Below are 67,157 nucleotides of genomic sequence, written 5' to 3'. Positions count from 1 at the left end.
TACGGTCAGGGTTAGTGAGTTGTGGGCTCCGGAATGGTGAGGTGTACGGTCAGGGTTAGTGAGTTGTGGGCTCCGGAATGGTGAGGTGTACGTTCAGGGTTAGTGAGTTGTGGGGTCCGGAATGGTGAGGTGTACGGTCAGGGTTAGTGAGTTGTGGGCTCCGGAATGGTGAGTTGTACGGTCACGGTTAGTGAGTTGTGGGCTCCGGAATGGTGAGGTGTACGGTCAGGGTTAGTGAGTTGTGGGCTCCGGAATGGTGAGGTGTACGGTCAGGGTTAGTGAGATGTGGGCTCCGGAATGGTGAGGTGTACGGTCAGGGTTAGTGAGTTGTGGGCTCCGGAATGGTGAGGTGTACGGTCAGGGTTAGTGAGTTGTGGGCTCCGGAATGGTGAGGTGTACGGTCAGGGTTAGTGAGATGTGGGCTCCGGAAGGGTGAGGTGTACGGTCAGGGTTAGTGAGATGTGGGCTCCGGAAGGGTGAGGTGTACGGTCAGGGTTAGTGAGTTGTGTGCTCCCGAAGGATGAGGTGTACGGTCAGGGTCAGTGAGGTGTGGGCTCCGGAAGGGTGAGGTTTACGTACAGTCAGTTTTAGTGAGATGTAGGCTCCCGAAGGATGAGGTGTACGGTCAGGATTAGTGAGATGTGGGCTCCGGAAGGGAGAGGTGTACGGTCAGGGTTAGTGAGATGTGGGCTCCGGAAGGGAGAGGTGTACGGTCAGGGTTAGTGAGTTGTGGGCTCCGGAATGGTGTGTTGTACGGTCAGGGTTAGTGAGTTGTGGGCTCGGGAATGGTGAGGTGTACGGTCAGGGTTAGTGAGTTGTGGGCTCCTGAAGGGTGAGCTGTACGGTCAGGGTTAGTGAGTTCTGGGCTCCGGAAGGGTGAGGTGTACGGTCAGGGTTAGTGAGTTGTGGGCTCCGGAAGGGTGAGGTGTATGTTCAGGGTTAGTGAGATGTGGGCTCCGGAAGGGTGAGCTGTACGGTCAGGGTTAGTGAGATGTGTGCTCCAGAAGGGTGAGGTGTACGGTCAGGGTTAGTGAGTTGTGGGCTCCGGAATGGTGAGGTGTACCGTCAGGGTTAGTGAGTTATGGGCTCCGGAAGGGTGAGGTGTACGTTCAGGGTTAGTGAGATGTGGGCTCCAGAAGGGTGAAGTGTACGGTCAGGGTTAGTGAGTTGTGGGCTCCGGAAGGGTGAGTTGTACGTTCAGGGTTAGTGAGATGTGGGCTCCGGAATGGTGAGGTGTACGATCAGGGTTAGTGAGATGTGGGCTCCGGAAGGTAGAGGTGTACGGTCAGGGTTAGTGAGATGTGTGCTCCGGAAGGGTGAGGTGTACGGTCAGGGTTAGTGAGATGTGGGCTCCGGAAGGGAGAGGTGTACGGTCAGGGTTAGTGAGATGTGGGCTCCGGAAGGTTGAGGTGTACGGTCAGGGCTAGTGAGATGTGGGCTCCGGAAGGGTGAGGTGTACGGACAGGGTTAGTGAGTTGTGGGCTCCGGAAGGGTGAGGTGTACGTTCAGGGTTAGTGAGATGTAGTCTCCGGAATGGTGAGGTGTACGGTCAGGGTTAGTGAGTTGTGGGCTCCGGAAGGGTGAGGTGTACGGTCAGGGTTACTGAGTTGTGGGCTCCGGAAGGGTGAGGTGTACGGTCAGGGTTAGTGAGTTGTGGGCTCCCGAAGGATGAGGTGTACGGTCAGGGTTAGTGAGTTGTGGGCTCCGGAAGGGTGAGGTGTACGTACAGTCAGTTTTAGTGAGTTGTAGGCTCCCGAAGGATGAGGTGTACGGTCAGGGTTAGTGAGTTGTGGGCTTCGGAAGGGTGAGTTGTACGTACGGTCAGGTTTAGTGAGTCGTGGGTTCCGGAAGGGTGAGGTGTACGGTCAGGGTTAGTGAGGTGTGGGCTCCGGAAGAGTGAGGGTTACGTACAGTCAATGTTACTGAGTTGTGGGCTCCGGATGGGTGAGGTGTACGGTGAGGGTTAGTGGGTTTTGGGCTCCGGAAGTGTGAGGTGTACGGTCAGGGTTAGTGAGATGTGGGCTCCGGAAGGTTGAGGTGTACGGTCAGTGTTTGTGAGATGTGGGCTCCTGAAGAGTGAGTTGTGCATACGGTCAGGGTTAGTGAGTTGTGGGCTCCGGAAGGGAGAGGTGTACGGTCAGGGCTAGTGAGATGTGGGCTCCGGAAGGGTGAGGTGTACGGACAGGGTTAGTGAGTTGTGGGCTCCGGAAGGGTGAGGTGTACGGTCAGTGTTAGTGAGATGTGGGCTCCTGAAGAGTGAGTTGTGCATACGGTCAGGGTTAGTGAGTTGTGTGCTCCCGAAGGATGAGGTGTACGGTCAGGGTCAGTGAGGTGTGGGCTCCGGAAGGGTGAGGTTTACGTACAGTCAGTTTTAGTGAGATGTAGGCTCCCGAAGGATGAGGTGTACGGTCAGGATTAGTGAGTTGTGGGCTCTGGAATGGTGAGGTGTACGGTGAGGGTTAGTGAGTTGTGGGCTCCGGAAGGGTGAGGTGTACGGTCAGGGTTAGTGAGATGTGGGCTCCGGAAGGGAGAGGTGTACGGTCAGGGTTAGTGAGTTGTGGGCTCGGGAATGGTGAGGTGTACGGTCAGGGTTAGTGAGTTGTGGGCTCCTGAAGGGTGAGCTGTACGATCAGGTTTAGTGAGTTGTGGGCTCCGGAAGGGTGAGGTGTACGGTCAGGGTTAGTGAGTTCTGGGCTCCGGAAGGGTGAGGTGTACGGTCAGGGTTAGTGAGTTGTGGGCTCCGGAAGGGTGAGGTGTATGTTCAGGGTTAGTGAGATGTGTGCTCCAGAAGGGTGAGGTGTACGGTCAGGGTAAGTGAGTTGTGGGCTCCGGAATGGTGAGGTGTACGTTCAGGGTTAGTGAGATGTGTGCTCCAGAAGGGTGAGGTGTACGGTCAGGGTTAGTGAGTTGTGGGCTCCGGAATGGTGAGGTGTACCGTCAGGGTTAGTGAGTTATGGGCTCCGGAAGGGTGAGGTGTACGTTCAGGGTTAGTGAGATGTGGGCTCCAGAAGGGTGAAGTGTACGGTCAGGGTTAGTGAGTTGTGGGCTCCGGAAGGGTGAGTTGTACGTTCAGGGTTAGTGAGATGTGGGCTCCGGAATGGTGAGGTGTACGATCAGGGTTAGTGAGATGTGGGCTCCGGAAGGGAGAGGTGTACGGTCAGGGTTAGTGAGATGTGTGCTCCGGAAGGGTGAGGTGTACGGTCAGGGTTAGTGAGATGTGGGCTCCGGAAGGGAGAGGTGTACGGTCAGGGTTAGTGAGATGTGGGCTCCGGAAGGTTGAGGTGTACGGTCAGGGCTAGTGAGATGTGGGCTCCGGAAGGGTGAGGTGTACGGACAGGGTTAGTGAGTTGTGGGCTCCGGAAGGGTGAGGTGTACGTTCAGGGTTAGTGAGATGTGGTCTCCGGAATGGTGAGGTGTACGGTCAGGGTTAGTGAGTTGTGGGCTCCGGAAGGGTGAGGTGTACGGTCAGGGTTACTGAGTTGTGGGCTCCGGAAGGGTGAGGTGTACGGTCAGGGTTAGTGAGTTGTGGGCTCCCGAAGGATGAGGTGTACGGTCAGGGTTAGTGAGTTGTGGGCTCCGGAAGGGTGAGGTGTACGTACAGTCAGTTTTAGTGAGTTGTAGGCTCCCGAAGGATGAGGTGTACGGTCAGGGTTAGTGAGTTGTGGGCTTCGGAAGGGTGAGTTGTACGTACGGTCAGGTTTAGTGAGTCGTGGGTTCCGGAAGGGTGAGGTGTACGGTCAGGGTTAGTGAGGTGTGGGCTCCGGAAGAGTGAGGGTTACGTACAGTCAATGTTACTGAGTTGTGGGCTCCGGATGGGTGAGGTGTACGGTGAGGGTTAGTGGGTTTTGGGCTCCGGAAGTGTGAGGTGTACGGTCAGGGTTAGTGAGATGTGGGCTCCGGAAGGTTGAGGTGTACGGTCAGTGTTAGTGAGATGTGGGCTCCTGAAGAGTGAGTTGTGCATACGGTCAGGGTTAGTGAGTTGTGGGCTCCCGAAGGGAGAGGTGTACGGTCAGGGCTAGTGAGATGTGGGCTCCGGAAGGGTGAGGTGTACGGACAGGGTTAGTGAGTTGTGGGCTCCGGAAGGGTGAGGTGTACGGTCAGTGTTAGTGAGATGTGGGCTCCTGAAGAGTGAGTTGTGCATACGGTCAGGGTTAGTGAGTTGTGGCTCCGGAAGGGTGAGGTGTACGTTCAGGGTTAGTGAGATGTGGGCTCCGGAAGGGTGAGGTGTACGTTTAGGGTTAGTGAGATGTGGGCTCCGGAATGGTGAGGTGTACGGTCAGGGTTAGTGAGATGTGGGCTCCGGAAGGGTGAGGTGTACGGTCAGAGTTAGTGAGATGTGGGCTCCGGAAGGGTGAGGTGTACGGCCAGGGTTAGTGAGTTGTGGGCTCCGGAAGGGAGAGGTGTACGGTCAGGGTTAGTGAGATGTGGGCTCCGGAAGGTTGAGGTGTACGGTCAGGGTTAGTGAGATGTGGGCTCCGGAAGGTTGAGGTGTACGGTCAGGGTTAGTGAGATGTGGGCTCCAGAAGTGTAAGGTGTACGGTCAGGGTTTGTGAGATGTGGGCTCCGGAAGGGTGAGCTGTACAGTGAGGGTTAGTGAGTTGTGGGCTCCGGAAGGGTGAGGTATACGGTCAGGGTTAGTGAGCTGTGGGCTCCGGAAGGGTGAGGTGTATGGTCAGTGTTAGTGTGGTGTGGGCTCCTGAAGAGTGAGTTGTGCATACGGTCAGGGTTAGTGAGTTGTGGGCTCCGGAAGTGTGAGGTGTACGGTCAGGGTTAGTGAGATGTGGGCTCCGGAAGGTTGAGGTGTACGGTCAGTGTTAGTGAGATGTGGGCTCCTGAAGAGTGAGTTGTGCATACGGTCAGGGTTAGTGAGTTGTGGGCTCCCGAAGGGAGAGGTGTACGGTCAGGGCTAGTGAGATGTGGGCTCCGGAAGGGTGAGGTGTACGGACAGGGTTAGTGAGTTGTGGGCTCCGGAAGGGTGAGGTGTACGGTCAGTGTTAGTGAGATGTGGGCTCCTGAAGAGTGAGTTGTGCATACGGTCAGGGTTAGTGAGTTGTGGCTCCGGAAGGGTGAGGTGTACGTTCAGGGTTAGTGAGATGTGGGCTCCGGAAGGGTGAGGTGTACGTTTAGGGTTAGTGAGATGTGGGCTCCGGAATGGTGAGGTGTACGGTCAGGGTTAGTGAGATGTGGGCTCCGGAAGGGTGAGGTGTACGGTCAGAGTTAGTGAGATGTGGGCTCCGGAAGGGTGAGGTGTACGGCCAGGGTTAGTGAGTTGTGGGCTCCGGAAGGGTGAATTGTACGTTCAGGGTTAGTGAGATGTGGGCTCCGGAATGGTGAGGTGCACGGTCAGGGTTAGTGAGTTGTGGGTTCCGGAAGGGAGAGGTGTACGGTCAGGGTTAGTGAGATGTGGGCTCCGGAAGGTTGAGGTGTACGGTCAGGGTTAGTGAGATGTGGGCTCCGGAAGGTTGAGGTGTACGGTCAGGGTTAGTGAGATGTGGGCTCCAGAAGTGTAAGGTGTACGGTCAGGGTTTGTGAGATGTGGGCTCCGGAAGGGTGAGCTGTACAGTGAGGGTTAGTGAGTTGTGGGCTCCGGAAGGGTGAGGTATACGGTCAGGGTTAGTGAGCTGTGGGCTCCGGAAGGGTGAGGTGTATGGTCAGTGTTAGTGTGGTGTGGGCTCCTGAAGAGTGAGTTGTGCATACGGTCAGGGTTAGTGAGTTGTGGGCTCCGGAATGGTGAGGTGTACGGTCAGTGTTAGTGAGATGTGGGCTCTTGAAGGGTGAGGTGTACGTACACTCAGGGTTAGTGAGTTGTAGGCTCCTGAAGGTTGAGTGTACGGTCAGGGTTAGTGAGGTGTTGGCTTTGGAAAGGTGAGGTGTACGGTCAGGGTTAGTGAGTTGTGGGCTCCGGAAGGGTGAGGTGTACGGTCAGGGTTAGTGAGATGTGGGCTCCGGAAGGGTGAGGTGTACATACGGTCAGGGTTAGTGAGTTGTGGGCTCCGGAATGGTGAGGTGTACGGTCAGGGTTAGTGAGTTGTGGGCTCCGGAAGGGTGAGGTGTACGTTCAGGGTTAGTGAGATGTGGGCTCCGGAATGGTGAGGTGTACGATCAGGGTTAGTGAGATGTGGGCTCCGGAAGGGAGAGGTGTACGGTCAGGGTTAGTGAGATGTGGGCTCGGGAAGGGTGAGGTGTACGGTCAGGGTTAGTGAGATGTGGGCTCCGGAAGGGAGAGGTGTACGGTCAGGGTTAGTGAGATGTGGGCTCCGGAAGGTTGAGGTGTACGGTCAGGGCTAGTGAGATGTGGGCTCCGGAAGGGTGATGTGTACGGATAGGGTTAGTGAGTTGTGGGCTACGGAAGGGTGAGGTGTACGTTCAGTGTTAGTGAGATTTGGGATCCGGAATGGTGAGGTGTACAGTCAGGGTTAGTGAGTTGTGGGCTCCGGAAGGGTGAGGTGTACGGTGAGGGTTAGTGAGTTGTGGGCTCCGGAAGGGTGAGGTGTACGGTCAGGGTTAGTGAGATGTGGGCTCCGGAATGGTGAGGTGTACGGTCAGGGTTAGTGAGTTGTGGGCTCCGGAAGTGTGAGGTGTACGGCCAGGGTTAGTGAGATGTGGGGTCCGGAATGGTGAGGTGTACGGTCAGGGTTAGTGAGATGTGGGCTCCGGAAGGGAGAGGTGTACGGTCAGGGTTAGTGAGTTGTCGGCTCCGGAATGGTGAGGTTTACGGTCAGGGTTTGTGAGATGTGGGCTCCGGAAGGGTGAGGTGTACGGTCAGGGTTAGTGAGTTGTGGGCTCCGGAAGGGTGAGTTGTACGGTCAGGGTTAGTGAGTTGTCGGCTCCGGAATGGTGAGGTTTACGGTCAGGGTTTGTGAGATGTGGGCTCCGGAAGGGTGAGGTGTACGGTCAGGGTTTGTGAGTTTTGGGCTCCGGAATGGTGAGGTGTACGGTCAGGGTTAGTGAGTTGTGGGCTCCGGAATGGTGAGGTGTACGGTCAGTGTTAGTGAGTTGTGGGCTCCGGAAGTGTGAGGTGTACGGTCAGGGTTAGTGAGTTGTGGGCTCCGGATGGGTGCGGTGTGCGGTCAGGGTTAGAGAGATGTGGGCTCCGGAAGGATGAGGTGTATGGTCAGGGTTAGTGAGTTCTGGGCTCCGGAAGGGTGAGTTGTACGTACGGTCAGGGTTAGTGAGTCGTGGGTTCCGGAAGGGTGAGGTGTACGGTCAGGGTTAGTGAGTTGTGGGTTCCGGAAGCGTGAGGTGTACGGTCAGGGTTAGTGAGTTGTAGGCTGCGGAAGGTTGAGGTGTACGGTCAGGGTTAGTGAGTTGTGGGCTCCGGAATGGTGAGGTGTACGTTCAGGGTTAGTGAGTTGTGGGCTCCGGAAGGTTGAGGTGTACGGTCAGGGTTAGTGAGTTGTGGGCTCCGGATGGGTGCGGTGTGCGGTCAGGGTTAGAGAGATGTGGGCTCCGGAAGGATGAGGTGTATGGTCAGGGTTAGTGAGTTCTGGGCTCCGGAAGGGTGAGTTGTACGTACGGTCAGGGTTAGTGAGTCGTGGGTTCCGGAAGGGTGAGGTGTACGGTCAGGGTTAGTGAGTTGTGGGTTCCGGAAGCGTGAGGTGTACGGTCAGGGTTAGTGAGTTGTAGGCTGCGGAAGGTTGAGGTGTACGGTCAGGGTTAGTGAGTTGTGGGCTCCGGAATGGTGAGGTGTACGTTCAGGGTTAGTGAGTTGTGGGCTCCGGAAGGTTGAGGTGTACGGTCAGGGTTAGTGAGTTGTGGGCTCCGGAATGGTGAGTTGTACGGTCAGGGTTAGTGAGTTGTGGGCTCCGGAATGGTGAGGTGTACGGTCAGGGTTAGTGAGATGTGGGCTCCGGAAGGGTGAGTTGTACGGTCAGGGTTAGTGAGTTGTGGGCTCCGGAAGGGTGAGGTGTACGGTCAGGGTTAGTGAGTTGTGGGCTCCCGAAGGATGAGGTGTACGGTCAGGGTTAGTGAGTTGTGGGCTCCGGAATGGTGAGGTGTACGGTCAGGGTTAGTGAGTTGTGGGCTCCGGAAGGGTGAGGTGTACGGTCAGGGTTAGTGAGTTGTGGGCTCCGGAAGGATGAGGTGTACGGTCAGGATTAGTGAGTTGTGGGCTCCGGAAGGGTGAGGTGTACGGTCAGGGTTAGTGAGTTGTGGGCTCCGGAATGGTGAGGTGTACGGTCAGGGTTAGTGAGTTGTGGGCTCCGGAATGGTGAGGTGTACGGTCAGGGTTAGTGAGTTGTGGGCTCCGGAAGGGTGAGGTGTACGGTCAGGGTTAGTGAGTTGTGGGCTCCGGAAGGGTGAGGTGTACGTTCAGGGTTAGTGAGTTGTGGGCTCCGGAATGGTGAGGTGTACGGTCAGGGTTAGTGAGTTGTGGGCTCCGGAAGGGTGAGGTGTACGGTCAGGGTTAGTGAGTTGTGGGCTCCCGAAGGATGAGGTGTACGGTCAGGGTTAGTGAGGTGTGGGCTCCGGAAGGGTGAGGTTTACGTACAGTCAGTTTTAGTGAGATGTAGGCTCCCGAAGGATGAGGTGTACGGTCAGGATTAGTGAGCTGTGGGCTCCGGAATGGTGAGGTGTACGGTCAGGGTTAGTGAGTTGTGGGCTCCGGTAGGGTGAGGTGTACGGTCAGGGTTAGTGAGTTGTGGGTTCGGGAATGGTGAGGTGTACGGTCAGGGTTAGTGAGTTATGGGCTCCGGAATGGTGAGGTGTACGGTCAGGGTTAGTGAGTTGTGGGCTCCGGAATGGTGATTTGTACGGTCAGGGTTAGTGAGTTGTGGGCTCCGGAAGGGTGAGGTGTACGGTCAGAATTAGTGAGTTGTGGGCTCCGGAAGGGTGAGGTGTACGGTCAGGGTTAGTGAGTTGTGGGCTCCGGAATGGTGAGGTGTACGGGCAGTGTTAGTGAGATGTGGGCTCCGGAAGGGTGAGGTGTACGGTCAGAATTAGTGAGTTGTGGGCTCCGGAAGGGTGAGGTGTACGGTCAGGGTTAGTGAGTTGTGGGCTTCGGAAGGGTGAGGTGTACGTACAGTCAGGATTAGTGTGTTGTGGGCTCCTGAAGGGTGAGGTGTACGTACACTCAGGGTTAGTGAGTTGTAGGCTCCTGAAGGTTGAGTGTATGGTCAGGGTTAGTGAGGTGTGGGCTCTGGAAAGGTGAGGTGTACGGTCAGGCTTAGTGAGGTGTGGGCTCCGGAAGGGTGAGTTGTACGGTCAGGGTTAGTGAGATGTGGGCTCCGGAAGGGTGAGGTGTACATACGGTCAGGGTTAGTGAGTTGTGGGCTCCGGAATGGTGAGGTGTACGGTCTGGGTTAGTGAGTTGTGGGCTCCGGAAGGGTGAGGTGTACGTTCAGGGTTAGTGAGATGTGGGCTCCAGAAGGGTGAAGTGTACGGTCAGGGTTAGTGAGTTGTGGGCTCCGGAAGGGTGAGGTGTACGTTCAGGGTTAGTGAGATGTGGGCTCCAGAAGGGTGAAGTGTACGGTCAGGGTTAGTGAGTTGTGGGCTCCTTAATGGTGAGGTGTACGTTCAGGGTTAGTGAGATGTGGGCTCCAGAAGGGTGAATTGTACGGTCAGGGTTAGTGAGTTGTGGGCTCCGGAAGGGAGAGGTGTACGGTCAGGGTTAGTGAGATGTGGGCTCCGGAAGGTTGAGGTGTACGGTCAGGGCGAGTGAGATGTGGGCTCCGGAAGGGTGAGGTGTACGGACAGGGTTAGTGAGTTGTGGGCTTCGGAAGGGTGAGGTGTACGTTCAGGGTTAGTGAGATGTGGGCTCCGGAATGGTGAGGTGTACAGTGAGGGTTAGTGAGATGTGGGCTCCGGAATGGTGAGGTGTACAGTGAGGGTTAGTGAGATGTGGGCTCCGGAAGGGAGAGGTGTACGGTCAGGGTTAGTGAGATGTGGGCTCCGGAAGGTTGAGGTGTACGGTCAGGGTTAGTGAGATGTGGGCTCCAGAAGTGTGAGGTGTATGGTCAGGGTTAGTGAGTTGTCGGCTCCGGAATGGTGAGGTTTACGGTCAGGGTTTGTGAGATGTGGGCTCCGTTAGGGTGAGGTGTACGGTCAGGGTTTGTGAGTTGTGGGCTCCGGAATGGTGAGGTGTACGGTCAGGGTTAGTGAGTTGTGGGCTCCGGAATGGTGAGGTGTACGGTCAGGGTTAGTGAGTTGTGTGCTCCCGAAGGATGAGGTGTACGGTCAGGGTCAGTGAGGTGTGGGCTCCGGAAGGGTGAGGTTTACGTACAGTCAGTTTTAGTGAGATGTAGGCTCCCGAAGGATGAGGTGTACGGTCAGGATTAGTGAGTTGTGGGCTCTGGAATGGTGAGGTGTACGGTGAGGGTTAGTGAGTTGTGGGCTCCGGAAGGGTGAGGTGTACGGTCAGGGTTAGTGAGATGTGGGCTCCGGAAGGGAGAGGTGTACGGTCAGGGTTAGTGAGTTGTGGGCTCGGGAATGGTGAGGTGTACGGTCAGGGTTAGTGAGATGTGGGCTCCGGAAGGGTGAGGTGTACGTTCAGGGTTAGTGAGATGTGGGCTCCGGAAGGGTGAGGTGTACGTTCAGGGTTAGTGAGATGTGTGCTCCAGAAGGGTGAGGTGTACGGTCAGGGTTAGTGAGTTGTGGGCTCCGGAATGGTGAGGTGTACCGTCAGGGTTAGTGAGTTATGGGCTCCGGAAGGGTGAGGTGTACGTTCAGGGTTAGTGAGATGTGGGCTCCAGAAGGGTGAAGTGTACGGTCAGGGTTAGTGAGTTGTGGGCTCCGGAAGGGTGAGTTGTACGTTCAGGGTTAGTGAGATGTGGGCTCCGGAATGGTGAGGTGTACGATCAGGGTTAGTGAGATGTGGGCTCCGGAAGGGAGAGGTGTACGGTCAGGGTTAGTGAGATGTGTGCTCCGGAAGGGTGAGGTGTACGGTCAGGGTTAGTGAGATGTGGGCTCCGGAAGGGAGAGGTGTACGGTCAGGGTTAGTGAGATGTGGGCTCCGGAAGGTTGAGGTGTACGGTCAGGGCTAGTGAGATGTGGGCTCCGGAAGGGTGAGGTGTACGGACAGGGTTAGTGAGTTGTGGGCTCCGGAAGGGTGAGGTGTACGTTCAGGGTTAGTGAGATGTGGTCTCCGGAATGGTGAGGTGTACGATCAGGGTTAGTGAGTTGTGGGCTCCGGAAGGGTGAGGTGTACGGTCAGGGTTACTGAGTTGTGGGCTCCGGAAGGGTGAGGTGTACGGTCAGGGTTAGTGAGTTGTGGGCTCCCGAAGGATGAGGTGTACGGTCAGGGTTAGTGAGTTGTGGGCTCCGGAAGGGTGAGGTGTACGTACAGTCAGTTTTAGTGAGTTGTAGGCTCCCGAAGGATGAGGTGTACGGTCAGGGTTAGTGAGTTGTGGGCTTCGGAAGGGTGAGTTGTACGTACGGTCAGGTTTAGTGAGTCGTGGGTTCCGGAAGGGTGAGGTGTACGGTCAGGGTTAGTGAGGTGTGGGCTCCGGAAGAGTGAGGGTTACGTACAGTCAATGTTACTGAGTTGTGGGCTCCGGATGGGTGAGGTGTACGGTGAGGGTTAGTGGGTTTTGGGCTCCGGAAGTTTGAGGTGTACGGTCAGGGTTAGTGAGATGTGGGCTCCGGAAGGGAGAGGTGTACGGTCAGGGCTAGTGAGATGTGGGCTCCGGAAGGGTGAGGTGTACGGACAGGGTTAGTGAGTTGTGGGCTCCGGAAGGGTGAGGTGTACGGTCAGTGTTAGTGAGATGTGGGCTCCTGAAGAGTGAGTTGTGCATACGGTCAGGGTTAGTGAGTTGTGGGCTCCGGAAGGGTGAGGTGTAAGGTCAGGGTTAGTGAGTTGTGGGCTCCGGAAGGGTGAAATGTACGGTCAGGGTTAGTGAGTTGTGGGCTCCGGAAGGGTGAATTGTACGGTCAGGGTTAGTGAGTTGTGGCTCCGGAAGGGTGAGGTGTACGTTCAGGGTTAGTGAGATGTGGGCTCCGGAAGGGTGAGGTGTACGTTTAGGGTTAGTGAGTTGTGGGCTCCGGAATGGTGAGGTGTACGGTCAGGGTTAGTGAGTTGTGGGCTCCGGAATGGTGAGGTGTACGGTCAGGGTTAGTGAGATGTGGGCTCCGGAATGGTGAGGTGTACGGTCAGGGTTAGTGAGGTGTGGGCTCCGGAATGGTGAGTTGTACGGTCAGGGTTAGTGAGTTGTGGGCTCCGGAATGGTGAGGTGTACGGTCAGGGTTATTGAGTTGTGGGCTCCGGAATGGTGAGGTGTACGTTCAGGGTTAGTGAGTTGTGGGCTCCGGAAGGGTGAGGTGTACGGTCAGGGTTATTGAGTTGTGGGCTCCGGAATGGTGAGGTGTACGTTCAGGGTTAGTGAGTTGTGGGCTCCGGAATGGTGAGGTGTACGTTCAGGGTTAGTGAGTTGTGGGCTCCGGAAGGGTGAGGTGTACGGTCAGGGTTAGTGAGTTGTTGGCTCCGGAAAGGTCAGTTGTACTGTCAGGGTTAGTGAGTCGTGGGTTCCGGAAGGGTGAGGTGTACGGTCAGGGTTAGTGAGTTGTGGGTTCCGGAAGCGTGAGGTGTACGGTCAGGGTTAGTGAGTTGTAGGCTGCGGAAGGTTGAGGTGTACGGTCAGGGTTAGAGAGTTGTGGGCTCCGGAAGGGTGAGGTGTACGGTCAGGGTTAGTGAGTTGTGGGTTCCGGAAGGATGAGGTGTACGGTCAGGGTTAGTGAGTTGTGGGCTCCGGAATGGTGAGGTGTACGGTCAGGATTAGTGAGATGTGGGCTCCGGAATGGTGAGGTGTACGGTCAGGGTTAGTGAGTTGTGGGCTCCGGAAGGGTGAGGTGTACGGTCAGGGTTAGTGAGTTGTGGGCTCCCGAAGGATGAGGTGTACGGTCAGGGTTAGTGAGGTGTGGGCTCCGGAAGGGTGAGGTTTACGTACAGTCAGTTTTAGTGAGTTGTAGGCTCCCGAAGGATGAGGTGTACGGTCAGGGTTAGTGAGTTGTGGGCTTCGGAAGGGTGAGTTGTACGTACGGTCAGGGTTAGTGAGTTGTGGGTTCCGGAAGCGTGAGGTGTACGGTCAGGGTTAGTGAGTTGTAGGCTGCGGAAGGTTGAGGTGTACGGTCAGGGTTAGAGAGTTGTGGGCTCCGGAAGGGCGAGATGTACGGTCAGGGTTAGTGAGTTGTGGGCTCTGGAAGATGAGGTGTACGAAAGGTCAGGCTTAATGAGGTGTGGGCTCCGGAAGAGTGAGGGTTACGTACACTCAATGTTAGTGAGTTGTGGGCTCCGGATGGGTGAGGTGTACGGTGAGGGTTAGTGGGTTTTGGGCTCCGGAAGGGTGAGGTGTACATTCAAGGTTAGTGAGTTGTGGGCTCCGGAAGGGTGAAGTGTACGGTCAGTGTTAGTGAGATGTGGGCTCCTGAAGAGTGAGTTGTGCATACGGTCAGGGTTAGTGAGTTGTGGGCTCCGGAAGGGTGAGGTGTAAGGTCAGGGTTAGTGAGTTGTGGGCTCCGGAAGGGTGAAGTGTACGGTCAGGGTTAGTGAGTTGTGGGCTCCGGAAGGGTGAATTGTACGGACAGGGTTAGTGAGTTGTGGCTCCGGAAGGGTGAGGTGTACGTTCAGGGTTAGTGAGATGTGGGCTCCGGAAGGGTGAGGTGTACGTTTAGGGTTAGTGAGATGTGGGCTCCGGAATGGTGAGGTGTACGGTCAGGGTTAGTGAGATGTGGGCTCCGGAAGGGTGAGGTGTACGGTCAGGGTTAGTGAGTTGTGGGCTCCGGAAGGGTGAGGTGTACGGCCAGGGTTAGTGAGTTGTGGGCTCCGGAAGGGTGAATTGTACGTTCAGGGTTAGTGAGATGTGGGCTCCGGAATGGTGAGGTGCACGGTCAGGGTTAGTGAGTTGTGGGTTCCGGAAGGGAGAGGTGTACGGTCAGGGTTAGTGAGATGTGGGCTCCGGAAGGTTGAGGTGTACGGTCAGGGTTAGTGAGATGTGGGCTCCGGAAGGTTGAGGTGTACGGTCATGGTTAGTGAGATGTGGGCTCCAGAAGTGTAAGGTGTACGGTCAGGGTTTGTGAGATGTGGGCTCCGGAAGGGTGAGCTGTACAGTGAGGGTTAGTGAGTTGTGGGCTCCGGAAGGGTGAGGTATACGGTCAGGGTTAGTGAGCTGTGGGCTCCGGAAGGGTGAGGTGTATGGTCAGTGTTAGTGTGGTGTGGGCTCCTGAAGAGTGAGTTGTGCATACGGTCAGGGTTAGTGAGTTGTGGGCTCCGGAATGGTGAGGTGTACGGTCAGTGTTAGTGAGATGTGGGCTCTTGAAGGGTGAGGTGTACGTACACTCAGGGTTAGTGAGTTGTAGGCTCCTGAAGGTTGAGTGTACGGTCAGGGTTAGTGAGGTGTTGGCTCTGGAAAGGTGAGGTGTACGGTCAGGGTTAGTGAGTTGTGGGCTCCGGAAGGGTGAGGTGTACGGTCAGGGTTAGTGAGATGTGGGCTCCGGAAGGGTGAGGTGTACATACGGTCAGGGTTAGTGAGTTGTGGGCTCCGGAATGGTGAGGTGTACGGTCAGGGTTAGTGAGTTGTGGGCTCCGGAAGGGTGAGGTGTACGTTCAGGGTTAGTGAGATGTGGGCTCCGGAATGGTGAGGTGTACGATCAGGGTTAGTGAGATGTGGGCTCCGGAAGGGAGAGGTGTACGGTCAGGGTTAGTGAGATGTGGGCTCGGGAAGTGTGAGGTGTACGGTCAGGGTTAGTGAGATGTGGGCTCCGGAAGGGAGAGGTGTACGGTCAGGGTTAGTGAGATGTGGGCTCCGGAAGGTTGAGGTGTACGGTCAGGGCTAGTGAGATGTGGGCTCCGGAAGGGTGATGTGCACGGATAGGGTTAGTGAGTTGTGGGCTACGGAAGGGTGAGGTGTACGTTCAGTGTTAGTGAGATTTGGGATCCGGAATGGTGAGGTGTACAGTCAGGGTTAGTGAGTTGTGGGCTCCGGAAGGGTGAGGTGTACGGTGAGGGTTAGTGAGTTGTGGGCTCCGGAAGGGTGAGGTGTACGGTCAGGGTTAGTGAGATGTGGGCTCCGGAATGGTGAGGTGTACGGTCAGGGTTAGTGAGTTGTGGGCTCCGGAAGTGTGAGGTGTACGGCCAGGGTTAGTGAGATGTGGGGTCCGGAATGGTGAGGTGTACGGTCAGGGTTAGTGAGATGTGGGCTCCGGAAGGGAGAGGTGTACGGTCAGGGTTAGTGAGTTGTGGGCTCCGGAATGGTGAGGTTTACGGTCAGGGTTTGTGAGATGTGGGCTCCGGAAGGGTGAGGTGTACGGTCAGGGTTTGTGAGTTTTGGGCTCCGGAATGGTGAGGTGTACGGTCAGGGCTAGTGAGTTGTGGGCTCCGGAATGGTGAGGTGTATGGTCAGTGTTAGTGAGTTGTGGGCTCCGGAAGTGTGAGGTGTACGGTCAGGGTTAGTGAGTTGTGGGCTCCGGATGGGTGCGGTGTGCGGTCAGGGTTAGAGAGATGTGGGCTCCGGAAGGATGAGGTGTACGGTCAGGGTTAGTGAGTTCTGGGCTCCGGAAGGGTGAGTTGTACGTACGGTCAGGGTTAGTGAGTCGTGGGTTCCGGAAGGGTGAGGTGTACGGTCAGGGTTAGTGAGTTGTGGGTTCCGGAAGCGTGAGGTGTACGGTCAGGGTTAGTGAGTTGTAGGCTGCGGAAGGTTGAGGTGTACGGTCAGGGTTAGTGAGTTGTGGGCTCCGGAATGGTGAGTTGTACGGTCAGGGTTAGTGAGTTGTGGGCTCCGGAATGGTGAGGTGTACGGTCAGGGATAGTGAGTTGTGGGCTCCGGAATGGTGAGGTGTACGGTCAGGGTTAGTGAGTTGTGGGCTCCGGAAGGGTGAGGTGTACGGTCAGGGTTAGTGAGTTGTGGGCTCCCGAAGGATGAGGTGTACGGTCAGGGTTAGTGAGGTGTGGGCTCCGGAAGGGTGAGGTTTACGTACAGTCAGTTTTAGTGAGATGTAGGCTCCCGAAGGATGAGGTGTACGGTCAGAATTAGTGAGTTGTGGGCTCCGGAAGGGTGAGGTGTACGGTCAGGGTTAGTGAGTTGTGGGCTCCGGAATGGTGAGGTGTACGGGCAGTGTTAGTGAGATGTGGGCTCCTGAAGGGTGAGGTGTACGTACACTCAGGGTTAGTGAGTTGTAGGCTCCTGAAGGTTGAGTGTATGGTCAGGGTTAGTGAGGTGTGGGCTCTGGAAAGGTGAGGTGTACGGTCAGGCTTAGTGAGGTGTGGGCTCCGGAAGGGTGAGTTGTACGGTCAGGGTTAGTGAGATGTGGGCTCCGGAAGGGTGAGGTGTACATACGGTCTGGGTTAGTGAGTTGTGGGCTCCGGAATGGTGAGGTGTACGGTCTGGGTTAGTGAGTTGTGGGCTCCGGAAGGGTGAGGTGTACGTTCAGGGTTAGTGAGATGTGGGCTCCAGAAGGGTGAAGTGTACGGTCAGGGTTAGTGAGTTGTGGGCTCCGGAAGGGTGAGGTGTACGTTCAGGGTTAGTGAGATGTGGGCTCCAGAAGGGTGAAGTGTACGGTCAGGGTTAGTGAGTTGTGGGCTCCTTAATGGTGAGGTGTACGTTCAGGGTTAGTGAGATGTGGGCTCCAGAAGGGTGAATTGTACGGTCAGGGTTAGTGAGTTGTGGGCTCCGGAAGGGAGAGGTGTACGGTCAGGGTTAGTGAGATGTGGGCTCCGGAAGGTTGAGGTGTACGGTCAGGGCGAGTGAGATGTGGGCTCCGGAAGGGTGAGGTGTACGGACAGGGTTAGTGAGTTGTGGGCTTCGGAAGGGTGAGGTGTACGTTCAGGGTTAGTGAGATGTGGGCTCCGGAATGGTGAGGTGTACAGTGAGGGTTAGTGAGATGTGGGCTCCGGAATGGTGAGGTGTACAGTGAGGGTTAGTGAGATGTGGGCTCCGGAAGGGAGAGGTGTACGGTCAGGGTTAGTGAGATGTGGGCTCCGGAAGGTTGAGGTGTACGGTCAGGGTTAGTGAGATGTGGGCTCCAGAAGTGTGAGGTGTATGGTCAGGGTTAGTGAGTTGTCGGCTCCGGAATGGTGAGGTTTACGGTCAGGGTTTGTGAGATGTGGGCTCCGTTAGGGTGAGGTGTACGGTCAGGGTTTGTGAGTTGTGGGCTCCGGAATGGTGAGGTGTACGGTCAGGGTTAGTGAGTTGTGGGCTCCGGAATGGTGAGGTGTACGGTCAGGGTTAGTGAGTTGTGGGCTCCGGAATGGTGTGGTGTACGGTCAGTGTTAGTGAGTTGTGGGCTCCGGATGTGTAAGGTGTACGGTCAGGGTTAGTGAGTTGTGGGCTCCGGAAGGGTGAGGTGTACGGTCAGGGTTAGTGAGTTGTGGGCTCCGGAATGGTGAGGTGTACGGTCAGGGTTAGTGAGTTGTGGGCTTCGGAATGGTGAGGTGTACGTACGGTCAGGGTCAGTGAGTTGTGGGCTCCGGAATGGTGAGGTGTACGGTCAGGGTTAGTGAGTTGTGGGCTCCGGAAGGCTGAGGTGTACGGTCAGGGTTAGTGAGTTGTGGGCTCCGGAAGGGTGAGTTGTACGTACGGTCAGGGTTAGTGAGTTGTAGGCTGCGGAAGGTTGAGGTGTACGGTCAGGGTTAGTGAGTTGTGGGCTCCGGAATGGTGAGGTGTACGGTCAGGGTTAGTGAGTTGTGGGCTCCGGAATGGTGAGTTGTACGGTCAGGGTTAGTGAGTTGTGGGCTCCGGAAGGGTGAGGTGTACGGTCAGGGTTAGTGAGTTGTGGGCTCCGGAAGGGTGAGGGGTACGGTCATGGTTAGTGAGTTGTGGGCTCCGGAAGGGTGAGGGGTACGGTCATGGTTAGTGAGTTGTGGGCTCCCGAAGGATGAGGTGTACGGTCAGGGTTAGTGAGGTGTGGGCTCCGGAAGGGTGAGGTTTACGTATAGTCAGTTTTAGTGAGATGTAGGCTCCCGAAGGATGAGGTGTACGGTCAGGATTAGTGAGTTGTGGGCTCCGGAATGGTGAGGTGTACGGTCAGGGTTAGTGAGTTGTGGGCTCCGGAAGGGTGAGGTGTACGGTCAGGGTTAGTGAGTTGTGGGCTCCGGAAGGGTGAGGTGTACGATCAGGGTTTGTGAGTTGTGGGCTCCGGAATGGTGAGGTGTACGGTCAGGGTTAGTGAGTTGTGGGCTCCGGAATGGTGAAGTGTACGGTCAGGGTTAGTGAGTTGTGGGCTCCGGAATGGTGAGGTGTACGGTCAGTGTTAGTGAGTTGTGGGCTCCGGATGTGTGAGGTGTACGGTCAGGGTTAGTGAGTTGTGGGCTCCGGAAGGGTGCGGTGTGCGGTCAGGGTTAGAGAGATGTGGGCTCCGGAAGGATGAGGTGTACGGTCAGGGTTAGTGAGTTGTGGGCTCCGGAAGGGTGAGTTGTACGTTCAGGGTTAGTGAGATGTAGGCTCCAGAAGTTTGAAGTGTACGGTCAGGGTTAGTGAGTTGTGGGCTCCGGAAGGGTGAGGTGTACGATCAGGGTTAGTGAGTTGTGGGCTCCGGAATTGTGAGGTGTACGGTCAGTGTTAGTGAGATGTGGGCTCCTGAAGGGTGAGGTGTACATACGGTCAGGGTTAGTGAGTTGTGGGCTCCGGAAGGGTGAGGTGTACGGTCAGGGTTTGTGAGTTGTGGGCTCCGGAATGGTGAGGTGTACGGTCAGGGTTAGTGAGTTGTGGGCTCCGGAATGGTGAGGTGTACGGTCAGGGTTAGTGAGTTGTGGGCTCCGGATGTGTGAGGTGTACGGTCAGGGTTAGTGAGTTGTGGGCTCCGGAAGGCTGAGGTGTACGGTCAGGGTTAGTGAGTTGTGGGCTCCGGAAGGGTGAGTTGTACGTACGGTCAGGGTTAGTGAGTTGTAGGCTGCGGAAGGTTGAGGTGTACGGTCAGGGTTAGTGAGTTGTGGGCTCCGGAATGGTGAGTTGTACGTTCAGGGTTAGTGAGTTGTGGGCTCCAGAAGGGTGAGGTGTACGGTCAGGGTTAGTGAGTTGTGGGCTCCGGAATGGTGAGTTGTACGTTCAGGGTTAGTGAGTTGTGGGCTCCGGAAGGTTGAGGTGTACGGTCAGGGTTAGTGAGTTGTGGGCTCCGGAAGGTTGAGGTGTACGGTCAGGGTCCGTGAGTTGTGGGCTCCGGAATGATGAGTTGTACGGTCAGGGTTAGTGAGTTGTGGGCTCCGGAAGGGTGAGGTGTACGGTCAGGGTTAGTGAGTTGTGGGCTCCGGAATGGTGAGGTGTACGTTCAGGGTTAGTGAGTTGTGGGCTCCGGAAGGTTGAGGTGTACGGTCAGGGTCCGTGAGTTGTGGGCTCCGGAATGGTGAGGTGTACGGTCAGGGTTAGTGAGTTGTGGGCTCCGGAATGGTGAGGTGTACGGTCAGGGTTAGTGAGTTGTGGGTTCCGGAATGGTGAGGTGTACGGTCAGGGTTAGTGAGTTGTGGGCTCCCGAAGGATGAGGTGTACGGTCAGGGTTAGTGAGGTGTGGGCTCCGGAAGGGTGAGGTTTACGTATTGTCAGTTTTAGTGAGATGTAGGCTCCCGAAGGATGAGGTGTACGGTCAGGATTAGTGAGTTGTGGGCTCCGGAATGGTGAGTTGTACGGTCAGGGTTAGTGAGTTGTGGGTTCGGGAATGGTGAGGTGTACGGTCAGGGTTAGTGAGTTGTGGGCTCCGGAATGGTGAGGTGTACGGTCAGGGTTAGTGAGTTGTGGGTTCCGGAAGGGTGAGGTGTACGGTCAGGGTTAGTGAGGTGTGGGCTCTGGAAAGGTCAGGTGTACGGTCAGGCTTAGTGAGTTGTGGGCTCCGGAAGGGTGAGTTGTACGGTCAGGGTTAGTGAGATGTGGGCTCCGGAAGGTTGAGGTGTACGGTCAGGGTTAGTGAGTTGTGGGCTCCGGAAGGGTGAGGTGTACGGTCAGGGTTAGTGAGTTGTGGGCTCCGGAAGGGTGAGGTGTACGGTGAGGGTTAGTGAGATGTGGGCTCCGGAAGGTTGAGGTGTACGGTCAGGGCTAGTGAGATGTGGGCTCCGGAATGGTGAGGTGTACGGTCAGGGTTAGTGAGTTGTGGGCTCCGGAATGGTGAGGTGTACGGTCAGGGTTAGTGAGATGTGGGCTCCAGAATGGTGAGATGTACGGTCAGGGTTAGTGAGTTGTGGGCTCCGGAAGGGTGAGGTGTACGGTCAGGGTTAGTGAGTTGTGGGCTCCGGAAGGGTGAGGTGTACGATCAGGGTTTGTGAGTTGTGGGCTCCGGAATGGTGAGGTGTACGGTCAGGGTTAGTGAGTTGTGGGCTCCGGAATGGTGAGGTGTACGGTCAGGGTTAGTGAGTTGTGGGCTCCGGAATGGTGAGGTGTACGGTCAGTGTTAGTGAGTTGTGGGCTCCGGATGTGTGAGGTGTACGGTCAGGGTTAGTGAGTTGTGGGCTCCGGAAGGGTGCGGTGTGCGGTCAGGGTTAGAGAGATGTGGGCTCCGGAAGGATGAGGTGTACGGTCAGGGTTAGTGAGTTGTGGGCTCCGGAAGGGTGAGTTGTACGTATGGTCAGGGTTAGTGAGTCGTGGGTTCCGGAAGGGTGAGGTGTACGGTCAGGGTTAGTGAGTTGTGGGCTCCGGAAGGGTGAGTTGTACGTTCAGGGTTAGTGAGATGTAGGCTCCAGAAGTTTGAAGTGTACGGTCAGGGTTAGTGAGTTGTGGGCTCCGGAATGGTGTGGTGTACGGTCAGTGTTAGTGAGTTGTGGGCTCCGGATGTGTGAGGTGTACGGTCAGGGTTAGTGAGTTGTGGGCTCCGGAAGGCTGAGGTGTACGGTCAGGGTTAGTGAGTTGTGGGCTCCGGAAGGGTGAGTTGTACGTACGGTCAGGGTTAGTGAGTTGTAGGCTGCGGAAGGTTGAGGTGTACGGTCAGGGTTAGTGAGTTGTGGGCTCCGGAATGGTGAGGTGTACGGTCAGGGTTAGTGAGTTGTGGGCTCCGGAAGGGTGAGGTGTACGTTCAGGGTTAGTGAGTTGTGGGCTCCGGAAGGGTGAGGTGTACGTTCAGGGTTAGTGAGTTGTGGGCTCCGGAAGGGTGAGTTGTACGTTCAGGGTTAGTGAGTTGTGGGCTCCGGAAGGGTGAGTTGTACGGTCAGGGTTAGTGAGTTGTGGGCTCCGGAATGGTGAGGTGTACGGTCAGGGTTAGTGAGTTGTGGGCTCCGGAATGGTGAGGTGTACGTTCAGGGTTAGTGAGTTGTGGGCTCCGGAAGGGTGAGGTGTACGGTCAGGGTTAGTGAGATGTGGGCTCCGGAAGGTTGAGGTGTACGGTCAGGGTCAGTGAGTTGTGGGCTCCGGAATGGTGAGGTGTACGGTCAGGGTTAGTGAGTTGTGGGCTCCGGAATGGTGAGGTGTACGGTCAGGGTTAGTGAGTTGTGGGCTCCCGAAGGATGAGGTGTACGGTCAGGGTTAGTGAGGTGTGGGCTCCGGAAGGGTGAGGTTTACGTATTGTCAGTTTTAGTGAGATGTAGGCTCCCGAAGGATGAGGTGTACGGTCAGGATTAGTGAGTTGTGGGCTCCGGAATGGTGAGGTGTACGGTCAGGGTTAGTGAGTTGTGGGCTCCGGAAGGGTGAGGTGTACGGTCAGGGTAAGTGAGTTGTGGGCTCCGGAATGGTGAGGTGTACGGTCAGGGTTAGTGAGTTGTGGGCTCCGGAAGGGTGAGTTGTACGGTCAGGGTTAGTGAGATGTGGGCTCCGGAAGGTTGAGGTGTACGGTCAGGTTCAGTGAGTTGTGGGCTCCGGAATGGTGAGGTGTACGGTCAGGGTTAGTGAGTTGTGGGCTCCGGAATGGTGAGGTGTACGGTCAGGGTTAGTGAGTTGTGGGCTCCGGAAGGGTGAGGTGTACGGTCAGGGTTAGTGAGTTGTGGGCTCCCGAAGGATGAGGTGTACGGTCAGGGTTAGTGAGGTGTGGGCTCCGGAAGGGTGAGGTTTACGTATAGTCAGTTTTAGTGAGATGTAGGCTCCCGAAGGATGAGGTGTACGGTCAGGATTAGTGAGTTGTGGGCTCCGGAATGGTGAGGTGTACGGTCAGGGTTAGTGAGTTGTGGGCTCCGGAAGGGTGAGGTGTACGGTCAGGGTTAGTGAGTTGTGGGCTCCGGAAGGGTGAGGTGTACGGTCAGGGTTAGTGAGTTGTGGGCTCCGGAATGGTGAGGTGTACGGTCAGGGTTAGTGAGTTGTGGGCTCCGGAATGGTGAGGTGTACGGTCAGGGTTAGTGAGTTGTAGGCTCCGGAATGGTGAGGTGTACGGTCAGGGTTAGTGAGATGTGGGCTCCAGAATGGTGAGTTGTACGGTCAGGGTTAGTGAGTTGTGGGCTCCGGAAGGGTGAGGTGTACGGTCAGGGTTAGTGAGTTGTGGGCTCCGGAAGGGTGAGGTGTACGATCAGGGTTTGTGAGTTGTGGGCTCCGGAATGGTGAGGTGTACGGTCAGGGTTAGTGAGTTGTGGGCTCCGGAATGGTGAGGTGTACGGTCAGGGTTAGTGAGTTGTGGGCTCCGGAATGGTGAGGTGTACGGTCAGTGTTAGTGAGTTGTGGGCTCCGGATGTGTGAGGTGTACGGTCAGGGTTAGTGAGTTGTGGGCTCCGGAAGGGTGCGGTGTGCGGTCAGGGTTAGAGAGATGTGGGCTCCGGAAGGATGAGGTGTACGGTCAGGGTTAGTGAATTGTGGGCTCCGGAAGGGTGAGTTGTACGTATGGTCAGGGTTAGTGAGTCGTGGGTTCCGGAAGGGTGAGGTGTACGGTCAGGGTTAGTGAGTTGTGGGCTCCGGAAGGGTGAGTTGTACGTTCAGGGTTAGTGAGATGTAGGCTCCAGAAGTTTGAAGTGTACGGTCAGGGTTAGTGAGTTGTGGGCTCCGTAAGGGTGAGGTGTACGTTCAGGGTTAGTGAGATGTGGGCTCCGGAATGGTGAGGTGTACGATCAGGGTTAGTGAGATGTGGGCTCCGGAAGGGAGAGGTGTACGGTCAGGGTTAGTGAGGTGTGGGCTCTGGAAAGGTGAGGTGTACGGTCAGGCTTAGTGAGGTGTGGGCTCCGGAAGGGTGAGTTGTACGGTCAGGGTTAGTGAGATGTGGGCTCCGGAAGGGTGAGGTGTACATACGGTCAGGGTTAGTGAGTTGTGGGCTCCGGAAGGGTGAGGTGTACGGTCAGGGTTTGTGAGTTGTGGGCTCCGGAATGGTGAGGTGTACGGTCAGGGTTAGTGAGTTGTGGGCTCCGGAATGGTGTGGTGTACGGTCAGTGTTAGTGAGTTGTGGGCTCCGGATGTGTGAGGTGTACGGTCAGGGTTAGTGAGTTGTGGGCTCCGGAAGGGTGCGGTGTGCGGTCAGGGTTAGTGAGTTGTGGGCTCCGGAAGGGTGAGGAGTACGTACGTTCAGGGTTAGTGAGTTGTGGGCTCCGGAAGGGTGAGGTGTACGGTCAGGGTTAGTGAGTTGTGGGCTCCGGAATGGTGAGGTGTACGGTGAGGGTTAGTGAGATGTGGGCTCCGGAAGGGTGAGGTGTACGTTCAGGGTTAGTGAGTTGTGGGCTCCGGAAGGGTGAGTTGTACGGTCAGGGTTAGTGAGTTGTGGGCTCCGGAATGGTGAGATGTACGGTCAGGGTTAGTGAGTTGTGGGCTCCGGAATGGTGAGGTGTACGTTCAGGGTTAGTGAGTTGTGGGCTCCGGAAGGGTGAGTTGTACGGTCAGGGTTAGTGAGTTGTGGGCTCCGGAATGGTGAGGTGTACGTTCAGGGTCAGTGAGTTGTTGGCTCCGGAATGGTGAGGTGTACGGTCAGGGTTAGTGAGATGTGGGCTCCGGAAGGTTGAGGTGTACGGTCAGGGTCAGTGAGTTGTGGGCTCCGGAATGGTGAGATGTACGGTCAGGGTTAGTGAGATGTGGGCTCCGGAAGGTTGAGGTGTACGGTCAGGGTCAGTGAGTTGTGGGCTCCGGAATGGTGAGGTGTACGGTCAGGGTTAGTGAGTTGTGGGCTCCGGAAGGGTGAGGTGTACGGTCAGGGTTAGTGAGTTGTGGGCTCCCGAAGGATGAGGTGTACGGTCAGGGTTAGTGAGGAGTGGGCTCCGGAAGGGTGAGGTTTAAGTATAGTCAGTTTTAGTGAGATGTAGGCTCCCGAAGGATGAGGTGTACGGTCAGGGTTAGTGAGTTGTGGGCTCCGGAAGGGTGAGGTGTACGGTCAGGGTTAGTGAGTTGTGGGCTCCGGAAGGGTGAGGTGTACGATCAGGGTTTGTGAGTTGTGGCCTCCGGAATGGTGAGGTGTACGGTCAGGGTTAGTGAGTTGTGGGCTCCGGAATGGTGAGGTGTACGGTCAGGGTTAGTGAGTTGTGGGCTCCGGAATGGTGAGGTGTACGGTCAGTGTTAGTGAGTTGTGGGCTCCGGATGTGTGAGGTGTACGGTCAGGGTTAGTGAGTTGTGGGCTCCGGAAGGGTGTGGGTGTGCGGTCAGGGTTAGAGAGATGTGGGCTCCGGAATGGTGAGGTGTACGGTCAGGGTTAGTGAGTTGTGGGCTCCGGAAGGGTGAGTTGTACGTATGGTCAGGGTTAGTGAGTCGTGGGTTCCGGAAGGGTGAGGTGTACGGTCAGGGTTAGTGAGTTGTGGGTTCCGGAAGCGAGAGGTGTACGGTCAGGGTTAGTGTGTTGTAGGCTGCGGAAGGTTGAGGTGTACGGTCAGGGTTAGTGAGTTGTGGGCTCCGGAAGGGTGAGGTGTACGGTCAGGGTTAGTGAGATGTGGGCTCCGGAATGGTGCGGTGTACGTTCAGGGTTAGTGAGTTGTGGGCTCCGGAAGGGTGAGGTGTACGGTCAGGGTTAGTGAGTTGTGGGCTCCGGAAGGGTGAGCTGTACGGTCAGGGTTAGTGAGATGTGGGCTCCCGAAGGGTGAGGTGTACGGTCAGGGTTAGTGAGTTGTGGGCTCCCGAAGGATGAGGTGTACGGTCAGGGTTAGTGAGGAGTGTGCTCCGGAAGGGTGAGGTTTACGTACAGTCAGTTTTAGTGAGATGTAGGCTTCCGAAGGATGAGGTGTACGGTCAGGATTAGTGAGTTGTGGGCTCCCGAAGGATGAGGTGTACGGTCAGGGTTAGTGAGGAGTGTGCTCCGGAAGGGTGAGGTTTGCGTACAGTCAGTTTTAGTGAGATGTAGGCTCCCGAAGGATGAGGTGTACGGTCAGGATTAGTGAGTTGTGGGCTCCGGAATGGTGAGTTGTACGGTCAGGGTTAGTGAGTTGTGGGCTCCGGAAGGGTGAGGTGTACGTTCAGGGTTAGTGAGTTGTGGGCTCCGGAAGGGTGAGGTGTACGTTCAGGGTTAGTGAGTTGTGGGCTCCGGAAGGGTGAGTTGTACGGTCAGGGTTAGTGAGTTGTGGGCTCCGGAATGGTGAGGTGTACGTTCAGGGTTAGTGAGTTGTGGGCTCCGGAAGGGTGAGTTGTACGGTGAGGGTTAGTGAGATGTGGGCTCCCGAAGGATGAGGTGTACGGTCAGGGTTAGTGAGTTGTGGGCTCCGGAAGGGTGAGGTGTACATACAGACAGGGTTAGTGAGTTGTGGGTTCCGGAAGGATGAGGTGTACGGTCAGGGCTAGTGAGATGTGGGCTCCGGAAGGATGAGGTGTACGGACAAGGTTAGTGAGTTGTGGGCTTCGGAAGGGTGAGGTGTACTTTCAGGGTTAGTGAGATGTGGACTCCTTAATGGTGAGGTGTACGATCAGGGTTAGTGAGATGTGGGTTCCGGAATGGTGAGGTGTACGGTCAGGGTTAGTGAGTTGTGGGCTCCGGAAGGTTGAGTGTACGGTCAGGGTTAGTGAGATGTGGGCTCCGGAAGGTTGAGGTGTACGGTCAGGGCTAGTGAGATGTGGGCTCCTGAAGGATGAGGTGTACGGACAGGGTTAGTGAGTTGTGGGCTTCGGAAGGGTGAGGTGTACGTTCAGGGTTAGTGAGTTGTGGGCTCCGGAATGGTGAGGTGGACGGTCAGGGTTTGTGAGATGTGGGCTCCGGAATGGTGAGGTGTACGTTCAGGGTTAGTGAGATGTGGGCTCCGGAATGGTGAGGTGTACGGTTAGGGTTAGTGAGATGTGGGCTCCGGAAGGGAGAGGTGTACGGTCAGGGTTAGTGAGATGTGGGCTCCGGAAGGTTGAGGTGTACGGTCAGCGTTAGTGAGTTGTGGGCTCCGGAAGGGTGAGGTGTACGTACACTCAGGGTTAGTGAGTTGTAGGCTCCTGAAGGTTGAGTGTACGGTCAGGGTTAGTGAGGTGTGGGCTCTGGAAAGGTGAGGTGTACGGTCAGGCTTAGTGAGGTGTGGGCTCCGGAAGGGTGAGTTGTACGGTCAGGGTTAGTGAGATGTGGGCTCCGGAAGGGTGAGGTGTACATACGGTCAGGGTTAGTGAGTTGTGGGCTCCGGAATGGTGAGGTGTACGGTCAGGGTTAGTGAGTTGTGGGCTCCGGAAGGTTGAGGTGTACGGTCAGGGTTAGTGAGTTGTGGGCTCCGGAAGGTTGAGGTGTACGGTCAGGGTTAGTGAGATGTGGGCTCCGGAAGGGTGAGGTGTACTTTCAGGGTTAGTGAGTTGTGGGCTCCGGAATGGTGAGGTGTACGGTCAGGGTTAGTGAGTTGTGGGCTCCGGAAGGTTGAGGTGTACGATCAGGGTTAGTGAGATGTGGGTTCCGGAAGGTTGAGGTGTACGGTCAGGGCTAGTGAGATGTGGGCTCCGGAAGGATGAGGTGTACGGACAGGGTTAGTGAGTTGTGGGCTTCGGAAGGGTGAGGTGTACGTTCAGGGTTAGTGAGTTGTGGGCTCCGGAATGGTGAGGTGTACGGTCAGGGTTAGTGAGTTGTGGGCTCCGGAAGGGTGAGGTGTACGTTCGGGGTTAGTGAGATGTGGGCTCCGGAATGGTGAGGTGTACGGTCAGGTTTAGTGAGATGTGGGCTCCGGAAGGGAGAGGTGTACGGTCAGGGTTAGTGAGATGTGGGCTCCGGAAGGTTGAGGTGTACGGTCAGGGTTAGTGAGATGTGGGCTCCAGAAGTGTGAGGTGTATGGTCAGGGTTAGTGAGTTGTCGGCTCCGGAATGGTGAGGTTTACGGTCAGGGTTTGTGAGATGTGGGGTCCGGAAGGGTGAGGTGTACGTTCAGGGTTAGTGAGATGTGGGCTCCGGAAGGATGAGGTGTACGGACAGGGTTAGTGAGTTGTGGGCTTCGGAAGGGTGAGGTGTACGTTCAGGGTTAGTGAGTTGTGGGCTCCGGAATGGTGAGGTGTACGGTCAGGGTTAGTGAGTTGTGGGCTCCGGAAGGGTGAGGTGTACGTTCGGGGTTAGTGAGATGTGGGCTCCGGAATGGTGAGGTGTACGGTCAGGGTTAGTGAGATGTGGGCTCCGGAAGGGAGAGGTGTACGGTCAGGGTTAGTGAGATGTGGGCTCCGGAAGGTTGAGGTGTACGGTCAGGGTTAGTGAGATGTGGGCTCCAGAAGTGTGAGGTGTATGGTCAGGGTTAGTGAGTTGTCGGCTCCGGAATGGTGAGGTTTACGGTCAGGGTTTGTGAGATGTGGGGTCCGGAAGGGTGAGGTGTACAGTGAGGGTTAGTGAGATGTGGGCTCCGGAAGGGTGAGGTGTATGTACGGTCAGGGTTTGTGAGTTGTGGGCTCCGGAATGGTGAGGTGTACGGTCAGTGTTAGTGTGTTGTGGGCTCCGGAAGTGTGAGGTGTACGGTCAGGGTTAGTGAGTTGTGGGCTCCGGAAGGGTGCGGTGTGCGGTCAGGGTTAGAGAGATGTGGGCTCCGGAAGGGTGAGGTGTACGTACGGTCAGTGTTAGTGAGTTGTGGGCTCCGGAAGGGTGAGGTGTACGGTCAGTGTTAGTGAGATGTGGGCTCCTGAAGGGTGAGGTGTACGTACACTCAGGGTTAGTGAGTTGTAGGCTCCTGAAGGTTGAGTGTACGGTCAGGGTTAGTGAGGTGTGGGCTCTGGAAAGGTGAGGTGTACGGTCAGGCTTAGTGAGGTGTGGGCTCCGGAAGGGTGAGTTGTACGGTCAGGGTTAGTGAGATGTGGGCTCCGGAAGGGTGAGGTGTACATACGGTCAGGGTTAGTGAGTTGTGGGCTCCGGAATGGTGAGGTGTACGGTCAGGGTTAGTGAGTTGTGGGCTCCGGAAGGTTGAGGTGTACGGTCAGGGTTAGTGAGATGTGGGCTCCGGAAGGTTGAGGTGTACGGTCAGGGTTAGTGAGATGTGGGCTCCAGAAGGGTGAAGTGTACGGTCAGGGTTAGTGAGTTGTGGGCTCCGGAAGGGTGAGGTGTACGGTCATGGTTAGTGAGATGTGGGCTCCGGACGGGTGAGGTGTATGGTCAGTGTTAGTGAGATGTGGGCTCCTTAATGGTGAGGTGTACGATCAGGGTTAGTGAGATGTGGGTTCCGGAAGGGAGAGGTGTACGGTCAGGGTTAGTGAGATGTGGGCTCCGGAAGGTTGAGGTGTACGGTCAGGGCTAGTGAGATGTGGGCTCCGGAAGGATGAGGTGTACGGACAGGGTTAGTGAGTTGTGGGCTTCGGAAGGGTGAGGTGTACGTTCAGGGTTAGTGAGTTGAGGGCTCCGGAATGGTGAGGTGTACGGTCAGGGTTAGTGAGTTGTGGGCTCCGGAAGTGTGAGGTGTACGGTCAGGGTTTGTGAGATGTGGGCTCCGGAATGGTGAGGTGTACAGTCAGGGTTAGTGAGATGTGGGCTCCAGAAGTGTGAGGTGTATGGTCAGGGTTAGTGAGTTGTCGGCTCCGGAATGGTGAGGTTTACGGTCAGGGTTTGTGAGATGTGGGGTCCGGAAGGGTGAGGTGTACAGTGAGGGTTAGTGAGATGTGGGCTCCGGAAGGGTGAGGTGTATGTACGGTCAGGGTTTGTGAGTTGTGGGCTCCGGAATGGTGAGGTGTACGGTCAGTGTTAGTGTGTTGTGGGCTCCGGAAGTGTGAGGTTTACGGTCAGGGTTAGTGAGTTGTGGGCTCCGGAAGGGTGCGGTGTGCGGTCAGGGTTAGAGAGATGTGGGCTCCGGAAGTGTGAGGTGTACGTACGGTCAGTGTTAGTGAGTTGTGGGCTCCGGAAGGGTGAGTTGTACGTTCAGGGTTAGTGAGATGTAGGCTCCAGAAGGGTGAAGTGTACGGTCAGGGTTAGTGAGTTGTGGGCTCCGGAAGTGTGAGGTGTACCGTCAGGGTTAGTGAGTTGTGGGCTCCGGAAGGGAGAGGTGTACGGTCAGGGTTAGTGAGATGTGGGCTCCGGAAGGGTGAGGTGTACGGTCAGGGTTAGTGAGATGTGGGCTCCGGAAGGGAGAGGTGTACGGTCAGGGTTAGTGAGATGTGGGCTCCGGAAGGTTGAGGTGTACGGTCAGGGCTAGTGAGATGTGGGCTCCGGAATGGTGAGGTGTACGGTCAGTGTTAGTGAGATGTGGGCTCCTGAAGGGTGAGGTGTACGTACACTCAGGGTTAGTGAGTTGTAGGCTCCTGAAGGTTGAGTGTACGGTCAGGGTTAGTGAGGTGTGGGCTCTGGAAAGGTGAGGTGTACGGTCAGGCTTAGTGAGGTGTGGGCTCCGGAAGGGTGAGTTGTACGGTCAGGGTTAGTGAGATGTGGGCTCCGGAAGGGTGAGTTGTACATACGGTCAGGGTTAGTGAGTTGTGGGCTCCGGAATGGTGAGGTGTACGGTCAGTGTTAGTGAGTTGTGGGCTCCGGAAGGGTGAGGTGTACGTTCAGGGTTAGTGAGATGTGGGCTCCGGAAGGTTGATGTGTACGGTCAGGGCTAGTGAGATGTGGGCTCCGGAATGGTGAGGTGTACGGCCAGGGTTAGTGAGATGTGGGCTCCGGAATGGTGAGGTGTACGGTCAGGGTTAGTGAGATGTGGGTTCCGGAAGGGAGAGGTGTACGGTCAGGGTTAGTGAGATGTGGGCTCTTGAATGTTGAGGTGTACGGTCAGGGTTAGTGAGATGTGGGCTCCGGAAGTGTGAGGTGTACGGCCAGGGTTAGTGAGATGTGGGCTCCGGAATGGTGAGGTGTACGGTCAGGGTTAGTGAGATGTGGGTTCCGGAAGGGAGAGGTGTACGGTCAGGGTTAGTGAGATGTGGGCTCTTGAATGTTGAGGTGTACGGTCAGGGTTAGTGAGATGTGGGCTCCAGAAGTGTGAGGTGTATGGTCAGGGTTAGTGAGTTGTCGGCTCCGGAATGGTGAGGTTTACGGTCAGGGTTTGTGAGATGTGGGCTCCGGAAGGGTGAGGTGTACAGTGAGGGTTAGTGAGATGTGGGCTCCGGAAGGGTGAGGTGTACGGTCAGGGTTAGTGAGTTGTGGGCTCCGGAAAGGTGAGGTGTACGGTCAGGGTTAGTGAGTTGTGGGCTCTGGAATGGTGAGGTGTACGGTCAGTGTTAGTGAGTTGTGGGCTCCGGAAGTGTGAGGTGTACGGTCAGGGTTAGTGAGTTGTGGGCTCCGGAAGGGTGCGGTGTGCGGTCAGGGTTAGAGAGATGTGGGCTCCGGAAGGGTGAGGTGTACGTACGGTCAGTGTTAGTGAGTTGTGGGCTCCGGAAGGGTGAAGTGTACGGTCAGGGTTAGTGAGATGTGGGCTCCGGAAGGGAGAGGTGTACGGTCAGGGTTAGTGAGTTGTGGGCTCCGGAAGGGTGAGGTGTACGGTCAGTGTTTGTGAGATGTAGGCTCCAGAAGGCTGAAGTGTACGGTCAGGGTTAGTGAGTTGTGGGCTCCGGAAGGGTGAGGTGTACGTTCAGGGTTAGTGAGATGTGGGCTCCGGAAGGTTGAGGTGTACGGTCAGGGCTAGTGAGATGTGGGCTCCGGAAGGGTGAGGTGTACGGACAGGGTTAGTGAGTTGTGGGCTCCGGAATGGTGAGGTGTACGGTCAGGGTTAGTGAGTTGTGGGCTCCGGAAGTGTGAGGTGTACAGTCAGGGTTAGTGAGATGTGGGCTCCGGAATGGTGAGGTGTACGGTCAGGGTTAGTGAGATGTGGGCTCCGGAATGGTGAGGTGTACGGTCAGGGTTAGTGAGTTGTGGGCTCCGGAAGGGTGAGGTGTACGGTCAGGGTTAGTGAGTTGTGGGCTCCCGAAGGATGAGGTGTACGGTCAGGGTTAGTGTGGTGTGGGCTCCGGAAGGGTGAGGTTTACGTACAGTCAGTTTTAGTGAGATGTAGGCTCCCGAAGGATGAGGTGTACGGTCAGGATTAGTGAGTTGTGGGCTCCGGAATGGTGAGGTGTACGGTCAGGGTTAGTGAGTTGTGGGCTCCGGAAGGGTGAGGTGTACGGTCAGGGTTAGTGAGTTGTGGGCTCCGGAATGGTGAGGTGTACGGTCAGGGTTAGTGAGTTGTGGGCTCCGGAAGGGTGAGGTGTACGGTCAGGGTTAGTGAGTTGTGGGCTCCGGAATGGTGAGGTGTACGGTCAGGGTTAGTGAGTTGTGGGCTCCGGAAGGGTGAGGTGTACGGTGAGGGTTAGTGAGTTGTGGGCTCCGGAAGGTTGAGGTGTACGGTCAGGGTTAGTGAGTTGTGGGTTCGGGAATGGTGAGGTGTACGGTTAGGGTTAGTGAGTTGTGGGCTCCGGAATGGTTAGGTGTACGGTCAGGGTTAGTGAGTTGTGGGCTCCGGAATGGTGAGTTGTACGGTCAGTGTTAGTGAGGTGTGGGCTCCGGAAGGGTGAGGTGTACGGTCAGGGTTAGTGAGTTGCGGGCTCCGGAAGGGTGAGGTGTACGGTCAGTGTTAGTGAGATGTGGGCTCCTGAAGGGTGATGTGTACGTACACTCAGGGTTAGTGAGTTGTAGGCTCCTGAAGGTTGAGTGTACGGTCAGGGTTAGTGAGGTGTGGGCTCTGGAAAGGTCAGGTGTACGGTCAGGCTTAGTGAGGTGTGGGCTCCGTAAGGGTGAGTTGTACGGTCAGGGTTAGTGAGATGTGGGCTCCGGAAGGGTGAGGTGTACATACGGTCAGGGTTAGTGAGTTGTGGGCTCCGGAATGGTGAGGTGTACGGTCAGGGTTAGTGAGATGTGGGCTCCAGAAGGGTGAAGTGTACGGTCAGGGTTAGTGAGTTGTGGGCTCCGGAAGGGTGAGGTGTACGTTCAGGGTTAGTGAGATGTGGGCTCCGGAAGGGTGAGGTGTACGTTCAGGGTTAGTGAGATGTGGCTCCAGAAGGGTGAAGTGTACGGTCAGTGTTAGTGAGTTGTGGGCTCCGGAAGGGTGAGGTGTACGTTCAGGGTTAGTGAGATGTGGGCTCTGGAATGGTGAGGTGTACGGTCAGGGTTAGTGAGATGTGGGCTCCGGAAGGGAGAGGTGTACGGTCAGGGTTAGTGAGTTGTGGGCTCCGGAAGGTTGAGGTGTACGGTCAGGGTTAGTGAGATGTGGGCTCCGGAAGGGTGAGGTGTACAGTGAGGGTTAGTGAGATGTGGGCTCCAGAAGTGTGAGGTGTATGGTCAGGGTTACTGAGTTGTCGGCTCCGGAATGGTGAGGTTTACGGTCAGGGTTTGTGATATGTGGGCTCCGGAAGGGTGAGGTGTACAGTGAGGGTTAGTGAGATGTGGGCTCCGCAAGGGAGAGGTGTACGTACGGTCAGGTTTACTGAGTTGTGTGCTCCGGAAGGTTGAGGTGTACGGTGAGGGTTAGTGAGATGTGGGCTCCGGAAGGGTGAGGTGTACGGTCAGGGTTAGTGAGTTGTGGGCTCCGGAATGGTGAGGTGTACGGTCAGGATTAGTGAGTTGTGGGCTCCGGAATGGTGAGGTGTACGGTCAGGGTTAGTGAGTTGTGGGCTCCGGAATGGTGAGGTGTACGGTCAGTGTTAGTGAGTTGTGGGCTCCGGAAGTGTGAGGTGTACGGTCAGGGTTAGTGAGTTGTGGGTTCCGGAAGCGTGAGGTGTACGGTCAGTGTTAGGGAGTTGTAGGCTGCGGAAGGTTGAGGTGTACGGTCAGGGTTAGTGAGTTGTGGGTTCCGGAACGGTGAGGTGTACGGTCAGGGTTAGTGAGTTGTAGGCTGCGGAAGGTTGAGTGTACGGTCAGTGTTAGTGAGTTGTGGGCTCCGGAATGGTGAGGTGTACGGTCAGGGTTAGTGAGTTGTGGGCTCCGGAATGGTGAGGTGTACGTTCAGGGTTAGTGAGTTGTGGGCTCCGGAAGGGTGAGGTGTACGGTCAGGGTTAGTGAGTTGTCGGCTCCGGAATGGTGAGGTGTACGGTCAGGGTTAGTGAGTTGTGGGCTCCGGAATGGTGAGGTGTACGGTCAGTGTTAGTGAGTTGTGGGCTCCGGAAGTGTGAGGTGTACGGTCATGGTTAGTGAGTTGTGGGTCCCGGAAGCGTGAGGTGTACGGTCAGTGTTAGTGAGTTGTAGGCTGCGGAAGGTTGAGGTGTACGGTCAGGGTTAGTGAGTTGTGGGTTCCGGAACGGTGAGGTGTACGGTCAGGGTTAGTGAGTTGTAGGCTGCGGAAGGTTGAGTGTACGGTCAGGGTTAGTGAGTTGTGGGCTCTGGAAGGGTGAGGTGTACGGTCAGGGTTAGTGAGTTGTGGGCTCCGGAAGGGTGAGGTGTACGGTCAGGGTTAGTGAGTTGTGGGCTCCGGAAGGGTGAGGTGTACGGTCAGGGTTAGTGAGTTGTGGGCTCCGGAATGGTGAGGTGTACGGTCAGGGTTAGTGAGTTGTGGGCTCCGGAATGGTGAGTTGTACGGTCAGGGTTAGTGAGTTGTGGGCTCCGGAAGGTTGAGATGTACGGTGAGGGTTAGTGAGATGTGGGCTCCAGATGGGTGAGGTGTACTGTCAGGGTTAGTGAGATGTGGGCTCTGGAATGGTGAGGTGTACGGTCAGGGTTAGTGAGTTGTGGGCTCCGGAATGGTGAGGTGTACGGTCAGGGTTAGTGAGATGTGGGCTCTGGAAGGGTGAGGTGTACATACGGTCAGGGTTAGTGAGTTGTGGGCTCCGGAATGGTGAGGTGTACGGTCAGGGTTAGTGAGTTGTGGGCTCCGGAAGGGTGAGGTGTACGGTCAGGGTTAGTGAGTTGTGGGCTCCGGAAGGGTGAGGTGTACGGTCAGGGTTAGTGAGTTGTGGGCTCCGGAAGGGTGAGGTGTACGGTCAGGGTTAGTGAGTTGTGGGCTCCGGAAGGGTGAGGTGTACGGTCAGGGTTAGTAAGTTGTGGGCTCCCGAAGGATGAGGTGTACGGTCAGGGTTAGTGAGGTGTGGGCTCCGGAAGGGTGAGGTTTGCGTACTGTCAGTTTTAGTGAGATGTAGGCTCCCGAAGGATGAGGTGTACGGTCAGGATTAGTGAGTTGTGGGCTCCGGAATGGTGAGGTGTACGGTCAGGGTTAGTGAGTTGTGGGCTCCGGAAGGGTGAGGTGTACGGTCAGGGTTAGTGAGATGTGGGTTCCGGAAGCGTGAGGTGTACGGTCAGGGTTAGAGAGTTGTGGGCTCCGGAAGGTTGAGGTGCACGGTCAGGGTTAGTGAGTTGTGGGCTCTGGAAGATGAGGTGTACGAAAGGTCAGGCTTAATGAGGTGTGGGCTCCGGAAGAGTGAGGGTTACGTACAGTCAATGTTAGTGGGTTTTGGGCTCCGGAAGGGTGAGGTGTACGTTCATGGTTAGTGAGTTGTGGGCTCCGGAAGGGTGAGGTGTACGGTCAGTGTTAGTGAGATGTGGGCTCCTGAAGAGTGAGTTGTGCATACGGTCAGGGTCAGTGAGTTGTGGGCTCCGGAAGGGTGAGGTGTAAGGTCAGGGTTAGTGAGTTGTGGGCTCCGGAAGGGTGAAGTGTACGGTCAGGGTTAGTGAGTTGTGGGCTCCGGAAGGGTGAATTGTACGGTCAGGGTTAGTGAGTTGTGGGCTCCGGAAGGGTGAGGTGTACGTTCAGGGTTAGTGAGATGTGGGCTCCGGAAGGGTGAGGTGTACGGCCAGGGTTAGTGAGTTGTGGGCTCCGGAAGGGAGAGGTGTACGGTCAGTGTTAGTGAGATGTGGGCTCCGGAAGGTTGAGGTGTACGGTCAGGGTTAGTGAGATGTGGGCTCCGGAAGGTTGAGGTGTACGGTCAGTGTTAGTGAGATGTGGGCTCCAGAAGTGTGAGGTGTACGGTCAGGGTTTGTGAGATGTGGGCTCCGGAAGGGTGAGGTGTACAGTGAGGGTTAGTGAGTTGTGGGCTCCGGAAGGGTGAGGTGTACGGTCAGGGTTAGTGAGATGTGGGCTCCGGAAGGGTGAGGTGTATGGTCAGTGTTAGTGTGGTGTGGGCTCCTGAAGAGTGAGTTGTGCATACGCTCAGGGTTAGTGAGTTGTGGGCTCCGGAATGGTGAGGTGTACGGTCAGTGTTAGTGAGATGTGGGCTCCTGAAGGGTGAGGTGTACGTACACTCAGGGTTAGTGAGTTGTGGGCTCCGGAAGGGTGATGTGTACGTTCAGGGTTAGTGAGATGTGGGCTCCGGAATGGTGAGGTGTACGATCAGGGTTAGTGAGATGTGGGCTCCGGAAGGGAGAGGTGTACGGTGATGGTTAGTGAGTTGTGGGCTCCGGAAGGGAGAGGTGTACGGTCAGGGTTAGTGAGTTGTGGGCTCCAGAAGGTTGAGGTGTACGGTCAGGGTTAGTGAGATGTGGGCTCCAGAAGTGTGAGGTGTATGGTCAGGGTTAGTGAGTTGTCGGCTCCGGAATGGTGAGGTTTATGGTCAGGGTTTGTGATATGTGGGCTCCGAAGGGTGAGGTGTACAGTGTGGGTTAGTGAGATGTGGGCTCCGGAAGGGTGAGGTGTATGTACGGTCAGGATTTGTGAGTTGTGGGCTCCGGAATGGTGAGGTGTACGGTCAGGGTTAGTGAGTTGTGGGCTCCGGAATGGTGAGGTGTACGGTCAGTGTTAGTGAGTTGTGGGCTCCGGATTGTGAGGTGTACGGTCAGTGTTAGTGAGTTGTGGGCTCCGGAAGGGTGCGGTGTATGTACGGTCAGGGTTTGTGAGTTGTGGGCTCCGGAATGGTGAGGTTTACGGTCAGGGTTAGTGAGTTGTGGGTTCCGGAAGGGTGAGGTGTACGTACGGTCAGTGTTAGTGAGTTGTGGGCTCCGGAAGTGTGAGGTGTACGGTCAGGGTTAGTGAGTCGTGGGTTCCGGAATGGTGAGGTGTACGGTCAAGGTTAGTGAGTTGTGGGTTCCGGAAGCGTGAGGTGTACGGTCAGGGTTAGTGAGTTGTAGGCTGCGGAAGGTTGAGGTGTACGGTCAGGTTTAGAGAGTTGTGGGCTCCGGAAGGGTGAGGTGCACGTTCAGGGTTAGTGAGTTGTGGGCTCCGGAAGGGTGAGTTGTACGGTCAGGGTTAGTGAGATGTGGGCTCCGGAAGGGTGAGGTGTACATACGGTCAGGGTTAGTGAGTTGTGGGCTCCGGAATGGTGAGGTGTACGGTCAGGGTTAGTGAGTTGTGGGCTCCGGAAGGTTGAGGTGTACGGTCAGGGTTAGTGAGATGTGGGCTCCGGAAGGTTGAGGTGTACGGTCAGGGTTAGTGAGATGTGGGCTCCAGAAGGGTGAAGTGTACGGTCAGGGTTAGTGAGTTGTGGGCTCCGGAAGGGTGAGGTGTACGGTCATGGTTAGTGAGATGTGGGCTCCGGACGGGTGAGGTGTATGGTCAGTGTTAGTGAGATGTGGGCTCCTTAATGGTGAGGTGTACGATCAGGGTTAGTGAGATGTGGGTTCCGGAAGGGAGAGGTGTACGGTCAGGGTTAGTGAGATGTGGGCTCCGGAAGGTTGAGGTGTACGGTCAGGGCTAGTGAGATGTGGGCTCCGGAAGGATGAGGTGTACGGACAGGGTTAGTGAGTTGTGGGCTTCGGAAGGGTGAGGTGTACGTTCAGGGTTAGTGAGTTGAGGGCTCCGGAATGGTGAGGTGTACGGTCAGGGTTAGTGAGTTGTGGGCTCCGGAAGTGTGAGGTGTACGGTCAGGGTTTGTGAGATGTGGGCTCCGGAATGGTGAGGTGTACAGTCAGGGTTAGTGAGATGTGGGCTCCAGAAGTGTGAGGTGTATGGTCAGGGTTAGTGAGTTGTCGGCTCCGGAATGGTGAGGTTTACGGTCAGAGTTTGTGAGATGTGGGGTCCGGAAGGGTGAGGTGTACAGTGAGGGTTAGTGAGATGTGGGCTCCGGAAGGGTGAGGTGTATGTACGGTCAGGGTTTGTGAGTTGTGGGCTCCGGAATGGTGAGGTGTACGGTCAGTGTTAGTGTGTTGTGGGCTCCGGAAGTGTGAGGTTTACGGTCAGGGTTAGTGAGTTGTGGGCTCCGGAAGGGTGCGGTGTGCGGTCAGGGTTAGAGAGATGTGGGCTCCGGAAGTGTGAGGTGTACGTACGGTCAGTGTTAGTGAGTTGTGGGCTCCGGAAGGGTGAGTTGTACGTTCAGGGTTAGTGAGATGTAGGCTCCAGAAGGGTGAAGTGTACGGTCAGGGTTAGTGAGTTGTGGGCTCCGGAAGGGTGAGGTGTACGTTCAGGGTTAGTGAGATGTGGGCTCCGGAATGGTGAGGTGTACGATCAGGGTTAGTGAGATGTGGGCTCCGGAAGGGAGAGGTGTACGGTCAGGGTTAGTGAGATGTGGGCTCCGGAAGGGTGAGGTGTACGGTCAGGGTTAGTGAGATGTGGGCTCCGGAAGGGAGAGGTGTACGGTCAGGGTTAGTGAGATGTGGGCTCCGGAAGGTTGAGGTGTACGGTCAGGGCTAGTGAGATGTGGGCTCCGGAATGGTGAGGTGTACGGTCAGTGTTAGTGAGATGTGGGCTCCTGAAGGGTGAGGTGTACGTACACTCAGGGTTAGTGAGTTGTAGGCTCCTGAAGGTTGAGTGTACGGTCAGGGTTAGTGAGGTGTGGGCTCTGGAAAGGTGAGGTGTACGGTCAGGCTTAGTGAGGTGTGGGCTCCGGAAGGGTGAGTTGTACGGTCAGGGTTAGTGAGATGTGGGCTCCGGAAGGGTGAGTTGTACATACGGTCAGGGTTAGTGAGTTGTGGGCTCCGGAATGGTGAGGTGTACGGTCAGTGTTAGTGAGTTGTGGGCTCCGGAAGGGTGAGGTGTACGTTCAGGGTTAGTGAGATGTGGGCTCCGGAAGGTTGATGTGTACGGTCAGGGCTAGTGAGATGTGGGCTCCGGAAGGGTGAGGTGTACGGACAGGGTTAGTGAGTTGTGGGCTTCGGAAGGGTGAGGTGTACGTTCAGGGTTAGTGAGATGTGGGCTCCGGAAGTGTGAGGTGTACGGCCAGGGTTAGTGAGATGTGGGCTCCGGAATGGTGAGGTGTACGGTCAGGGTTAGTGAGATGTGGGTTCCGGAAGGGAGAGGTGTACGGTCAGGGTTAGTGAGATGTGGGCTCTTGAATGTTGAGGTGTACGGTCAGGGTTAGTGAGATGTGGGCTCCAGAAGTGTGAGGTGTATGGTCAGGGTTAGTGAGTTGTCGGCTCCGGAATGGTGAGGTTTACGGTCAGGGTTTGTGAGATGTGGGCTCCGGAAGGGTGAGGTGTACAGTGAGGGTTAGTGAGATGTGGGCTCCGGAAGGGTGAGGTGTACGGTCAGGGTTAGTGAGTTGTGGGCTCCGGAAAGGTGAGGTGTACGGTCAGGGTTAGTGAGTTGTGGGCTCTGGAATGGTGAGGTGTACGGTCAGTGTTAGTGAGTTGTGGGCTCCGGAAGTGTGAGGTGTACGGTCAGGGTTAGTGAGTTGTGGGCTCCGGAAGGGTGCGGTGTGCGGTCAGGGTTAGAGAGATGTGGGCTCCGGAAGGGTGAGGTGTACGTACGGTCAGTGTTAGTGAGTTGTGGGCTCCGGAAGGGTGAAGTGTACGGTCAGGGTTAGTGAGATGTGGGCTCCGGAAGGGAGAGGTGTACGGTCAGGGTTAGTGAGTTGTGGGCTCCGGAAGGGTGAGGTGTACGGTCAGTGTTTGTGAGATGTAGGCTCCAGAAGGCTGAAGTGTACGGTCAGGGTTAGTGAGTTGTGGGCTCCCGAAGGGTGAGGTGTACGTTCAGGGTTAGTGAGATGTGGGCTCCGGAATGGTGAGGTGTACGATCAGGGTTAGTGAGATGTGGGCTCCGGAAGGGAGAGGTGTACGGTCAGGGTTAGTGAGATGTGGGCTCCGGAAGGGTGAGGTGTACGGTCAGGGTTAGTGAGATGCGGGCTCCGGAAGGGAGAGGTGTACGGTCAGGGTTAGTGAGATGTGGGCTCCGGAAGGGAGAGGTGTACGGTCAGGGTTAGTGAGATGTGGGCTCCGGAAGGGTGAGGTGTACGGTCAGGGTTAGTGAGATGCGGGCTCCGGAAGGGAGAGGTGTACGGTCAGGGTTAGTGAGATGTGGGCTCCGGAAGGGAGAGGTGTACGGTCAGGGTTAGTGAGATGTGGGCTCCGGAAGGGTGAGGTGTACGGTCAGGGTTAGTGAGATGCGGGCTCCGGAAGGGAGAGGTGTACGGTCAGGGTTAGTGAGATGTGGGCTCCGGAAGGTTGAGGTGTACGGTCAGGGCTAGTGAGATGTGGGCTCCGGAAGGGTGAGGTGTACGGACAGGGTTAGTGAGTTGTGGGCTCCGGAATGGTGAGGTGTACGGTCAGGGTTAGTGAGTTGTGGGCTCCGGAAGTGTGAGGTGTACAGTCAGGGTTAGTGAGATGTGGGCTCCGGAATGGTGAGGTGTACGGTCAGGGTTAGTGAGATGTGGGCTCCGGAATGGTGAGGTGTACGGTCAGGGTTAGTGAGCTGTGGGCTCCGGAATGGTGAGGTGTACGGTCAGGGTTAGTGAGATGTGGGCTCCGGAAGGGTGAGTTGTACGGTCAGGGTTAGTGAGATGTGGGCTCCGGAAGGGTGAGGTGTACGGTCAGGGTTAGAGAGTTGTGGGCTCCGGAATGGTGAGGTGTACGGTCAGGGTTAGTGAGTTGTGGGTTCCGGAATGGTGAGTTGTACGGTCAGGGTTAGTGAGTTGCGGGCTCCGGAAGGGTGAGGTGTACGGTCAGTGTTAGTGAGATGTGGGCTCCTGAAGGGTGATGTGTACGTACACTCAGGGTTAGTGAGTTGTAGGCTCCTGAAGGGTGAGGTGTACGGTCAGGGTTAGTGAGATGTGGGCTCCGGAAGGGTGAGTTGTACGGTCAGGGTTAGTGAGTTGTGGGCTCCAGAAGGGTGAGGTGTACGTACAGTCAGGATTAGTGTGTTGTGGGCTCCTGAAGGGTGAGGTGTACGTACACTCAGGGTTAGTGAGTTGTAGGCTCCTGAAGGGTGAGGTGTACGGTCAGGGTTAGTGAGATGTGGGCTCCGGAAGGGTGAGGTGTACGGTCAGGGTTAGTGAGATGTGGGCTCCGGAAGGGTGAGGTGTACGGTCAGGGTTAGTGAGATGTGGGCTCCGGAAGGGTGAGGTGTACATACGGTCAGGGTTAGTGAGATGTGGGCTCCGGAAGGGTGAGGTGTACATACGGTCAGGGTTAGTGAGTTGTGGGCTCCGGAATGGTGAGGTGTACGGTCAGGGTTAGTGAGATGTGGGCTCCAGAAGGGTGAAGTGTACGGTCAGGGTTAGTGAGTTGTGGGCTCCGGAAGGGTGAGGTGTACGTTCAGGGTTAGTGAGATGTGGGCTCCGGAAGGGTGAGGTGTACGTTCAGGGTTAGTGAGATGTGGCTCCAGAAGGGTGAAGTGTACGGTCAGTGTTAGTGAGTTGTGGGCTCCGGAAGGGTGAGGTGTACGTTCAGGGTTAGTGAGATGTGGGCTCCGGAAGGGTGAGTTGTACGGTCAGGGTTAGTGAGATGTGGGCTCCGGAAGGGAGAGGTGTACGGTCAGGGTTAGTGAGTTGTGGGCTCCGGAAGGTTGAGGTGTACGGTCAGGGTTAGTGAGATGTGGGCTCCGGAAGGGTGAGGTGTACGGTCAGAGTTAGTGAGATGTGGGCTCCAGAAGTGTGAGGTGTATGGTCAGGGTTACTGAGTTGTCGGCTCCGGAATGGTGAGGTTTACGGTCAGGGTTAGTGAGATGTGGGCTCCGGAAGGGAGAGGTGTACGTACGGTCAGGTTTACTGAGTTGTGTGCTCCGGAAGGTTGAGGTGTACGGTGAGGGTTAGTGAGATGTGGGCTCCGGAAGGGTGAGGTGTACGGTCAGTGTTAGTGAGTTGTAGGCTGCGGAAGGTTGAGGTGTACGGTCAGGGTTAGTGAGTTGTGGGTTCCGGAAGGGTGAGGTGTACGTTCAGGGTTAGTGAGTTGTGGGCTCCGGAAGGTTGAGGTGTACGGTCAGGGTTAGTGAGTTGTAGGCTGCGGAAGGTTGAGTGTACGGTCAGGGTTAGTGAGTTGTGGGCTCCGGAATGGTGAGGTGTACGGTCAGTGTTAGTGAGTTGTGGGCTCCGGAAGTGTGAGGTGTACGGTCATGGTTAGTGAGTTGTGGGTCCCGGAAGCGTGAGGTGTACGGTCAGTGTTAGTGAGTTGTGGGCTCCGGAAGTGTGAGGTGTACGGTCATGGTTAGAGAGTTGTGGGCTCCGGAATGGTGAGGTGTACGTTCAGGGTTAGTGAGTTGTGGGCTCCGGAAGGGTGAGGTGTACGGTCAGGGTTAGTGAGTTGTGGGCTCCAGAAGGGTGAGGTGTACATACGGTCAGGGTTAGTGAGTTGTGGGCTCCGGAATGGTGAGTTGTACGGTCAGTGTTAGTGAGTTGTGGGCTCCGGAAGGGTGAGTTGTACAGTCAGGGTTAGTGAGTTGTGGGTTCCGGAAGCGTGAGGTGTACGGTCAGGGTTAGAGAGTTGTGGGCTCCGGAAGGTTGAGGTGCACGGTCAGGGTTAGTGAATTGTGGGCTCCGGAATGGTGAGGTGTACGGTCAGGGTTAGTGAGTTGTGGGCTCCGGAAGGGTGAGGTGCACGGTCAGGGTTAGTGAGTTGTGGGCTCCGGAAGGGTGAGGTGTACGGTCAGGGTTAGTGAGTTGTGGGCTCCGGAAGGGTGAGGTGTACGGTCAGGGTTAGTAAGTTGTGGGCTCCCGAAGGATGAGGTGTACGGTCAGGGTTAGTGAGGTGTGGGCTCCGGAAGGGTGAGGTTTGCGTACAGTCAGTTTTAGTGAGATGTAGGCTCCCGAAGGATGAGGTGTACGGTCAGGATTAGTGAGTTGTGGGCTCCGGAAGGGTGAGGTGTACGGTCAGGGTTAGTGAGATGTGGGTTCCGGAAGCGTGAGGTGTACGGTCAGGGTTAGAGAGTTGTGGGCTCCGGAAGGTTGAGGTGCACGGTCAGGGTTAGTGAATTGTGGGCTCTGGAAGATGAGGTGTACGAAAGGTCAGGCTTAATGAGGTGTGGGCTCCGGAAGAGTGAGGGTTACGTACAGTCAATGTTAGTGGGTTTTGGGCTCCGGAAGGGTGAGGTGTACGTTCAGGGTTAGTGAGTTGTGGGCTCCGGAAGGGTGAGGTGTACGGTCAGTGTTAGTGAGATGTGGGCTCCTGAAGAGTGAGTTGTGCATACGGTCAGGGTCAGTGAGTTGTGGGCTCCGGAAGGGTGAGGTGTAAGGTCAGGGTTAGTGAGTTGTGGGCTCCGGAAGGGTGAAGTGTACGGTCAGGGTTAGTGAGTTGTGGGCTCCGGAAGGGTGAATTGTACGGTCAGGGTTAGTGAGTTGTGGGCTCCGGAAGGGTGAGGTGTACGTTCAGGGTTAGTGAGATGTGGGCTCCGGAAGGGTGAGGTGTACGGCCAGGGTTAGTGAGTTGTGGGCTCCGGAAGGGAGAGGTGTACGGTCAGTGTTAGTGAGATGTGGGCTCCGGAAGGTTGAGGTGTACGGTCAGGGTTAGTGAGATGTGGGCTCCGGAAGGTTGAGGTGTACGGTCAGTGTTAGTGAGATATGGGCTCCAGAAGTGTGAGGTGTACGGTCAGGGTTTGTGAGATGTGGGCTCCGGAAGGGTGAGGTGTACAGTGAGGGTTAGTGAGTTGTGGGCTCCGGAAGGGTGAGGTGTACGGTCAGGGTTAGTGAGATGTGGGCTCCGGAAGGGTGAGGTGTATGGTCAGTGTTAGTGTGGTGTGGGCTCCTGAAGAGTGAGTTGTGCATACGCTCAGGGTTAGTGAGTTGTGGGCTCCGGAATGGTGAGGTGTACGGTCAGTGTTAGTGAGATGTGGGCTCCTGAAGGGTGAGGTGTACGTACACTCAGGGTTAGTGAGTTGTGGGCTCCGGAAGGGTGAGGTGTACGTTCAGGGTTAGTGAGATGTGGGCTCCGGAATGGTGAGGTGTACGATCAGGGTTAGTGAGATGTGGGCTCCGGAAGGGAGAGGTGTACGGTGATGGTTAGTGAGTTGTGGGCTCCGGAAGGGAGAGGTGTACGGTCAGGGTTAGTGAGTTGTGGGCTCCAGAAGGTTGAGGTGTACGGTCAGGGTTAGTGAGATGTGGGCTCCAGAAGTGTGAGGTGTATGGTCAGGGTTAGTGAGTTGTCGGCTCCGGAATGGTGAGGTTTATGGTCAGGGTTTGTGATATGTGGGCTCCGAAGGGTGAGGTGTACAGTGTGGGTTAGTGAGATGTGGGCTCCGGAAGGGTGAGGTGTATGTACGGTCAGGGTTTGTGAGTTGTGGGCTCCGGAATGGTGAGGTGTACGGTCAGGGTTAGTGAGTTGTGGGCTCCGGAATGGTGAGGTGTACGGTCAGTGTTAGTGAGTTGTGGGCTCCGGATTGTGAGGTGTACGGTCAGTGTTAGTGAGTTGTGGGCTCCGGAAGGGTGCGGTGTATGTACGGTCAGGGTTTGTGAGTTGTGGGCTCCGGAATGGTGAGGTTTACGGTCAGGGTTAGTGAGTTGTGGGTTCCGGAAGGGTGAGGTGTACGTACGGTCAGTGTTAGTGAGTTGTGGGCTCCGGAAGTGTGAGGTGTACGGTCAGGGTTAGTGAGTCGTGGGTTCCGGAATGGTGAGGTGTACGGTCAAGGTTAGTGAGTTGTGGGTTCCGGAAGCGTGAGGTGTACGGTCAGGGTTAGTGAGTTGTAGGCTGCGGAAGGTTGAGGTGTACGGTCAGGGTTAGTGAGTTGTGGGCTCCGGAAGGGTGAGGTGTACGGTCAGGGTTAGTGAGTTGTGGGCTCCGGAAGGGTGAGGTGCACGTTCAGGGTTAGTGAGTTGTGGGCTCCGGAAGGGTGAGGTGTACGGTCAGGGTTAGTGAGTTGTAGGTTCCGGAAGGCTGAGGAGTACAGTCAGGGTTAGTGAGTTGTGGGCTCCGGAAGTGTGAGGTGTACGGTCAGGGTTAGTGAGTTGTGGGCTACTGAAGGGTGAGGTTTACGTGCGGTCAGGGTTAGTGAGTTTTTGGCTCCAGAAGGGTGAGGTGTACGTACAGTCAGGATTAGTGTGTTGTGGGCTCCTGAAGGGTGAGGTGTACGTACACTCAGGGTTAGTGAGTTGTAGGCTCCTGAAGGTTGAGTGTACGGTCAGGGTTAGTGAGTTGTGGGCTCCGGAATGGTGAGTTGTACGGTCAGGGTTCGTGAGTTGTAGGCTCCGGATGGGTGAGGTGTACGGTCAGGGTTAGTGAGGTGTGGGCTCTGGAACGGTGAGGGGTACGGTCAGCATTAGTGAGTTGTGGGCTCCAGATGGGTGAGGTGTACGTACAGTCAGGATTAGTGTGTTGTGGGCTCCTGAAGGGTGAGGTGTACGTACACTCAGGGTTAGTGAGTTGTAGGCTCCTGAAGGTTGAGTGTATGGTCAGGATTAGTGAGTTGTGGGCTCCGGAAGTGTGAGGTGTACGGTCAGGGTTAGTGAGATGTGGGCTCCGGAATGGTGAGGTGTACGTACGGTCAGGGTTAGTGAGATGTGGGCTCCGGAAGGGTGAGGTGTACGTTCAGGGTTAGTGAGATGTGGGCTCCGGAATGGTGAGGTGTACGTTCAGGGTTAGTGAGATGTGGGCTCCGGAATGGTGAGGTGCACGGTCAGGGTTAGTGAGTTGTGGGCTCCGGAAGGGTGAGGTGTACGGTCAGGGTTAGAGAGATGTGGGTTCCGGAAGGTTGAGGTGCACGGTCAGGGTTAGTGAGTTGTGGGCTCTGGAAGATGAGGTGTACGAAAGGTGAGGCTTAATGAGGTGTGGGCTCCGGAAGAGTGAGGGTTACGTACAGTCAATGTTAGTGGGTTTTGGGCTCCGGAAGGGTGAGGTGTACGTTCAGGGTTAGTGAGTTGTGGGCTCCGGAAGGGTGAGGTGTACGGTCAGTGTTAGTGAGATGTGGGCTCCTGAAGAGTGAGTTGTGCATACGGTCAGGGTCAGTGAGTTGTGGGCTCCGGAAGGGTGAGGTGTAAGGTCAGGGTTAGTGAGTTGTGGGCTCCGGAAGGGTGAAGTGTACAGTCAGGGTTAGTGAGTTGTGGGCTCCGGAAGGGTGAATTGTACGGTCAGGGTTAGTGAGTTGTGGGCTCCGGAAGGGTGAGGTGTACGGTCAGAGTTAGTGAGATGTGGGCTCCGGAAGGGTGAGGTGTACGGCCAGGGTTAGTGAGTTGTGGGCTCCGGAAGGGAGAGGTGTACGGTCAGGGTTAGTGAGTTGTGGGCTCCGGAAGGGTGAGGTGTACGGTCAGGGTTAGTGAGTTGTGGGCTCCGGAATGGTGAGGTGTACGGTCAGGGTTAGTGAGTTGTGGGCTCCGGAAGGGAGAGGTGTACGGTCAGTGTTAGTGAGATGTGGGCTCCGGAAGTTTGAGGTGTACGGTCAGGGTTAGTGAGATGTGGGCTCCGGAAGGTTGAGGTGTACGGTCAGGGTTAGTGAGATGTGGGCTCCAGAAGTGTGAGGTGTACGGTCAGGGTTTGTGAGATGTGGGCTCCGGAAGGGTGAGGTGTACAGTGAGGGTTAGTGAGTTGTGGGCTCCGGAAGGGTGAGGTGTACGGTCAGGGTTAGTGAGATGTGGGCTCCGGAAGGGTGAGGTGTATGGTCAGTGTTAGTGTGGTGTGGGCTCCTGAAGAGTGAGTTGTGCATACGCTCAGGGTTAGTGAGTTGTGGGCTCCGGAATGGTGAGGTGTACGGTCAGTGTTAGTGAGATGTGGGCTCCTGAAGGGTGAGGAGTACGTACACTCAGGGTTAGTGAGTTGTGGGCTCCGGAAGGGTGAGGTGTACGTTCAGGGTTAGTGAGATGTGGGCTCCGGAATGGTGAGGTGTACGATCAGGGTTAGTGAGATGTGGGCTCCGGAAGGGAGAGGTGTACGGTGAGGGTTAGTGAGTTGTGGGCTCCGGAAGTTTGAGGTGTACGGTCAGGGTTAGTGAGTTGTGGGCTCCGGAAGGGAGAGGTGTACGGTCAGGGTTAGTGAGTTGTCGGCTCCAGAAGGTTGAGGTGTACGGTCAGGGTTAGTGAGATGTGGGCTCCAGAAGTGTGAGGTGTATGGTCAGGGTTAGTGAGTTGTCGGCTCCGGAATGGTGAGGTTTATGGTCAGGGTTTGTGATATGTGGGCTCCGGAAGGGTGAGGTGTACAGTGAGGGTTAGTGAGATGTGGGCTCCGGAAGGGTGAGGTGTATGTACGGTCAGGGTTTGTGAGTTGTGGGCTCCGGAATGGTGAGGTGTACGGTCAGGGTTAGTGAGTTGTGGGCTCCGGAATGGTGAGGTGTACGGTCAGTGTTAGTGAGTTGTGGGCTCCGGATTGTGAGGTGTACGGTCAGGGTTAGTGAGTTGTGGGCTCCGGAAGGGTGCGGTGTATGTACGGTCAGGGTTTGTGAGTTGTGGGCTCCGGAATGGTGAGGTTTACGGTCAGGGTTAGTGAGTTGTGGGTTCCGGAAGGGTGAGGTGTACGTACGGTCAGTGTTACTGAGATGTGGGCTCCGGAAGTGTGAGGTGTACGGTCAGGGTTAGTGAGTCGTGGGTTCCGGAATGGTGAGGTGTACGGTCAAGGTTAGTGAGTTGTGGGCTCCGGAATGGTGAGGTGTACGGACAGGGTTAGTGAGTTGTGGGCTCCGGAATGGTGAGGTGTACGGTCAGGGTTAGTGAGTTGTGGGTTCCGGAAGCGTGAGGTGTACGGTCAGGGTTAGTGAGTTGAAGGCTGCGGAAGGTTGAGGTGTACGGTCAGGGTTAGAGAGTTGTGGGCTCCGGAAGGGTGAGGTGCACGTTCAGGGTTAGTGAGTTGTGGGCTCCGGAAGGGTGAGGTGTACGGTCAGGGTTAGTGAGTTGTGGGCTCCGGAATGGTGAGTTGTACGGTCAGGGTTAGTGAGTTGTGGGCTCCGGAATGGTGAGTTGTACGGTCAGGGTTAGTGAGTTGTGGGCTCCGGAAGGGTGAGGTGTACGGTCAGGGTTAGTGAGTTGTGGGCTCCGGAAGGGTGAGGTGTACGGTCAGGGTTAGTGAGTTGTGGGCTCCCGAAGGGTGAGGTTTACGTACAGTCAGTTTTAGTGAGTTGTAGGCTCCCGAAGGATGAGGTGTACGGTCAGGGTTAGTGAGTCGTGGGTTCCGGAAGCGTGAGGTGTACGGTCAGGGTTAGTGAGTTGTAGGCTGCGGAAGGTTGAGGTGCACGGTCAGGGTTAGTGAGTTGTGGGCTCCGGAAGATGAGGTGTACGAAAGGTCAGGCTTAATGAGGTGTGGGCTCCGGAAGAGTGAGGGTTACGTACAGTCAATGTTAGTGAGTTGTGGGCTCCGGATGGGTGAGGTGTACGGTGAGGGTTAGTGGGTTTTGGGCTCCGGAAGGGTGAGGTGTACGTTCAGGGTTAGTGAGTTGTGGGCTCCGGAAGGGTGAGGTGTAAGGTCAGGGTTAGTGAGTTGTGGGCTCCGGAAGGGTGAAGTGTACGGTCAGGGTTAGTGAGTTGTGGGCTCCGGAAGGGTGAGGTGTACGTTCAGGGTTAGTGAGATGTGGGCTCCGGAAGGGTGAGGTGTACGTTCAGTGTTAGTGAGATGTGGGCTCCGGAAGGGTGAGGTGTACGTTCAGGGTTAGTGAGATGTGGGCTCCGGAATGGTGAGGTGTACCGTCAGGGTTAGTGAGATGTGGGCTCCGGAAGGGTGAGGTGTACGGTCAGAGTTAGTGAGATGTGGGCTCCGGAAGTGTGAGGTGTACGGTCAGAGTTAGTGAGATGTGGGCTCCGGAATGGTGAGGTGTACGGTCAGGGTTAGTGAGATGTGGGCTCCGGAAGGGTGAGGTGTACGGTCAGAGTTAGTGAGATGTGGGCTCCGGAATGGTGAGGTGTACGGTCAGAGTTAGTGAGATGTGGGCTCCAGAAGTGTGAGGTGTACGGTCAGGGTTTGTGAGATGTGGGCTCCGGAAGGGTGAGGTGTACAGTGAGGGTTAGTGAGTTGTGGGCTCCGGAAGGGTGAGGTGTACGGTCAGGGTTAGTGAGATGTGGGCTCCGGAAGGGTGAGGTGTATGGTCAGTGTTAGTGTGGTGTGGGCTCCGGAAGTTTGAGGTGTACGGTCAGGGTTAGTGAGTCGTGGGTTCCGGAAGCGTGAGGTGTACGGTCAGGGTTAGTGAGTTGTAGGCTGCGGAAGGTTGAGGTGCACGGTCAGGGTTAGTGAGTTGTGGGCTCCGGAAGATGAGGTGTACGAAAGGTCAGGCTTAATGAGGTGTGGGCTCCGGAAGAGTGAGGGTTACGTACAGTCAATGTTAGTGAGTTGTGGGCTCCGGATGGGTGAGGTGTACGGTGAGGGTTAGTGGGTTTTGGGCTCCGTAAGGGTGAGGTGTACGTTCAGGGTTAGTGAGTTGTGGGATCCGGAAGGGTGAGGTGTACGGTCAGTGTTAGTGAGATGTGGGCTCCTGAAGAGTGTGTTGTGCATACGGTCAGGGTCAGTGAGTTGTGGGCTCCGGAAGGGTGAGGTGTAAGGTCAGGGTTAGTGAGTTGTGGGCTCCGGAAGGGTGAGGTGTACGTTCAGGGTTAGTGAGATGTGGGCTCCGGAAGGGTGAGGTGTACGTTCAGGGTTTGTGAGATGTGGGCTCCGGAAGGGTGAGGTGTACGTTCAGGGTTAGTGAGATGTGGGCTCCGGAAGGGTGAGGTGTACGGTCAGGGTTAGTGAGATGTGGGCTCCGGAAGGTTGAGGTGTACGGTCAGGGTTAGTGAGATGTGGGCTCCAGAAGTGTGAGGTGTACGGTCAGGGTTTGTGAGATGTGGGCTCCGGAAGGGTGAGGTGTACAGTGAGGGTTAGTGAGTTGTGGGCTCCGGAAGGGTGAGGTGTACGGTCAGGGTTAGTGAGATGTGGGCTCCGGAAGGGTGAGGTGTATGGTCAGTGTTAGTGTGGTGTGGGCTCCTGAAGAGTGAGTTGTGCATACGCTCAGGGTTAGTGAGTTGTGGGCTCCGGAATGGTGAGGTGTACGGTCAGTGTTAGTGAGATGTGGGCTCCTGAAGGGTGAGGAGTACGTACACTCAGGGTTAGTGAGTTGTGGGCTCCGGAAGGGTGAGGTGTACGTTCAGGGTTAGTGAGTTGTGGGCTCCGGAAGGGAGAGGTGTACGGTCAGGGTTAGTGAGTTGTCGGCTCCAGAAGGTTGAGGTGTACGGTCAGGGTTAGTGAGATGTGGGCTCCAGAAGTGTGAGGTGTATGGTCAGGGTTAGTGAGTTGTCGGCTCCGGAATGGTGAGGTTTATGGTCAGGGTTTGTGATATGTGGGCTCCGGAAGGGTGAGGTGTACAGTGAGGGTTAGTGAGATGTGGGCTCCGGAAGGGTGAGGTGTATGTACGGTCAGGGTTAGTGAGTTGTGGGCTCCGGAATGGTGAGGTGTACGGTCAGGGTTAGTGAGTTGTGGGCTCCGGAATGGTGAGGTGTACGGTCAGTGTTAGTGAGTTGTGGGCTCCGGATTGTGAGGTGTACGGTCAGGGTTAGTGAGTTGTGGGCTCCGGAAGGGTGCGGTGTATGTACGGTCAGGGTTTGTGAGTTGTGGGCTCCGGAATGGTGAGGTTTACGGTCAGGGTTAGTGAGTTGTGGGTTCCGGAAGGGTGAGGTGTACGTACGGTCAGTGTTACTGAGATGTGGGCTCCGGAAGTGTGAGGTGTACGGTCAGGGTTAGTGAGTCGTGGGTTCCGGAATGGTGAGGTGTACGGTCAAGGTTAGTGAGTTGTGGGTTCCGGAATGGTGAGGTGTACGGTCAGGGTTAGTGAGTTGAAGGCTGCGGAAGGTTGAGGTGTACGGTCAGGGTTAGAGAGTTGTGGGCTCCGGAAGGGTGAGGTGCACGTTCAGGGTTAGTGAGTTGTGGGCTCCGGAAGGGTGAGGTGTACGGTCAGGGTTAGTGAGTTGTGGGCTCCGGAAGGGTGAGGTGTACGGTCAGGGTTAGTGAGTTGTGGGCTCCGGAAGGGTGAGGTGTACGGTCAGGGTTAGTGAGTTGTGGGCTCCCGAAGGGTGAGGTTTACGTACAGTCAGTTTTAGTGAGTTGTAGGCTCCCGAAGGATGAGGTGTACGGTCAGGGTTAGTGAGTCGTGGGTTCCGGAAGAGTGAGTTGTACGTACGGTCAGGGTTAGTGAGTCGTGTGTTCCGGAAGCGTGAGGTGTACGGTCAGGGTTAGTGAGTTGTAGGCTGCGGAAGGTTGAGGTGCACGGTCAGGGTTAGTGAGTTGTGGGCTCCGGAAGATGAGGTGTACGAAAGGTCAGGCTTAATGAGGTGTGGGCTCCGGAAGAGTGAGGGTTACGTACAGTCAATGTTAGTGAGTTGTGGGCTCCGGATGGGTGAGGTGTACGGTGAGGGTTAGTGGGTTTTGGGCTCCGGAAGGGTGAGGTGTACGTTCAGGGTTAGTGAGTTGTGGGATCCGGAAGGGTGAGGTGTACGGTCAGTGTTAGTGAGATGTGGGCTCCTGAATAGTGTGTTGTGCATACGGTCAGGGTCAGTTTGTTGTGGGCTCCGGAAGGGTGAGGTGTAAGGTCAGGGTTAGTGAGTTGTGGGCTCCGGAAGGGTGAAGTGTACGGTCAGGGTTAGTGAGTTGTGGGCTCCGGAAGGGTGAGGTGTACGTTCAGGGTTAGTGAGATGAGGGCTCCGGAAGGGTGAGGTGTACGTTCAGGGTTAGTGAGATGTGGGCTCCGGAAGGGTGAGGTGTACGTTCAGGGTTAGTGAGATGTGGGCTCCGGAATGGTGAGGTGTACCGTCAGGGTTAGTGAGATGTGGGCTCCGGAAGGGTGAGGTGTACGGTCAGAGTTAGTGAGATGTGGGCTCCGGAAGTGTGAGGTGTACGGTCAGAGTTAGTGAGATGTGGGCTCCGGAATGGTGAGGTGTACGGTCAGGGTTAGTGAGATGTGGGCTCCGGAAGGGTGAGGTGTACGGTCAGAGTTAGTGAGATGTGGGCTCCGGAATGGTGAGGTGTACGGTCAGAGTTAGTGAGATGTGGGCTCCAGAAGTGTGAGGTGTACGGTCAGGGTTTGTGAGATGTGGGCTCCGGAAGGGTGAGGTGTACAGTGAGGGTTAGTGAGTTGTGGGCTCCGGAAGGGTGAGGTGTACGGTCAGGGTTAGTGAGATGTGGGCTCCGGAAGGGTGAGGTGTATGGTCAGTGTTAGTGTGGTGTGGGCTCCTGAAGAGTGAGTTGTGCATACGCTCAGGGTTAGTGAGTTGTGGGCTCCGGAATGGTGAGGTGTACGGTCAGTGTTAGTGAGATGTGGGCTCCTGAAGGGTGAGGTGTACGTACACTCAGGGTTAGTGAGTTGTGGGCTCCGGAAGGGTGAGGTGTACGTTCAGGGTTAGTGAGATGTGGGCTCCGGAATGGTGAGGTGTACGATCAGGGTTAGTGAGATGTGGGCTCCGGAAGGGAGAGGTGTACGGTGAGGGTTAGTGAGTTGTGGGCTCCGGAAGTTTGAGGTGTACGGTCAGGGTTAGTGAGTCGTGGGTTCCGGAAGCGTGAGGTGTACGGTCAGGGTTAGTGAGTTGTAGGCTGCGGAAGGTTGAGGTGCACGGTCAGGGTTAGTGAGTTGTGGGCTCCGGAAGATGAGGTGTACGAAAGGTCAGGCTTAATGAGGTGTGGGCGCCGGAAGAGTGAGGGTTACGTACAGTCAATGTTAGTGAGTTGTGGGCTCCGGACGGGTGAGGTGTACGGTGAGGGTTAGTGGGTTTTGGGCTCCGTAAGGGTGAGGTGTACGTTCAGGGTTAGTGAGTTGTGGGATCCGGAAGGGTGAGGTGTACGGTCAGTGTTAGTGAGATGTGGGCTCCTGAAGAGTGTGTTGTGCATACGGTCAGGGTCAGTGAGTTGTGGGCTCCGGAAGGGTGAGGTGTAAGGTCAGGGTTAGTGAGTTGTGGGCTCCGGAAGGGTGAAGTGTACGGTCAGGGTTAGTGAGTTGTGGGCTCCGGAAGGGTGAGGTGTACGTTCAGGGTTAGTGAGATGTGGGCTCCGGAAGGGTGAGGTGTACGTTCAGGGTTAGTGAGATGTGGGCTCCGGAAGGGTGAGGTGTACGTTCAGGGTTAGTGAGATGTGGGCTCCGGAATGGTGAGGTGTACCGTCAGGGTTAGTGAGATGTGGGCTCCGGAAGGGTGAGGTGTACGGTCAGAGTTAGTGAGATGTGGGCTCCGGAAGTGTGAGGTGTACGGTCAGAGTTAGTGAGATGTGGGCTCCGGAATGGTGAGGTGTACGGTCAGGGTTAGTGAGATGTGGGCTCTGGAAGGGTGAGGTGTACGGTCAGAGTTAGTGAGATGTGGGCTCCGGAATGGTGAGGTGTACGGTCAGAGTTAGTGAGATGTGGGCTCCAGAAGTGTGAGGTGTACGGTCAGGGTTTGTGAGATGTGGGCTCCGGAAGGGTGAGGTGTACAGTGAGGGTTAGTGAGTTGTGGGCTCCGGAAGGGTGAGGTGTACGGTCAGGGTTAGTGAGATGTGGGCTCCGGAAGGGTGAGGTGTATGGTCAGTGTTAGTGTGGTGTGGGCTCCTGAAGGGTGAGGTGTACGTACACTCAGGGTTAGTGAGTTGTGGGCTCCGGAAGGGTGAGGTGTACGTTCAGGGTTAGTGAGATGTGGGCTCCGGAAGGGTGAGGTGTACAGTGAGGGTTAGTGAGATGTGGGCTCCGGAAGGGTGAGGTGTATGTACGGTCAGGGTTTGTGAGTTGTGGGCTCCGGAATGGTGAGGTGTACGGTCAGGGTTAGTGAGTTGTGGGCTCCGGAATGGTGAGGTGTACGGTCAGTGTTAGTGAGTTGTGGGCTAAGGATTGTGAGGTGTACGGTCAGGGTTAGTGAGTTGTGGGCTCCGGAAGGGTGCGGTGTATGTACGGTCAGGGTTTGTGAGTTGTGGGCTCCGGAATGGTGAGGTTTACGGTCAGGGTTAGTGAGTTGTGGGTTCCGGAAGGGTGAGGTGTACGTACGGTCAGTGTTACTGAGATGTGGGCTCCGGAAGTGTGAGGTGTACGGTCAGGGTTAGTGAGTCGTGGGTTCCGGAATGGTGAGGTGTACGGTCAAGGTTAGTGAGTTGTGGGTTCCGGAAGCGTGAGGTGTACGGTCAGGGTTAGTGAGTTGAAGGCTGCGGAAGGTTGAGGTGTACGGTCAGGGTTAGAGAGTTGTGGGCTCCGGAAGGGTGAGGTGCACGTTCAGGGTTAGTGAGTTGTGGGCTCCGGAAGGGTGAGGTGTACGGTCAGGGTTAGTGAGTTGTGGGTTCCGGAAGGGTGAGGTGTACGTACGGTCAGTGTTACTGAGATGTGGGCTCCGGAAGTGTGAGGTGTACGGTCAGGGTTAGTGAGTCGTGGGTTCCGGAATGGTGAGGTGTACGGTCAAGGTTAGTGAGTTGTGGGTTCCGGAAGCGTGAGTTGTACGGTCAGGGTTAGTGAGTTGAAGGCTGCGGAAGGTTGAGGTGTACGGTCAGGGTTAGAGAGTTGTGGGCTCCGGAAGGGTGAGGTGCACGTTCAGGGTTAGTGAGTTGTGGGCTCCGGAAGGGTGAGGTGTACGGTCAGGGTTAGTGAGTTGTGGGCTCCGGAAGGGTGAGTTGTACGGTCAGGGTTAGTGAGTTGTGGGCTCCGGAAGGGTGAGGTGTACGGTCAGGGTTAGTGAGTTGTGGGCTCCGGAAGGGTGAGGTGTACGGTCAGGGTTAGTGAGTTGTGGGCTCCCGAAGGGTGAGGTTTACGTACAGTCAGTTTTAGTGAGTTGTAGGCTCCCGAAGGATGAGGTGTACGGTCAGGGTTAGTGAGTCGTGGGTTCCGGAAGAGTGAGTTGTACGTACGGTCAGGGTTAGTGAGTCGTGTGTTCCGGAAGCGTGAGGTGTACGGTCAGGGTTAGTGAGTTGTAGGCTGCGGAAGGTTGAGGTGCACGGTCAGGGTTAGTGAGTTGTGGGCTCCGGAAGATGAGGTGTACGAAAGGTCAGGCTTAATGAGGTGTGGGCTCCGGAAGAGTGAGGGTTACGTACAGTCAATGTTAGTGAGTTGTGGGCTCCGGATGGGTGAGGTGTACGGTGAGGGTTAGTGGGTTTTGGGCTCCGGAAGGGTGAGGTGTACGTTCAGGGTTAGTGAGTTGTGGGATCCGGAAGGGTGAGGTGTACGGTCAGTGTTAGTGAGATGTGGGCTCCTGAAGAGTGTGTTGTGCATACGGTCAGGGTCAGTTTGTTGTGGGCTCCGGAAGGGTGAGGTGTAAGGTCAGGGTTAGTGAGTTGTGGGCTCCGGAAGGGTGAAGTGTACGGTCAGGGTTAGTGAGTTGTGGGCTCCGGAAGGGTGAGGTGTACGTTCAGGGTTAGTGAGATGTGGGCTCCGGAAGGGTGAGGTGTACGTTCAGGGTTAGTGAGATGTGGGCTCCGGAAGGGTGAGGTGTACGTTCAGGGTTAGTGAGATGTGGGCTCCGGAATGGTGAGGTGTACCGTCAGGGTTAGTGAGATGTGGGCTCCGGAAGGGTGAGGTGTACGGTCAGAGTTAGTGAGATGTGGGCTCCGGAAGTGTGAGGTGTACGGTCAGAGTTAGTGAGATGTGGGCTCCGGAATGGTGAGGTGTACGGTCAGGGTTAGTGAGATGTGGGCTCCGGAAGGGTGAGGTGTACGGTCAGAGTTAGTGAGATGTGGGCTCCGGAATGGTGAGGTGTACGGTCAGAGTTAGTGAGATGTGGGCTCCAGAAGTGTGAGGTGTACGGTCAGGGTTTGTGAGATGTGGGCTCCGGAAGGGTGAGGTGTACAGTGAGGGTTAGTGAGTTGTGGGCTCCGGAAGGGTGAGGTGTACGGTCAGGGTTAGTGAGATGTGGGCTCCGGAAGGGTGAGGTGTATGGTCAGTGTTAGTGTGGTGTGGGCTCCTGAAGAGTGAGTTGTGCATACGCTCAGGGTTAGTGAGTTGTGGGCTCCGGAATGGTGAGGTGTACGGTCAGTGTTAGTGAGATGTGGGCTCCTGAAGGGTGAGGTGTACGTACACTCAGGGTTAGTGAGTTGTGGGCTCCGGAAGGGTGAGGTGTACGTTCAGGGTTAGTGAGATGTGGGCTCCGGAATGGTGAGGTGTACGATCAGGGTTAGTGAGATGTGGGCTCCGGAAGGGAGAGGTGTACGGTGAGGGTTAGTGAGTTGTGGGCTCCGGAAGTTTGAGGTGTACGGTCAGGGTTAGTGAGTTGTGGGCTCCGGAATGGTGAGGTGTACGGTCAGGGTTAGTGAGTTGTGGGCTCCGGAAAGGTGAGGTGTACGGTCAGGGTTAGTGAGTCGTGGGTTCCGGAAGCGTGAGGTGTACGGTCAGGGTTAGTGAGTTGTAGGCTGCGGAAGGTTGAGGTGCACGGTCAGGGTTAGTGAGTTGTGGGCTCCGGAAGATGAGGTGTACGAAAGGTCAGGCTTAATGAGGTGTGGGCTCCGGAAGAGTGAGGGTTACGTACAGTCAATGTTAGTGAGTTGTGGGCTCCGGACGGGTGAGGTGTACGGTGAGGGTTAGTGGGTTTTGGGCTCCGTAAGGGTGAGGTGTACGTTCAGGGTTAGTGAGTTGTGGGATCCGGAAGGGTGAGGTGTACGGTCAGTGTTAGTGAGATGTGGGCTCCTGAAGAGTGTGTTGTGCATACGGTCAGGGTCAGTGAGTTGTGGGCTCCGGAAGGGTGAGGTGTAAGGTCAGGGTTAGTGAGTTGTGGGCTCCGGAAGGGTGAAGTGTACGGTCAGGGTTAGTGAGTTGTGGGCTCCGGAAGGGTGAGGTGTACGTTCAGGGTTAGTGAGATGTGGGCTCCGGAAGGGTGAGGTGTACGTTCAGGGTTAGTGAGATGTGGGCTCCGGAAGGGTGAGGTGTACGTTCAGGGTTAGTGAGATGTGGGCTCCGGAATGGTGAGGTGTACCGTCAGGGTTAGTGAGATGTGGGCTCCGGAAGGGTGAGGTGTACGGTCAGAGTTAGTGAGATGTGGGCTCCGGAAGTGTGAGGTGTACGGTCAGAGTTAGTGAGATGTGGGCTCCGGAATGGTGAGGTGTACGGTCAGGGTTAGTGAGATGTGGGCTCTGGAAGGGTGAGGTGTACGGTCAGAGTTAGTGAGATGTGGGCTCCGGAATGGTGAGGTGTACGGTCAGAGTTAGTGAGATGTGGGCTCCAGAAGTGTGAGGTGTACGGTCAGGGTTTGTGAGATGTGGGCTCCGGAAGGGTGAGGTGTACAGTGAGGGTTAGTGAGTTGTGGGCTCCGGAAGGGTGAGGTGTACGGTCAGGGTTAGTGAGATGTGGGCTCCGGAAGGGTGAGGTGTATGGTCAGTGTTAGTGTGGTGTGGGCTCCTGAAGGGTGAGGTGTACGTACACTCAGGGTTAGTGAGTTGTGGGCTCCGGAAGGGTGAGGTGTACGTTCAGGGTTAGTGAGATGTGGGCTCCGGAATGGTGAGGTGTACGATCAGGGTTAGTGAGATGTGGGCTCCGGAAGGGAGAGGTGTACGGTGAGGGTTAGTGAGTTGTGGGCTCCGGAAGTTTGAGGTGTACGGTCAGGGTTAGTGAGTTGTGGGCTCCGGAAGGGAGAGGTGTACGGTCAGGGTTAGTGAGTTGTGGGCTCCAGAAGGTTGAGGTGTACGGTCAGGGTTAGTGAGATGTGGGCTCCAGAAGTGTGAGGTGTATGGTCAGGGTTAGTGAGTTGTCGGCTCCGGAATGGTGAGGTTTATGGTCAGGGTTTGTGATATGTGGGCTCCGGAAGGGTGAGGTGTACAGTGAGGGTTAGTGAGATGTGGGCTCCGGAAGGGTGAGGTGTATGTACGGTCAGGGTTTGTGAGTTGTGTGCTCCGGAATGGTGAGGTGTACGGTCAGGGTTAGTGAGTTGTGGGCTCCGGAATGGTGAGGTGTACGGTCAGTGTTAGTGAGTTGTGGGCTCCGGATTGTGAGGTGTACGGTCAGGGTTAGTGAGTTGTGGGCTCCGGAAGGGTGCGGTGTATGTACGGTCAGGGTTTGTGAGTTGTGGGCTCCGGAATGGTGAGGTTTACGGTCAGGGTTAGTGAGTTGTGGGTTCCGGAAGGGTGAGGTGTACGTACGGTCAGTGTTAGTGAGTTGTGGGCTCCAGAAGTGTGAGGTGTACGGTCAGGGTTAGTGAGTCGTGGGTTCCGGAATGGTGAGGTGTACGGTCAAGGTTAGTGAGTTGTGGGTTCCGGAAGCGTGAGGTGTACGGTCAGGGTTAGTGAGTTGTAGGCTGCGGAAGGTTGAGGTGTACGGTCAGGGTTAGAGAGTTGTGGGCTCCGGAAGGGTGAGGTGCACGTTCAGGGTTAGTGAGTTGTGGGCTCCGGAAGGGTGAGGTGTACGGTCAGGGTTAGTGAGTTGTGGGCTCCGGAAGGGTGAGGTGTACGGTCAGGGTTAGTGAGTTGTGGGCTCCCGAAGGATGAGGTGTACGGTCAGGGTTAGTGAGGTGTGGGCTCCGGAAGGGTGAGGTTTGCGTACAGTCAGTTTTAGTGAGATGTAGGCTCCCGAAGGATGAGGTGTACGGTCAGGATTAGTGAGTTGTGGGCTCCGGAATGGTGAGGTGTACGGTCAGGATTAGTGAGTTGTGGGCTCCGGAATGGTGAGGTGTACGGTCAGGGTTAGTGAGTTGTGGGCTCCTGAATGGTGAGGTGTACGGTCAGGGTTAGTGAGTTGTGGGCTCCGGAAGGGTGAGGTGTACGGTCAGGGTTAGTGAGTTGTGGGCTCGGGAATGTTGAGGTGTACGGTCAGGGTTAGTGAGTTGTGGGCTCCGGAATGGTGAGGTGTACGGTCAGGGTTAGTGAGTTGTGGGCTCCGGAATGGTGAGGTGTACGGTCAGGGTTAGTGAGTTGTGGGCTCCCGAAGGATGAGGTGTACGGTCAGGGTTAGTGTGGTGTGGGCTGCGGAAGGGTGAGGTTTACGTACAGTCAGTTTTAGTGAGTTGTAGGCTCCCGAAGGATGAGGTGTACGGTCAGGGTTAGTGAGTTGTGGGCTCCGGAAGGGTGAGTTGTACGTACGGTCAGGGTTAGTGAGTCGTGGGCTCCGGAAGATGAGGTGTACGAAAGGTCAGGCTTAATGAGGTGTGGGCTCCGGAAGAGTGAGGGTTACGTACAGTCAATGTTAGTGAGTTGTGGGCTCCGGATGGGTGAGGTGTACGGTGAGGGTTAGTGGGTTTTGGGCTCCGGAAGGGTGAGGTGTACGTTCAGGGTTAGTGAGTTGTGGGATCCGGAAGGGTGAGGTGTACGGTCAGTGTTAGTGAGATGTGGGCTCCTGAAGAGTGTGTTGTGCATACGGTCAGGGTCAGTGAGTTGTGGGCTCCGGAAGGGTGAGGTGTAAGGTCAGGGTTAGTGAGTTGTGGGCTCCGGAAGGGTGAAGTGTACGGTCAGGGTTAGTGAGTTGTGGGCTCCGGAAGGGTGAGGTGTACGTTCAGGGTTAGTGAGATGTGGGCTCCGGAAGGGTGAGGTGTACGTTCAGGGTTAGTGAGATGTGGGCTCCGGAAGGGTGAGGTGTACGTTCAGGGTTAGTGAGATGTGGGCTCCGGAATGGTGAGGTGTACCGTCAGGGTTAGTGAGATGTGGGCTCCGGAAGGGTGAGGTGTACGGTCAGGGTTAGTGAGATGTGGGCTCCGGAAGTGTGAGGTGTACGTTCAGGGTTAGTGAGATGTGGGCTCCGGAAGGGTGAGGTGTATGGTCAGAGTTAGTGAGATGTGGGCTCCGGAATGGTGAGGTGTACGGTCAGGGTTAGTGAGATGTGGGCTCCGGAAGGGTGAGGTGTACGGTCAGAGTTAGTGAGATGTGGGCTCCGGAAGGGTGAGGTGTACGGTCAGAGTTAGTGAGATGTGGGCTCCGGAAGGGTGAGGTGTACTGTCAGAGTTAGTGAGATGTGGGCTCCGGAACGGTGAGGTGTACGTTCAGGGTTAGTGAGATGTGGGCTCCGGAAGGGTGAGGTGTACGGTCATGGTTAGTTAGATGTGGGCTCCGGAAGGGTGAGGTGTACGGTCAGAGTTAGTGAGATGTGGGCTCCGGAAGGGTGAGGTGTACGGCCAGGGTTAGTGAGTTGTGGGCTCCGGAAGGGTGAGGTGTACGTTCAGGGTTAGTTAGATGTGGGCTCCGGAATGGTGAGGTGCACGGTCAGGGTTAGTGAGTTGTGGGCTCCGGAAGGGAGAGGTGTACGGTCAGGGTTAGTGAGATGTGGGCTCCGGAAGGTTGAGGTGTACGGTCAGGGTTAGTGAGATGTGGGCTCCGGAAGGTTGAGGTGTACGGTCAGGGTTAGTGAGATGTGGGCTCCAGAAGTGTGCGGTGTACGGTCAGGGTTTGTGAGATGTGGGCTCCGGAAGGGTGAGGTGTACAGTGAGGGTTAGTGAGTTGTGGGCTCCGGAAGGGTGAGGTGTACGGTCAGGGTTAGTGAGATGTGGGCTCCGGAAGGGTGAGGTGTATGGTCAGTGTTAGTGTGGTGTGGGCTCCTGAAGAGTGAGTTGTGCATACGGTCAGGGTTAGTGAGTTGTGGGCTCCGGAATGGTGAGGTGTACGGTCAGTGTTAGTGAGATGTGGGCTCCTGAAGGGTGAGGTGTACGTACACTCAGGGTTAGTGAGTTGTCGGCTCCTGAAGGTTGAGTGTACGGTCAGGGTTAGTGAGGTGTGGGCTCTGGAATGGTGAGGTGTACGGTCAGGCTTAGTGAGGTGTGGGCTCCGGAAGGGTGAGTTGTACGGTCAGGGTTAGTGAGATGTGGGCTCCGGAAGGGTGAGGTGTACATACGGTCAGGGTTAGTGAGTTGTGGGCTCCGGAATGGTGTGTTGTACGGTCAGGGTTAGTGAGTTGTGGGCTCCGGAATGGTGAGGTGTACGGTCAGGGTTAGTGAGTTGTGGGCTCCGGAAGTGTGAGGTGTGCGGTCAGGGTTAGAGAGATGTGGGCTCCGGAAGGGTGAGGTGTACGGTCAGGGTTAGTGAAGTGTGGGCTCCGGAAGGGTGAGGTTTACGTACAGTCAGTTTTAGTGAGTTGTAGGCTCCCGAAGGATGAGGTGTACGGTCAGGGTTAGTGAGTTGTGGGCTGCGGAAGGGTGAGTTGTACGTACGGTCAGGGTTAGTGAGTCGTGGGTTCCGGAAGGGTGAGGTGTACGGTCAGGGTTAGTGAGTTGTGGGCTCCGGAAGGGTGAGGTGTACGGTCAGGTTTAGTGAGATGTGGGCTCCGGAAGGGTGAGGTGTACGTTCAGGGTTAGTGAGTTGTGGGCTCCGGAAGGGTGAGGTGTACGGTCAGGGTTAGTGAGTTGTAGGCTGCGGAAGGTTGAGGTGTACGGTCAGGGTTAGAGAGTTGTGGGCTCCGGAAGGGTGAGATGTACGGTCAGGGTTAGTGAGTTGTGGGCTCTGGAATGATGAGGTGTACGAAAGGTCAGGCTTAATGAGGTGTGGGCTCCGGAAGAGTGAGGGTTACGTACAGTCAATGTTAGTGAGTTGTGGGCTCCGGATGGGTGAGGTGTACTGTCAGGTTTATAGAGTTGTGGGCTCCGGAAGGGTGAGGTTTACGGTCAGGTTTAGTGAGATGTGGGCTCCGGAAGGGTGAGGTGTACGTTCAGGGTTAGTGAGTTGTGGGCTCCGGAAGTGTGAGGTGTACGGTCAGGTTTCGTGAGATGTGGGCTCCGGAAGGATGAGGTGTACGGTCAGGGTTAGTGAGATGTGGGCTCCGGAAGGGTGAGGTGTACGGTCAGTGTTAGTGAGTTGTGGGCTACTGAAGGGTGAGGTTTACGTGCGGTCAGGGTTAGTGAGTTTTTGGCTCCAGAAGGGTGAGGTGTACGTACAGTCAGGATTAGTGTGTTGTGGGCTCCTGAAGGGTGAGGTGTACGTACACACAGGGTTAGTGAGTTGTAGGCTCCTGAAGGTTGAGTGTACGGTCAGGCTTAGTGAGGTGTGGGCTCTGGAAGGGTGAGGTGTACCTATAGACAGGGTTCGTGAGTTGTAGGCTCCGGATGGGTGAGGTGTACGGTCAGGTTTAGTGAGGTGTGGGCTCTGGAACGGTGAGGGGTACGGTCAGCGTTAGTGAGATGTGGGCTCCGGAACGGTGAGGAGTACGGTCAGCATTAGTGAGTTGTGGGCTCCAGATGGGTGAGGTGTACGTACAGTCAGGATTAGTGTGTTGTAGGCTCCTGAAGGGTGAGGTGTACGTACACTCAGGGTTAGTGAGTTGTAGGCTCCTGAAGGTTGAGTGTACGGTCAGGGTTAGTGAGATGTGGGCTCCGGAAGGGTGAGGTGCACGGTCAGGGTTAGTGGGTTTTGGGCTCCGGAAGGTTGAGGTGTACGGTCAGCGTTAGTGAGATGTGGGCTCCGGAATGGTGAGGTGTACGTACGGTCAGGGTTAGTGAGATGTGGGCTCCGGAAGGGTGAGGTGTACGTTCAGGGTTAGTGAGATGTGGGCTCCGGAATGGTGAGGTGTACGGTCAGGGTTAGTGAGAGGTGGGCTCCAGAAGTGTGAGGTGTACGGTCAGGGTTTGTGAGATGTGGGCTCCGGAAGGGTGAGGTGTACAGTGAGGGTTAGTGAGTTGTGGGCTCCGGAAGGGTGAGGTGTACGGTCAGGGTTAGTGAGATGTGGGCTCCGGAAGGGTGAGGTGTACGGTCAGGGTTAGTGAGTTGTGGGCTCCGGAAGGGTGAGGTGTACGGTCAGGGTTAGTGAGTTGTGGGCTCCGGAAGGGTGAGGTGTATGGTCAGTGTTAGTGTGGTGTGGGCTCCTGAAGAGTGAGTTGTGCATACGGTCAGGGTTTGTGAGTTTGGGCTCCGGAATGGTGAGGTGTACGGTCAGTGTTAGTGAGATGTGGGCTCCTGAAGGGTGAGGTGTACGTACACTCAGGGTTAGTGAGTTGTAGGCTCCTGAAGGTTGAGTGCACGGTCAGGGTTAGTGAGGTGTGGGCTCTGGAAAGGTGAGGTGTACGGTCAGGCTTAGTGATGTGTGGGCTCCGGAAGGGTGAGTTGTACGGTCAGGGTTAGTGAGATGTGGGCTCCGGAAGGGTGAGGTGTACATACGGTCAGGGTTAGTGAGTTGTGGGCTCCGGAAGGTTGAGGTGTACGGTCAGGGTTAGTGAGATGTGGGCTCCGGAAGGATGAGGTGTACGGTCAGGGTTAGTGAGATGTGGGCTCCGGAAGGGTGAGGTGTACGGTCAGTGTTAGTGAGTTGTGGGCTACTGAAGGGTGAGGTTTACGTGCGGTCAGGGTTAGTGAGTTTTTGGCTCCAGAAGGGTGAGGTGTACGTACAGTCAGGATTAGTGTGTTGTGGGCTCCTGAAGGGTGAGGTGTACGTACACACAGGGTTAGTGAGTTGTAGGCTCCTGAAGGTTGAGTGTACGGTCAGGCTTAGTGAGGTGTGGGCTCTGGAAGGGTGAGGTGTACCTATAGACAGGGTTCGTGAGTTGTAGGCTCCGGATGGGTGAGGTGTACGGTCAGGTTTAGTGAGGTGTGGGCTCTGGAACGGTGAGGGGTACGGTCAGCGTTAGTGAGATGTGGGCTCCGGAACGGTGAGGAGTACGGTCAGCATTAGTGAGTTGTGGGCTCCAGATGGGTGAGGTGTACGTACAGTCAGGATTAGTGTGTTGTAGGCTCCTGAAGGGTGAGGTGTACGTACACTCAGGGTTAGTGAGTTGTAGGCTCCTGAAGGTTGAGTGTACGGTCAGGGTTAGTGAGATGTGGGCTCCGGAAGGGTGAGGTGCACGGTCAGGGTTAGTGGGTTTTGGGCTCCGGAAGGTTGAGGTGTACGGTCAGCGTTAGTGAGATGTGGGCTCCGGAATGGTGAGGTGTACGTACGGTCAGGGTAAGTGAGATGTGGGCTCCGGAAGGGTGAGGTGTACGTTCAGGTTTAGTGAGATGTGGGCTCCGGAATGGTGAGGTGTACGGTCAGGGTTAGTGAGAGGTGGGCTCCAGAAGTGTGAGGTGTACGGTCAGGGTTTGTGAGATGTGGGCTCCGGAAGGGTGAGGTGTACAGTGAGGGTTAGTGAGTTGTGGGCTCCGGAAGGGTGAGGTGTACGGTCAGGGTTAGTGAGATGTGGGCTCCGGAAGGGTGAGGTGTACGGTCAGGGTTAGTGAGTTGTGGGCTCCGGAAGGGTGAGGTGTACGGTCAGGGTTAGTGAGTTGTGGGCTCCGGAAGGGTGAGGTGTATGGTCAGTGTTAGTGTGGTGTGGGCTCCTGAAGAGTGAGTTGTGCATACGGTCAGGGTTAGTGAGTTTGGGCTCCGGAATGGTGAGGTGTACGGTCAGTGTTAGTGAGATGTGGGCTCCTGAAGGGTGAGGTGTACGTACACTCAGGGTTAGTGAGTTGTAGGCTCCTGAAGGTTGAGTGCACGGTCAGGGTTAGTGAGGTGTGGGCTCTGGAAAGGTGAGGTGTACGGTCAGGCTTAGTGAGGTGTGGGCTCCGGAAGGGTGAGTTGTACGGTCAGGGTTAGTGAGATGTGGGCTCCGGAAGGGTGAGGTGTACATACGGTCAGGGTTAGTGAGTTGTGGGCTCCGGAAGGTTGAGGTGTACGGTCAGGGTTAGTGAGATGTGGGCTCCGGAAGGGTGAGGTGTACGGTCAGGGTTAGTGAGATGTGGGCTCCGGAATGGTGAGGTGTACGGTCGGGGTTAGTGAGTTGTGGGCTCCGGAAGTGTGAGGTGTACGGCCAGGGTTAGTGAGATGTGGGCTCTGGAATGGTGAGGTGTACGGTCAGGGTTAGTGAGATGTGGGCTCCGGAAGGGAGAGGTGTACGGTCAGGGTTAGTGAGTTGTGGGCTCCGGAAGGTTGAGGTGTACGGTCAGGGTTAGTGAGGTGTGGGCTCCGGAAGGGTGAGGTTTACGTACAGTCAGTTTTAGTGAGTTGTAGGCTCCCGAAGGATGAGGTGTACGGTCAGGGTTAGTGAGTCGTGGGTTCCGGAAGGGTGAGGTGTACGGTCAGGGTTAGTGAGATGTGGGCTCCAGAAGTGTGAGGTGTATGGTCAGGGTTAGTGAGTTGTCGGCTCCGGAATGGTGAGGTTTACGGTCAGGGTTTGTGATATGTGGGCTCCGGAAGGGTGAGGTGTACAGTGAGGGTTATTGAGATGTGGGCTCCGGAAGGGTGAGGTGTACGGTCAGGGTTAGTGAGTTGTGGGCTCCGGAATGGTGAGGTGTACGTTCAGGGTTAGTGAGTTGTGGGCTCCCGAAGGATGAGGTGTACGGTCAGGGTTAGTGAGGTGTGGGCTCCGGAAGGGTGAGGTTTACGTACAGTCAGTTTTAGTGAGTTGTAGGCTCCCGAAGGATGAGGTGTACGGTCAGGGTTAGTGAGTCGTGGGTTCCGGAAGAGTGAGGTGTACGGTCAGGGTTAGTGAGTTGTGGGTTCCGGAAGCGTGAGGTGTACGGTCAGGGTTAGTGAGTTGTGGGTTCCGGAAGCGTGAGGTGTACGGTCAGGGTTAGTGAGTTGTAGGCTGCGGAAGGTTGAGGTGTACGGTCAGGGTTAGAGAGTTGTGGGCTCCGGAAGGGTGAGATGTACGGTCAGGGTTAGTGAGTTGTGGGCTCTGGAAGATGAGGTGTACGAAAGGTCAGGCTTAATGAGGTGTGGGCTCCGGAAGAGTGAGGGTTACGTACAGTCAATGTTAGTGGGTTTTGGGCTCCGGAAGGGTGAGGTGTACGTTCAGGGTTAGTGAGTTGTGGGCTCCGGAAGGGTGAGGTGTACGGTCAGGGTTAGTGAGTTGTGGGCTCCGGAAGGGTGAGGTGTATGGTCAGTGTTAGTGTGGTGTGGGCTCCTGAAGAGTGAGTTGTGCATACGGTCAGGGTTAGTGAGTTTGGGCTCCGGAATGGTGAGGTGTACGGTCAGTGTTAGTGAGATGTGGGCTCCTGAAGGGTGAGGTGTACGTACACTCAGGGTTAGTGAGTTGTAGGCTCCTGAAGGTTGAGTGCACGGTCAGGGTTAGTGAGGTGTGGGCTCTGGAAAGGTGAGGTGTACGGTCAGGCTTAGTGAGGTGTGGGCTCCGGAAGGGTGAGTTGTACGGTCAGGGTTAGTGAGATGTGGGCTCCGGAAGGGTGAGGTGTACATACGGTCAGGGTTAGTGAGTTGTGGGCTCCGGAAGGTTGAGGTGTACGGTCAGGGTTAGTGAGATGTGGGCTCCGGAAGGGTGAGGTGTACGGTCAGGGTTAGTGAGATGTGGGCTCCGGAATGGTGAGGTGTACGGTCGGGGTTAGTGAGTTGTGGGCTCCGGAAGTGTGAGGTGTACGGCCAGGGTTAGTGAGATGTGGGCTCTGGAATGGTGAGGTGTACGGTCAGGGTTAGTGAGATGTGGGCTCCGGAAGGGAGAGGTGTACGGTCAGGGTTAGTGAGTTGTGGGCTCCGGAAGGTTGAGGTGTACGGTCAGGGTTAGTGAGGTGTGGGCTCCGGAAGGGTGAGGTTTACGTACAGTCAGTTTTAGTGAGTTGTAGGCTCCCGAAGGATGAGGTGTACGGTCAGGGTTAGTGAGTCGTGGGTTCCGGAAGGGTGAGGTGTACGGTCAGGGTTTGTGATATGTGGGCTCCGGAAGGGTGAGGGGTACAGTGAGGGTTATTGAGATGTGGGCTCCGGAAGGGTGAGGTGTACGGTCAGGGTTAGTGAGTTGTGGGTTCCGGAAGTGTGAGGTGTACGGTCAGGGTTAGTGAGATGTGGGCTCCGGAATGGTGAGGTGTACGGTCAGTGTTAGTGAGTTGTGGGTTCCGGAAGTGTGAGGTGTACGGTCAGGGTTAGTGAGATGTGGGCTCCGGAAGGGTGAGGTGTACAGTGAGGGTTAGTGAGTTGTTGGCTCCGGAATGGTGAGGTGTACATACAGACAGGGTTAGTGAGTTGTGGGCTCCGGAATGGTGAGGTGTACGTTCAGGGTTAGTGAGTTGTGGGCTCCGGAATGGTGAGGTGTACGGTCAGGGTTAGTGAGTTGTGGGCTCCGGAAGGGTGAGGTGTACGGTCAGGGTTAGTGAGTTGTGGGCTCCGGAAGGGTGAGGTGTACGGTCAGGGTTAGTGAGTTGTGGGCTCCCGAAGGATGAGGTGTACGGTCAGGGTTAGTGAGGTGTGGGCTCCGGAAGGGTGAGGTTTACGTACAGTCAGTTTTAGTGAGTTGTAGGCTCCCGAAGGATGAGGTGTACGGTCAGGGTTAGTGAGTCGTGGGTTCCGGAAGAGTGAGGTGTACGGTCAGGGTTAGTGAGTTGTGGGTTCCGGAAGCGTGAGGTGTACGGTCAGGGTTAGTGAGTTGTGGGTTCCGGAAGCGTGAGGTGTACGGTCAGGGTTAGTGAGTTGTAGGCTGCGGAAGGTTGAGGTGTACGGTCAGGGTTAGAGAGTTGTGGGCTCCGGAAGGGTGAGATGTACGGTCAGGGTTAGTGAGTTGTGGGCTCTGGAAGATGAGGTGTACGAAAGGTCAGGCTTAATGAGGTGTGGGCTCCGGAAGAGTGAGGGTTACGTACAGTCAATGTTAGTGGGTTTTGGGCTCCGGAAGGGTGAGGTGTACGTTCAGGGTTAGTGAGTTGTGGGCTCCGGAAGGGTGAGGTGTACGGTCAGTGTTAGTGAGATGTGGGCTCCTGAAGAGTGAGTTGTGCATACGGTCAGGGTCAGTGAGTTGTGGGCTCCGGAAGGGTGAGGTGTAAGGTCAGGGTTAGTGAGTTGTGGGCTCCGGAAGGGTGAAGTGTACGGTCAGGGTTAGTGAGTTGTGGGCTCCGGAAGGGTGAATTGTACGGACAGGGTTATTGAGTTGTGGGCTCCGGAAGGGTGAGGTGTAAGGTCAGGGTTAGTGAGTTGTGGGCTCCGGAATGGTGAAGTGTACGGTCAGGGTTAGTGAGTTGTGGGCTCCGGAAGGGTGAATTGTACGGTCAGGTTTATTGAGTTGTGGGCTCCGGAAGGGTGAGGTGTACGTTCAGGGTTAGTGAGATGTGGGCTCCGGAATGGTGAGGTGTACGGTCAGAGTTAGTGAGATGTGGGCTCCGGAAGGGTGAGGTGTACGGCCAGGGTTAGTGAGTTGTGGGCTCCTGAAGGGTGAGGTGTACGTTCAGGGTTAGTGAGATGTGGGCTCCGGAATGGTGAGGTGTACGGTCAGGGTTAGTGAGTTGTGGGCTCCGGAAGGGAGAGGTGTACGGTCAGTGTTAGTGAGATGTGGGCTCCGGAAGGTTGAGGTGTACGGTCAGGGTTAGTGAGATGTGGGCTCCGGAAGGTTGAGGTGTACGGTCAGGGTTAGTGAGATGTGGGCTCCAGAAGTGTGAGGTGTACGGTCAGGGTTTGTGAGATGTGGGCTCCGGAAGGGTGAGGTGTACAGTGAGGGTTAGTGAGTTGTGGGCTCCGGA

Source organism: Hypanus sabinus, chromosome 2 (assembly GCF_030144855.1).
Source record: "Hypanus sabinus isolate sHypSab1 chromosome 2, sHypSab1.hap1, whole genome shotgun sequence".
NCBI classification, from domain to species: Eukaryota; Metazoa; Chordata; class Chondrichthyes; order Myliobatiformes; family Dasyatidae; genus Hypanus; species Hypanus sabinus.
Note: the sequence above shows the minus strand (reverse complement) of the source record.